The 70,727-nt window shown below is 45.3% G+C and overlaps 6 protein-coding genes across 12 annotated transcripts; 1 reads left to right on the forward strand and 5 right to left on the reverse strand.

Moving 5' to 3' along the window:
• Window positions 1-7,923: 7,923 nt before the first annotated feature.
• LOC109740882 (protein NRT1/ PTR FAMILY 3.1) lies at window positions 7,924-11,760 on the forward strand. The gene is made up of 4 exons (XM_020299926.4): window positions 7,924-8,292; window positions 8,376-8,593; window positions 8,704-9,284; window positions 10,499-11,760. Exons 1-4 carry the CDS (start codon window positions 8,139-8,141, stop codon window positions 11,400-11,402), a joined length of 1,857 nt encoding a protein of 618 aa, XP_020155515.1. The 5' UTR covers window positions 7,924-8,138; the 3' UTR covers window positions 11,403-11,760.
• On the reverse strand, window positions 10,012-12,820 carry LOC109740883 (uncharacterized). Its single transcript, XM_073505772.1, has one exon. It carries the CDS (start codon window positions 12,731-12,733, stop codon window positions 12,392-12,394), a length of 342 nt encoding a protein of 113 aa, XP_073361873.1. The 5' UTR covers window positions 12,734-12,820; the 3' UTR covers window positions 10,012-12,391.
• Window positions 12,821-15,413: 2,593 nt separating this feature from the next.
• LOC141028011 (3-ketoacyl-CoA synthase 4-like) lies at window positions 15,414-17,358 on the reverse strand. Its single transcript, XM_073505774.1, has one exon. The coding sequence runs from the start codon at window positions 16,871-16,873 to the stop codon at window positions 16,241-16,243; it is 633 nt and encodes a 210-aa protein (XP_073361875.1). The 5' UTR covers window positions 16,874-17,358; the 3' UTR covers window positions 15,414-16,240.
• Window positions 17,359-28,253: 10,895 nt separating this feature from the next.
• Window positions 28,254-32,135, reverse strand: LOC109740881 (uncharacterized). Of its 4 annotated transcripts, none has more exons than XM_020299923.4 (2): window positions 31,645-32,132; window positions 28,254-28,499 (listed from the first exon to the last, which is right to left on the reverse strand). In XM_020299923.4, the coding sequence occupies exon 1, from the start codon at window positions 32,062-32,064 to the stop codon at window positions 31,672-31,674; it is 393 nt and encodes a 130-aa protein (XP_020155512.1). In that variant the 5' UTR covers window positions 32,065-32,132; the 3' UTR covers window positions 28,254-28,499; window positions 31,645-31,671. The 4 variants fall into 4 exon arrangements, with proteins under 4 accessions (XP_020155512.1, XP_045086592.1, XP_020155514.1 ...); XM_045230657.1 differs by lacking the exon at window positions 28,254-28,499 and adding an exon at window positions 28,506-28,648 and having other exon boundaries at window positions 31,645-32,135; XM_020299925.4 differs by lacking the exon at window positions 28,254-28,499 and adding an exon at window positions 29,317-29,577 and having other exon boundaries at window positions 31,645-32,135.
• A 14,952-nt stretch (window positions 32,136-47,087) lies between these two features.
• Window positions 47,088-48,498, reverse strand: LOC109740868 (protein CURVATURE THYLAKOID 1A, chloroplastic). 2 transcript variants are annotated; one of them, XM_020299917.3, is made up of 5 exons: window positions 48,074-48,498; window positions 47,908-47,999; window positions 47,701-47,808; window positions 47,517-47,588; window positions 47,088-47,430 (listed from the first exon to the last, which is right to left on the reverse strand). In XM_020299917.3, the coding sequence occupies exons 1-5, from the start codon at window positions 48,210-48,212 to the stop codon at window positions 47,365-47,367; spliced, it is 477 nt and encodes a 158-aa protein (XP_020155506.1). In that variant the 5' UTR covers window positions 48,213-48,498; the 3' UTR covers window positions 47,088-47,364. The 2 variants fall into 2 exon arrangements, with proteins under 2 accessions (XP_020155506.1, XP_020155507.1); XM_020299918.2 differs by having other exon boundaries at window positions 48,086-48,384.
• Window positions 48,499-54,747: 6,249 nt separating this feature from the next.
• Window positions 54,748-58,716, reverse strand: LOC109740869 (carbon catabolite repressor protein 4 homolog 3). Of its 3 annotated transcripts, none has more exons than XR_012190129.1 (13): window positions 58,363-58,692; window positions 57,816-57,979; window positions 57,676-57,741; window positions 57,550-57,602; window positions 57,378-57,459; window positions 56,850-56,930; window positions 56,591-56,683; window positions 56,281-56,313; window positions 56,109-56,166; window positions 55,905-56,016; window positions 55,735-55,820; window positions 55,582-55,666; window positions 54,748-55,411 (listed from the first exon to the last, which is right to left on the reverse strand). XR_012190129.1 is itself a non-coding variant. In XM_020299919.4 (13 exons), exons 1-13 carry the CDS (start codon window positions 58,622-58,624, stop codon window positions 55,256-55,258), a joined length of 1,344 nt encoding a protein of 447 aa, XP_020155508.1. In that variant the 5' UTR covers window positions 58,625-58,716; the 3' UTR covers window positions 54,748-55,255. The 3 variants fall into 3 exon arrangements, 1 of the variants encoding a protein (XP_020155508.1); XR_012190128.1 differs by having other exon boundaries at window positions 56,100-56,166; XM_020299919.4 differs by having other exon boundaries at window positions 56,096-56,166; window positions 58,363-58,716.
• Window positions 58,717-70,727: the final 12,011 nt, after the last annotated feature.

The raw sequence follows: 70,727 nt of genomic DNA on the forward strand, positions 1-70,727 counted from the left end.
GGTTAAATTTGTAGCAATGGCCAAGATGTTGGTGTTGTTTATATATCTCCTCATGGTGCTGTTTTTTGAAAGCCTCGTGCCGTTTAGAGTATTTCTGCACAATAACCAGGCCGAATGTGAAGCATTGTTATTCGGTTTAGAGATGTTGTTTGCCATAGGTGATACACATATTGAGGCTTTTGGTGATTCGTTATTAGTAGTGCAACTAATTCCAAAGTTTTTCAATGTTTTGACGAATCACTTCATGTTATCTTGATAAATGTCTAGATATAATTTCTACTTTGGATTATTTTAGCATTGCTCATATATCTAGACATGATAATTGGAGATAGTTGGCTTAGTAAGCATCCAGCTACCACGTCGGTCATGGTGTATTGCACATCTATCAATAGCCGATGCTTATTCTTGCCAACATAGGTAAGGCCGAATTGGAGCTCACCACCTCGGCCACTAATGAAACTTTTATGCAGACAAAGTAAGGATTCGAGAAAGTTCATTGTTGATTATCTGCAAGATCCTAGCAGAAGGGTGGACAATATGGTTGATGGATGGTCTTGACATGCATACCTTTGGAACTTTATAGTCGGATTAATGAAGTTGGGAAAGTCACCCAAGCTTGCATCAAAATATTCACACAAGCAATGGCCGATATAAACTTATCGTCCTAAGCATATGCAAAATGTCCGATGGAGTGTTGACATCGTCCTTAGAGAAAGCTATGTGCAAGTTATTTTTCGGCACACAAGCTTTGCCGAAAAACAGGGGGGCATGTGTTGACACCAGATTTTCGCACGGTCAAGAACTTATTTAAGATGGCCTCAAATGGAGAAGTGATCTACATGACATAGTTCCGTATTGTTGATATGAACATCTTTGAAGTTTGGGTCATCGCCGTCTGATTCCATCTCGAAGGCCGAAACTATGCTCAAAGTACTAAGATCTTATATTCAGAGTACAGTTTGGCCGATTAAGCCCCCAAGACGACCTCAAATGGAAAAATGATCTACACGGGTTGTCTTCGTCTCGTCGAAACGATCAATTTTGATATAAAAATCGTCCAAATTCGAGTTCGTATGCAAAATTTAGAGCAATCGGAGTGCAGCCCTGTCACGAGGCGAGATGTGGGGCGCCCCACCAGACACATGTCTATGGGTAGCGCGAGGGAATAGCCTGTTTTGCGCGACCGATTTGACCCTCAAGATGACCTCTGATCAAAAAACGTTCAACATGAAAGTTGTTCGTCTCGTCGAAACGGTCAAGATTGCTTTTGGGCTAGTTTCCATCCAAGATTTTTTTCCCACCACAAAAAAGACCCGCAATGTGCAGCCAGTTTAAACCGAACAGTTTTGGAAAGTTCGGACAAAACCAATCCGAATTTGACTAGTGTTTTGGACGTGAATCCAAGCCTTTTCCTTGCACGGAAAGTCCAGCCACCTCTTATATATCTAAGGGGTGACGGCCGATTGAACAACACACAATCGATCAAATCATCTATCACTTTTTATCTTTTATCTTTTCTCCTTAACCCTAGTTCTTCTTCTTCCTTGTTCTTCGTCTGTTCTTCTTGTTGCAGGGCGGTGAACCTCGAGGCCCTAGGGGCGATCAGGTCGACCTAGGGCAGCCCATAGCCGCCGTGCGCCCTGATGGGGTCCCTCCCGGGCGTGTGGAGTTTCGGGTCAACAAAAGCGCCCGCCGGATTGCCTGCGTACCACGCTTCCGGACGGGTCTCCTTTGACGTGAGCTGCGGTGCATCACCCCAAGCGTCGAGGGTACACGGTGACGTGTTCGTGTGCGAACAGCCACATTGTGTGACTATTTCTTGATATGAAATCTTCAATTAGATTTCATGAACAACCGTCTCTGGAGCATCATTTCAATGATATACTAGCCAACCCACTAAGTCTTTCTTGTGTCATTGTCAAACGTAGATATGACTTAAGTAGTTTTAATTTAGAAAAACTTGTGTCGGCTGATGCAAGCGAATAGTTACTAAAATTATGTACACGATATATAGTTGCATTAGAAAAGCAATCTAGGCGTTTAAGAAATTTCAATATATCAGTATGCCCCATGCTATCCATTGGGATGAAATTTCTAAGTAGCTCAACTCAACATATAACACACTACATGCATCAATATCAAAGTGTTCGCCACTCTTTAGTGCAGCCTCAAGACAACTACAAGATTAATTTGAGCTCATACTCTATTCGTTCCAAAATTTAAGAGTATTAGTTTTTTTAAGCCAACTTCCTTAGCTTTGATGAAGTTTATAGAGAAAAATATCAGTATTTACAATACGAAACCAGTATCATTATATTCATCATAGAATAGTTTTTCTATTTTATTTAATTGGATTGTAGATGTTAATACTTTTTATAAAAACTTGGCCAAACATAGAAAGGTTTGACTTTTGGAAAAAAATAATACACCTTATAGTTTAGTGCACCAGAAGCAAGAAAAAGTTCTTTTGATATGTTTATATTGTTCAAATCTCCTTTGATTGGAGCGGTAGCCCGATCATCATATCATCTGGGTTTTCCATCAAACTGTTTCTTTCTTAACTTTACTGCAAGTTCTGGCCATAGCATAAAGTGTCAAATTAAGACTATGACAACCACGTGATGCATAAAAAGCTCAAGGATTTATATTCAAAAGTATTTTTTGAACCCCTTGATTGATACGTTTTATATTCAAACTATTATCCCCTCACATCATCAATGTCCATATCAAGATTCTTGAGTACTTCAAAACATCAAAAGGCCCTTACCTGTATCATTTACGTTCAAAAGTCCTAAATAGGATTATTCGATAGAAACAAAAGTGAAAGATGCATTAACAAAACATATAACCAAAGCCATTTCCTCTTGGTGGATCGCGTCAGGGGTACAATTTTTCAGAACAGCGTCAGGGTACAGTCAAGTATCATGGACAGCAGTTTTAACATGGTCCCTCTTACCCCCTCTTTTCACATGAGAGGTAGAAGTATAGATTTGAGTCGTTGATTTCATTAAGTAATGGGTCTAAGTAGTACTCTTGCCTTTTTAGCTTTCATGTGAAAAGAGAAGGTAAGAGGGACCATGTTAAAATTAGCCATGGAGAAATACTTTTTTTTTTATTTTTTTTATCTCAGACTTAATTGCAGAAGCAAGCAAATGTATTAACTCATTTTGAATCTCATGGCCAAGGTCATGAACACTAGTTTCACCGTCTGCCGTGCATCGAACATGCTCGTTAATAATCGATTCAAATCCAGCCAACATTTCAACCAAGCCTAAGTAATTTCCATCAATCGACACAATGCCGAGTTAGCGCCACGAAATGCTAGATTGCGTCTCACAAGAAATTTTTGATAAGTTGCCTGAAAATATATTTTGGGTAAGTCGATTTTCTCAACCATTAGATTAAAGATCCAACGTCCGACCTTCTTTCTTCCTTCAACCGTTCCACTTCCCTCAAAACCGACTTACCCAAATTGCAAATTCAATCAACTTACATACATCTATTGTGCAAAAGAATTCTCAACAGATATTCTATCCAATGGCCCTTTCATTTCTCAAGTTGTCCCTCATCTGCACAATCAACAGCTTGGTGCTTTTGCAGCTTTAGACGCAAATCATACCAAGTTGTATTCAAAACAAAACTTTCGGTCCTGTCACTTCTCCTTTCACCAAGGTCGGTCACTCACGCACTGCACGCGTAGCTGCAGGAATACAAACAAAACTTAGACTGGGCCAAGTTAGGTTGAGTTGCCCACGTCCGTTTCGTAGGCACTGTAACGTGTACGTCGATTGGTCCCAGCACATACTAGCCAGAGTAGAGTAGCTAGGCAGCTCTCGTGAGGGGACACTACCGTGCGGTCGGCAGCGCATGCGCTCTACTGATAAGTAGGCAAGAAGATGGTCGCCCACGAGACCACCGGAGATATGGACCGGATAAATGCATGGTTGGTCCAAGCACGCTTCAATCATGATTGGGTGAGAAGACGCTAATGCGGTCGTGGCTAGCTTGCTAGCTCAATCATATGATTTGTGGGCGGCAGAATCACCGGTTCAGATCAGGTTATCTGCTGCTGTCGTGGTCTCTTGGGGAAGTTTCACCGGTCATACTGAAATGAACACCACTTACACTTAGCCAGAAGCTGGCTTCAGCATCCGCCAAGCGCCACATTGCATGATTGGGGCGTTCGTAGATCCGCGAGGATCTGCTTTTGCAGTCACGCTATACCTTTAGCTGATTCGCCTTTTTTCTATCCTGTTGTTGGTAGCATATGGATCGTGATACGGTTGTGTTCGTGCCTAGGGATGAGCGCAGTTAATAGAGCATGTTTCCTCACGGTTTTTTGCTGCGTGCCACACGTTCCGATCGACGTACGTTCCTCGACCAACCACGCATCCACCGCAATCACATTTTGTTGTTGGTGCTGTTGAAGAGTCTCTTCTTCTCAGGGACAACGGCGATCCCATATCTCGCGCCTGCATTGGCAGACAACCCATCGTATGAACCGTTTAATCGGGCGGTCAAAAACGTGCAATCTGCTCATCCTGTTGATAACTCGCCTAGCAGGATCTGTCGATGCTGGCCGGAGGTCTCGTTCAAACAGGATTCTCATACACCACCGGGCGACGCAAGCGACAACGGAAAGGGGCTCACTTCTGCGTCATCTCCGCTTGTATGCGTACCGTAGGCATCATCTACAGGCGACGGTGATTCACCGCCGGCTGGCCATAGCTTTCAGATAGCAATGTACCGACGCTCTCTTCCATGGAAAGTCCTGAGCACGAGCACTTTCGGGGCCGGAAAAACCTTGAGCACACACGTACGAACGAACGCACTGGCCCCTGTTTCGCCGAATTCTGTTCACAAGCGTTCATAAACTTCATACCGGCCGGGCGACATGGTATCCACTATCCAGCCATTAGTTGCTCTCCGGAAGTGAAAGGGGAAGCAAATGGCGCAATGCGTGGCCGAATAGATATGTAGTACGATCTGGTTATGTCCAGTTGTCCGTGGCTCTATAGCCTTGTCCTTTACGTAGCACGCAGTAGTTTTCACCAGCAGTACAGACGCTCTTTGAAAGATAAAGAAAATACATCACCGAAGCTAGACTGTCGTTGTTGATCGCGCATGGGATGTCATCAAGGCCACGATTCTATCAAACCAGCGTCCTGGAGAAGTCGTCGAAGTTGTCACCAACGGAAGATCCACGAACATATGGTCCCAACCTCCAAAAAGCTCACAAGCCTCACGCCGGCACCGGCACCAACATGACGGTGAGGAGGCCGGTGGACCAAACCACAAAGGAGGGCCACAATCATCGCCACGACGATAAACCTTGCAAACCCTAACCTTACCGTCCGGAATGGCCGGCATGGATCTACACCAACGAGCCTTCGACGACGCCGCAACTGACACGGTCGGGTTAAGGAACCTCGAGGAAACATTACTTGCTAGTTCAATGCCGCCACAATCATCATCGACACTCCACCACGCAACTTTATAAAAGCCCTAATGTAGCGGAAACTACAACTCCATCTAAAAGATCGTCACCTCCCTGCAGTCCCACACCAGTGGAGCGGCGGAGGAGGAGAGGCGGTGACCTACCAATGAAAAAGGGGTGGCATGATGGAGCACCAAAAATGTAGCATCAACACTGTTTCATGGTTTTTTGGTCGTAGTACGTTGTAGCTTTGCACATGCTTTCCTGAGTGTAACACTATTTAATCCACAATTAACAGGTCGACTAGAAGTTATACTCCACCCTTCACCAAATACAATACATGTAGAAAAGCTCTCCATAGTTCCATAAATGGAGCAAAAAGAAGGGAGAGTAAAATACCTCAACAATCTATATATGTATAAGATCTACATTTATATTTTTAATTTAAGGAAAAGACTTTGTAATTAGGTGGCGAGAAATTTTCTATATAATTCTACTTAGAAGAACAAACCTCATAGATCATTTTGTTCCTTCTGAAGTTGAATAAAGTTCAGTTCGGGCGAACCATAGGTGTACAATCCTACCATCCAAAGGCTTGGGGCCTCTTTGTATAGATTTTCAAAGACAATTTTAGAGGATTCAAATCATTAGGAATCTTTCCATTATAGTTTGATTCATAGGATTGGATCCTTATAGGATTTCTTGCTAAAGATTCCTTTGCACTATATTTCATAGGAAATTCAACGTCCACTCAAATCTCTTCAAAGAATCCTTGGTTTTCCCTGTGACGCAATTAAAGAAACCAAAGTCCTATAAGATTTGTATGTGCATGACATACCAATCCCACATTCTTCCTATTCTCGCATTTTTAGAATACTAGGAATCAAATAGGCCCTCAAATTGCCTTAAACTTGAAATCTCAAAATTAGTTGTCAGTTTCTTCTTAAGAAAATAATTTACTTTTGGCACCTCGATGATTCCTCGAATTTATATTCTTTCCTTATAAACTCATAAGCTAGACAAATTTGACCCTTCAAAATTGCATATAGTTTGTTCTCTCAGACCATTGCAGGCTACGTTTGGATGACATGGTAGTGGTTTTGCATATTGGACAACACCATTCTCTAATACTCCATCCATCCGGAATTAGTTGTCGCTCAAATGGATGTATCTACCACTATAGGGAGTAGGAAACAAAACTTCTTGTTTCTCGATCGTTTTTCTCCCCACCCTCTAATAGGAGCATGGTGTCATCTGCATATTGCATATTGATGGTCCCATGTTCCTACTAATTGGAGGTCACACCTTTGATGGCTCAATTTTCATGAGCTTGTTGAACTAAATATGACAATGGTAAGCAGAAGGGGGTGCTAATGGGTCATCTTACCTCACTCCTTTATATGTAGTGAAATATGATCCCATAGCATTATTTACCTTAACACACACCCTCTCTCAACTATTATTCTCGTGATCAATTCAACCACCTGATCTAAAAACCCCTTGAGTTTTACAATTTTATATAGAAATGTCCAATCAATATTGTCACGCATGCTCCACTTTTTTATGCCTATCATGCAATACCTAATGCAATATCAGCACCCCTTCCATAAAATGTGTGCCCTATTCGAAAGTTTGTTTGGAGTGGTGAATAATGTGACACTCACACATCCTATTATAGCAGAGATCTCATTATAGTATTATCAGTCTCGTTAGTCAATAATTTGAGGCTAGCATTGAGTAAACAAATTAGCCTAAATTATTGTATTATGTCGGCTCCAGAGACTCTTTGGGACTAAAGTGATGGTACTATAATTAAGCCTTTTTGCATCGAGGTTCTCTATTATAGAAATCGTCAAAGAAATGCTTAAGAGTAAATTTAATGAGAAAACCATCTAGATCATGAGTTTTATTGATCATGATGAACAGCGAACAAGTTTTTTTTTAAGTACCATCTAGAGAATCCTCAGCCAGGAACATCTCATTAATATAATCTGAGGATCAGCGACATGATCGAAATGGAAATTAGCATAAATAGATGCAACCCTGAGACTAACCAAGCAAATCCATGTAAAAACTAGTAAGATGAGTCATCAAACTTTCGCATCCCTCAATGACATTATTTCCATCTTTCAAGGACAATATTTAGATTGCGCCTCATTCTTCCGCTAGGTTTACTCATGTAATATTTAGAATTTGCAGTCCTCAAACTCCTTTTTCTTTAGCCCTCTTGCATCCACTCGATATCATCCATTTCTTTAGCCCTTTCCCTCCAATGAATAACTAGCTCCCCCACTCCTCCTTGGTTATTTCTTTCTTATTCTTATCTTAATGCTCCTGTTCCAGTCCATCTCAGCTAGCACTGGTCCTGCCACTGCCTAGCTATTTGCCAAGATCTGGTTGTGATGTAGACACATCACACATGTGAAGCCCTAGTCCCTAGTCCCTAGTTCGGAAATGTGAAAAGGGATCCAGAAGAAAGGGGACTTGCAAGTAGCCATCTATTCCATGTGGGCAAGATATCACTTAAATAGTGCGAATTAACCTCAGATTATTGTCCCGCAGTTTTTTCCTGTTTCGTGTAAATTAGCCTCGGAGCTCGTAGTAGAATAGTAGTACAGTCTAATGGCATGGCACTGGCAGTGGCCGCTGGCTTAGCTATAAATATGTGAAGCCAAGCTGCTGCTGTTACCACGAGTTCACGATGCAGCGAGGAGTGGCTGCATCTGCATGTAGTACAACTGAGTGCACCACCACACCGCTACCACCACAGGCGCAACCAATGGCGGCTGAGGCGGCCATGGATGGGAAGAAGGGCAAGAAGAAGGGCGGCCTCAGAACAATGCCCTTCATCTTTGGTGAGCAGATTTTATATAGTCACTTGCAAATTAATTCGAATTCGACTGCTTGCTTGAGGTGTGTGTTGGCTCGCGCGCTGCAGCCAACGAGGTGGCGGAGAAGCTGGCCGTGGTGGGCTTCTCGACGAACATGCTGACCTACCTCACCCAGCAGATGCACATGCCGCTGGCCAAGGCGGCCACCACCCTCACCAACTTCGGCGGCACCTCCGCCATGACCCCGCTCATCGGCGCCTACCTCGCCGACGCCTGCATCGGCCGCTTCTGGACCATCGCCGGCGCCTCCGTCGTCTACCAATTCGTGCGTACACGCCACACACATACACTTGTTTCGCACGTAGACGACGGTACTACCCATATGAAGCAGAGCTGAACTGTACGTGACGCTGGTGCTTTCTTCTTGCATGACAGGGGATGGCCCTCCTGACGGTGTCGGCTGCGCTGCCGCAGTTCCGGCCGGCGCCGTGCAAGGCCGCGGAGGCGGCGGGGGGCGGCAGCGGCGCGTGCGAGCAGGCGCTGCCGTGGCAGCTCGCCGTGCTCTACGTGTCGCTGTTCCTGAACGCGGTGGGCGCCGGCGGGTACCGGCCGTGCATCGTGGCGTTCGGGGCGGACCAGTTCGACGAGTCGCAGACGGCGGAGCGCGCGCGGACGTGGGGCTTCTTCAACTGGTACTACTTCTGCAACGGCGCGTCGCAGCTGGTGGCCGTGACGGCGGTGGTGTACGTGCAGGACAACGTGGGGTGGGGCTGGGGCCTCGGCGTGCCGGCCTTCTGCATGGGCGTCTCCGTCGTCGCCTTCGTCGGCGGGTACCCGATGTACCGCCGGCTGGACCCGTCGGGCAGCCCGTTCACGCGGCTGGCGCAGGTGGCCGTCGCGGCCGTCCGGAAGCGCCGCGTCCCCAGGGCGGACGACCCCGGGAGGCTGTACGAGAACGACGAGATGGACGCCCCCATCTCCATGTACGGCAAGCTCGTGCACACACCCCAGCTCAGGTACGTGCGTGCCCTCTCCTTACTAAAATACTGCCTCCCCCAATTACTTGTCTCACATTTGCCGTATCTAGACACGTTTTTAGGACATAGGTAACACTCCCTCTGTAAACAAATATAAAAACGATTAGATCACTAAAGTAGTGATGTAAACGCTTTTATATTTCTTTACCGAGGGAGTACTTACTAGAGAAACCACCTCCAGCACAGTAAGCTTTATAAAGTTCAGCCTTCCATCGAAAAGGAATAAAATCCGCATCGTATGATCACAAATCAGAGTGTGTAATCCCCGTGAGGCCGTGAACATTACAACTTTACAAGTCAGCAACGACGATAAGATACTTCGAGTACTAGAGGCTACCAGCGTACCAGCTATATATGTATGTAGCCAGCCAATTTAGATGGGCCAAGATCATTTATGAACAAGAGGACGTAGGAGATTAGAAGGCGATGTCAGCAAATGAGGCCAAAAACGAGCATACTCCTCCTGAGCTGGAGCGCTCTAGCTGTGCTGAAGATGGAACGATAGCCGCCGCTGGACTGGATCTCAGCGCCGCGGTTCCGGTTTCAGCTCTGTTCTAGTTCTAGCTCAAAACAAGTTGTGTTCGACTCATGTTTCCCACGCCTGTACCGAAAACCCACCCTACTACTTTGAGCTGGATTTCGGCAAAGCACAAAATATATCTGATTACTAACCAAGATGAGCAGATAACTAATGACTCGTTCACCACACGCTCGAAATAGTACAGTTTATAGATTAACAGCAGCAATTTGTTTCCGATTAGTACACTTCTTCTTTTCAGTGGCCTGCCCATGAAATGCGACACGCATACCTCTCTACTAATCTTAGCTAACTTTACCTCCGGTTAACACTGTACAACGTCCAGTGTTTCAATCTTCAAGTCCCTCGATGACCTGTCTGATAAAAGCTTTGATACCCGCTTCGTCGATGATCCCAACGTCACCCACACTATATTCACCAACTGCAGCCAGCAATTCTTTGCTTCTCCTTTCAGATCATCATTAGGAGCTGTTGAAAACCAAAATTGTGGCAGTAAACCAAGCTTTGTTCCCAAAAAATCGAGTGGTTCCAGTGGTGCCAAGCCCGCTAAAAAGATGGGAACAGCAACAATTATTGTTGTTCTCATGAACTCATGAGATGAAGAAAAGAGTGATGCTCAAAACTAATCGACCTGTTTCTCTGCTCCACCGTGCAGCTTCTTTGATCGAGCCGCCATTATCACTGACGGCGACCTGCCCACGACGGACGCCTCTTCCAGCAAGCAACCGCTGAACCTGTGGCGGCTGAGCACGGTGCACCGCGTGGAGGAGCTCAAGTCGGTGGTGCGCATGGGCCCGATCTGGGCGGCGGGCATCCTGGTGATCACGGCGTCGTCGCAGCAGCACACCTTCTCCCTGCAGCAGGCGAGTACCATGGACCGCCGCATCGCTCCGCACTCGTCCTTCAAGATCCCCGCGGGCTCCATGACCGTCTTCACCATGCTCGCCATGCTGGTCACCCTCTTCGTCTATGACCGTGCGCTCGTCCCGCTGGCCCGCCGCCGCACGGGCCTGGACCGTGGCATCTCCTTCCTCCACCGCATGGGCGTCGGGTTCACCATCTCCGTGGCGGCCTCTCTCGTCGCGGGCTTCATCGAGCGCCACCGCAGGGAGGCCGCCGTGGCCGGGGGAACCACCGACGCTGGGACGGCCCCGCTGTCCGTGTACTGGCTGGTGCCACAGTACGCACTTCATGGGGTGGCCGAAGCGTTCAACTCGGTGGGGCACCTGGAGTTCATGTATGACCAGGCGCCAGAGAGCATGCGCAGCACGGCGACCGCGCTCTTCTGGCTGTCCATCTCCCTGGGCAGCTACGTCAGCACGCTGCTCATCACCATCGTGCACCGGTGGAGCGCTGGCCCAGACGGGTCCAACTGGCTCCCGGACAACATCAACCGCGGCAAGCTGGACTACTTCTACTGGGTCGTGACGCTTCTGCAGGTCATGAACCTGGTGTACTACCTGATATGTGCTAGGCAGTACACGTACAAGCCCGTGCAGCACTACAAGGAAGAGGAGGGGGAGGACAAGTCCATGGTGGAGCTGCAACAGAAGGTTTGAGCGAGTAACACTATGCAATGTAGTGTGATGGATATCAGTATATGCAGGTACTGGCCTAGCTAGCTAGGTAGACAGATCTGTGAAGATGGTGGTGAATGTATATGTCATTCAGGGTTTGTATGGAGATCAGGAACAGAGAAATGTATCTAGTTCACTAGCAAGTTGCCAAGTTGAGCGAGTAACACTATGCAATGTAGTGTGATGTATATCAGTATATGGCTATATGCAGGCACTGGCCTAGCTAGCTAGAAGAAGGTAGACAGATCTGCAAAGATGGAGGTGAATGTATTAAGTCATTCAAGGTTCGTATGGAGATCAGGAACAGAGAAATGTATCTAGTTCACTAGCAAGTTGCCAAGTTGAGCGAGTAACACTATGCAATTTAGTGTGATGTATATCAGTATGTGGCTATATGCAGGCACTGGCCTAGCTAGCTAGAAGAAGGTAGACAGATCTGCGAAGATGGAGGTGAATGTATATGCCATTCAAAGGTTTATATGGAGATCAGGAACAGAGAAATGTATCTAGTTCACTAGTAAGTTGAGCTAATATCAGGTTTCTACGAATGTGTAACTCTGCTCGTTATGTTCGTAGTTGATCGCGGTTATTGGAAGTGTTTGATGGTAAATTTATGTCGTGAATTTGTCAATGACCGAAACAATTTGATCTTGGTACCATAGTTCTAAATCAAAATTCAGCAGTGCTATATTATTCAAGAACTATACCGAGTACAATACATAGCAACACAGTCTTGGACATGACCTTTGATCCTAATTGCCACCATGTGGACTGATCGAATAAAGCCATTGTTGTGCGCATTGACCACAATAGTTCTCTTATAACAGTTTGCCTAAGAAATGCAGTAGTGCAGATGCTGCAGAACAAGAGGTCAGATATGGAATTAGGTTGGTGGCACTAACCATCGGCAGTTGAGCACAAGCCGTGCAGAACCCGCTGGCTGTGGTCGATCGAACGCCGGGGTCACCCGATCAGACGGTGAGCTTGATTTCGAAGCCGAGGGAGGGGTGGATGTGGTCGGCTGGGGATGTGACGACGGCGGTGACGGCGGCGGCAGGAGGGCCGACGGGGAGGCGGCGGATGACCATCTCGTCGACCTTAGCAGGGTCGCCGGAGAGGAGGGCCTCCACGGTGCCGTCGCGGCGGTTGTTGCGGACCCAGCCGGCGAGGCCGAGGGACTCCGCCGTCTCGGCCGTCCAGTCGCGGAAGCCCACGCCCTGGACCCGGCCCTTGACCACCACGTGGACCGCCTTGTTCGCGGGAGGTTGGTCGGAGGAAGGAGACGAGGCGGCGGCAGCGGCGGAGGTGGCCATGGCGTCAGCGGGGAAGGGCGAGGCAGCGGTAGGCGGCGATAGAGACGTGACAGGTGGGACAACTGGGGGCGGAGGAATCTTGTGTTCGTCGGGCCTCTAAAGTCGAAGTAGCTTTTCGCCCAAAAGCTTTGGGAAAAGGGTTCCAACTTTTGACATTTGATCGGAAGCAGCTAACCAAGTGATATCTCTTAGATCACCCTAAAGAACTTTTTTAATGGCTCCTTTTTAAAACTACACAAATAATTTTTTACATTGTATTTTTTTTCAAATTCACGAACATTTTGGGAATGCCTGAACATTTTTCAAAATGTCACGTACATTTTATGAATGGTACGAAACATTATTTTGATCATGTAAAAATTTTTAGGACATGTAATAACATTTTTATTCAGTTTTTTTTCATTTCCTCCTTTTATATATATATATATATATATATATATATATATATATATACTTATTTTTTCAGCACACATTGTAGCATTTTTAGTATACATGAAGCATTTATTTATACATGTTGAATATTTTTAAATACATGATTAACAAATTTTAAAATTACATGTTTTGAATATACTGCATTTATCTTAGTGTCAAAAAAGTCTTACATTTTGAGACGGATGGAGTATTTCTTAATATGTGCTAAACATTTTTCAGATACACCAATTTTTGGATGATATAATCATTTTTTTAACTGCACAATCATTTTTTTTTACATTTGTGTCAACATTTTATAAAAGTAGTACGAACATATTTTTGAAGCGCATGTGTATTTTTTAACTGCAACCTACGTTTTTCAATGATTTGAAACATTTTATTTGAAATATACGGACATTTTTTACATTGCATAGATTTTTTTAAAAAAATTCACATACTCTTTTTAAGCATGTGAACATTTTTTATATGTCACATTTTTTAATGCAAACAACACTTTTCTATACTACGCTAACATGTTTTTCAATTCACCATTTTATAGAAATGTAAGTATATTATTTTTTTGGAATACATGTATTTAAAACATTTTTGAAAATACAAACAAAAGAAAAAAGAAAATGTAAAGAATGAAAAATGAAAAAACAGAGAGAAAAAAAACTGCGTGCAGGAAGCTACTTGGCCGACCCAGTAATAGCAACGAGAGGACAGTGCTTGAGACCAGAGCTCCTTCGGGGTCTCTGTAAGCGACACATATCCTCACCCTTTTTTTTTAGCATCAGTACGGACACAAGCGCTCATACATACGCGCATACACTCATCCCTATGAACGCACACACGTACACCCTACCCCTATGAGCACCTCCGAGAGACTGAGCCGGCATATCATCTTGAGATTTACGAAGCCACCATAGGCGCCTCGTCGTCGACGGGAACGTCTCCTCCCATTGAAAGCGCATCGCCGGAAAATCCTGAAATAAATTCAGGAATAATGCGAGCACCAGGATTTGAACTCTGGTGGGTTTGGGATACCACTGTCCACCTAACCATCTCAACGACAGGTTGATTCGCACATATCCTCACCCTTGATTGCTCGGCCAAAGAAATTCTTTTTATCATGCCTAAAGCTATGCCCAGTGAAGATATGCATTTGTTTCCCCATTCTTTGTTTTGTCGCCCAAAAAAGAAAGCAAAAATCCGTTTGTCTGGTGTCTTCTGTATCTAAATAGCTAACTTCCACTAATCCATTTCTCTCAACATGCAAGCATGTCACCTCAGCATGCAATATACATGAGCAAAGGTCCATCCCAACATGCAACTATGCATAAAGAAAAAAAAACACATCAACATGTGAACGTGCATGGTAGTTTATACTCTATTAATAAATATTTTTTAACTATACAATTATCAAACACGATAAATAATATGTATTTTCAGCTTTTGTTCTCATATTACTTCTTCAAATATCCATGTTCCATACTATCAAATATCATTAAAATATGTTACAAATTATTCATGCAACAACGTGTAGGGTATCATCTAATATGTTTCCAATGTCGTCACGCAATCAAGAGCATTGCTTTTACTGCGGGCCTTACAAGGGAGGGAATCAGAGAAATCATCGGGCTATTTTTCCAGAAACATAGTATGAATAGACGCAGACGTTCATGTACACACACGCACACTCAACCATGTAAAGCACCTTCAGGAGACGGAGTTGACGCATCTTGAGATTGACAAAATCATCAGAAACGCCTCGTAGTTGAGGGGCACGCCATACCACTAAAAGAGTAATGTCGGTAGGCCTGGAATAAACCCTGAAAAATGTGACAACTCTGTGCCAAATCTATGACTCAAACCTGGTTGCGTTAGTCCCACGACAAAAAGGATTCTAGCCATCTGAGCTATGCTCGGTTCGCTCACTGCGCTATATTGCGTACACAATATAGTTTCCACAGAGTGTGTTAACGTTTTTGTCGAGTTAACCAACCCAACTGAGCTTATAACGCATCGAATCAAGCTGAGGTTTTTGCTCGCTGGAATTATCAAGCTTAGCAAGTTACAAGGTAGTGAGTTCAATCTAAACGATTCAAGTTGGCTCGTTACAGTCATGGATGCAAATGTTTCATAAATCTTGAACAAGTTTTTTTGTTCACATGGATGCTTGTGAAGAATATGCTAGTGCGATAAATGAATTAGATTAGACACGAGTATTGCGATTTGTAGAAACATGATACAACTTTTTGTCATCCCATTTGTTTAAGAGAGTATGACTAGCATTTCTTGAACGTAGCCAAGTTACAAAGAAATTACAGTATGGAAAAGAGTATCATAGGCATTCCTCAAGCACGAACGGTCTATAAAAAGACCAAATCACAAACCATATCACATTATGAACCTTTCTGGCATCTCTTATCTTATTACAAAATGCCCGGGTTGTGATGACATAAGCCATGTCACCGGGAAGATGTATATGATAGACTTTCTAAATCGTCTGTGATGGCACATTCTTAAGTAGTGGCATATCCTTTGTGGCAGTCCTCAAGCATCAGTGAAGAGGATGATCTGCACTAGAGACAAGAGTAAATAACCTCATCTTGCATCGTACTATAATGTAAGAGCGCAATTAATTGTTGATATTTGTTTTTCTTATTACGTTGGTTTGTTTGAGAGATGTTTAAGCTGATGATATGAAATTGGATTCTAATTTTTTGCGTATGAATAAAATTATTTTGTAAATGTGAGCAACTATTGGTTAAACAGTTGGTAGTTGTAGAAAAAAAATGGAGAATACATATTCAATGTACATAAGAACATTTCAACAAAATACCACACAACAAATGAATGACACCTACAAACTAAGTTTTCAGATGCTTAAGAAAGCCATGCTGCAGAAGCTAGCCCATCCAATTTATCTTACACATCTTGCTTAATGATAACAAAAAAATAGAATAAAACAATCCAAAAAACTATCGATGGTCGAGTGGGGCACTCAGCAGAATGTTTTTTAGCAATGGATGGTTTCAATTTTGTACATTTGTTGCCTGTGATCTTCTTCATGAAAGCATAGACAAGTTAACTTTATTTCTGCACATCTAGCGGGTATCGATGGATGCACCTAGCCCATGGCCCATGGTCACCGTGAGATGTATGGATGCACACCCACACCGCGGAGTTGCATTCATACCCAGCTCCGAAACCAATCATCCAGACCCTATTACCTTTTAGCATTCGACCCTTAGCTTCTATGTATCCCAACTCATACCACACAGATGCACTTGACTGATTTCCGAATTGATGCAATGTCATCCATGAAGGCTCAACATGCTCATATGATAGATTAAGTCCACGTTGTACCGAGCTGATCACCACTGGTCCACCGACGTGGATGCAGAAGTGCTCGAACGCTGTATGGAAATTGGGAATGTAAGGCCTTATCCTCCTCCCAAGGAGCACCTTCCTCGCCAAGGAGACAAGAAGAAACTTGATCAGCTCTGATGTAGGCAAGACAAGTGGCCCCATGGCCGTGATGTTGGCCTTGAGAGCGTCTCCAGCAATAGCCATGAGGTTCTTTGACAGATTGGCGCCCTTGATTCCCTCGTCATCTTCCTCCTGGTACACGCAGCGGTAGGCATTGTCGTCACTAGCAGTGATCGTCCGCACAACCTGTGTTAGGCGGAACCTGGCTTTGGACCTAGAACTCGATAACAGCATGGCCGTGAAGGGTAACGCAGCAGAAAACAAAAAAATTCTGACCTACGCACCAGCCCAGGACCACTATGGAGACTGCATACAAGGTTTGATCTTTTTCGTTACCGACTCGTAGCGCAGCGGGAAGTAGAGTCGATGACGATCGGCGGTGCAGATCCCCGCAGCTAGTATTTACAACCTCCCAACCGCGAGGATGTATACCCTCATCTGCTCCTCAGACAGCCCTCCGGGAGGCGGTCGAACAGTCCCCCGGACGGTGTCGCGGACAGCCCTTCGGGAGGACCTTTGAAACTCGAACGGTCAATCGGACAGCCCTTCGGGAGGACCTTCGAAACTCGAACGGTCAATCGGACAGCCCTTCGGGAGGACCTTCGAAACTCGGACGGTCACACGGACAGCCCTTCGGGAGGCACTCACGAACTAAGACCGAAACTACGATCTCTCTACAGAGTTGCACACATACGGTGTCATCTATCCGGCAGGGCTTCGCCGTCCAGAACTAGTTCCCACCGGAACCCAGACAGCCTTTCGGCTCTACGAAACTATTTCGCTGGGAGGGAGAGAGAAGCCAGATCATGCATGGCACTTGTATGTGAGAAGGGATGATCCTTTAGGCAGCCCCCTCCACCCCTATTTATAGGCCAAGCCTAAGGGTGGCTTCTCCAAGAAGCCAAGGGGGGAAATACCAAAAAGGCACTCAAGGTGGCTTCTCCAAGAAGCCAAGCAAAAAGCACTTTCACTATTCATGACGACATTTTCCAGCGTCCGTTCGAACTGAAAATATTTATGTGGGCTCAAAACATTTCCAGTACCCACTAAAATAATTTGCAACGCATTCCGAAACAATTTCGGTTTAGTGATTTTCATCCGCGAAAAGCAAACAAGAATGCGTTTTCACTATTCATGAAGACAATTTTTCGCGTCCACTAAATCCGAAAATATTTCTGTGGGTCTTAGAATAATTCCAGTACCCACTAAAATGATTTTGGATTCGTTCTGAAACAATTTCAGATTAGTGAATTTCATCTACGAAAAACAGCCAAAGCGGTACCGGCAGCTCCGAAACATTTTCGGTTTTTATTTCTGAAAATTCCAAAAAGTTTCCAGAATGATTCTGGCACCCTCCAAGAATTATCAGTCATGTGCCGAAACCATTTTGACTTAATGGCATACCCCGAAACAACTTTTTCGGTTTCACCGAAACTCATCCGGTGACCTCTCTGCGGTACGATTCCGCTGTCCGAAACTTTTCGGTGTCCGAAACTTTTTCGGTGATTTTCTCTCAGACTCCCTGTCTAGTATTCAGCAGATAGATGACCCTTAAGCGTGTGACCCTATAGGTTCGGTGAAGTATAGACATGACCCGGAACCCCTTCCGATCAATGATCAACATCGGAGCCGTGGACACCCATATTGACCCCTATACCCACACGAATAAATATTCGAGTGAACCTCCAGTTGCCGTGTGCTATTCCTGTTGCTTCGCGATATGTTACAAATACCCGAGGTGAGACATGTTGGCATTCCCGTGGATCAACAACTTGTCCACTATGCTAGTTACCTCGTTACCGGTTTTGTTCTCTTTTCTCGTTTCGTGTTCCGGCATCCCCATGATCAAATCACAAAGTGTCTGGCCAGACGATGATGGACACCGTAACACCGAGAGGGCCCGAGTATATCTCTCCATCGTCGGAGGAGCAAATCCCAATCTCGAGCTATCAAGTTACTTAACATACTTTCCCATGAACCCGTAAGCCGCCGTAATAGCCATCCAGTTACGGATGACATTTAACAAACCCCAAAGTTAATGAAGCAAGCATGAAGAAACTCGATACTCTCATGGTCTAAGGAATTATGCAAACATTAACTATCTCTGTGTTATAAATCATTAACTTGTGACGAATGTATCTCATAGCATAACATCAATTCGGGTCGATTCAACACAAATGTCCTTCCTGACATTGTGCCCTCAAAGTTGCTTGGCATAGACATGCCCATGATTGGGAAAACATAATCATCATGCAACACTTGAGCTAGTCTTAGAGGCACGACTAGGAATACATTTTACCGTTTATTATTCCACACGTGCATATGGGTTCTCCCCAGGGCCTTTATGGATATACGGGCTTGGGAACCACAGCAGTTATAGCATGGAACATAAACATAATTATGAACAGGGAGATAATCAATAATATTTATTATTGCCTCTAGGGCATATCTCCTACAGACTCCCACTTGCACTAGAGACAATAATCTAGCTTATGCTAATGCACTTCACACCTATGGCACAGCGGTGTAGATATGCTTCGCTTGTGGTATAGCCTGATGTCCAATGGATCTGACGACTTCAGCTCCGTGTGTATCTATGCATGTCCTCGCGTTTTCACGTTTTCACAAAATTCATATTTTGTGTGGACTTGGCTTTGTATGTATGTGAATCACAGGTCGAACCTGGATTCCTCAGACTGAGTTATGGAGCAACTATCTGCAGTAGTGTCCCATTGTCAAAAGCCATCTTGGAACCATACTAAGTTCATGAATGAACTATATGATTCAACATCTTCTTTGTCGCTTCTAAAGCGTCAACATACTTAGCCCTTGTTATAGAATTCGCCACAGTAACTAGTTTGAACAAATTCCAACTAACTGTGCCACCACATTGTGTGTTACACAAAACCCTTAATTTAAATCGAAAATCGCATGGAGAAAAGATGAAGACTGTATCGATGTAACATTTCACAACGAACTCTTCATGATCTCTACTTGCGAGAAAACCATGTCATCAGTACTTACTCTAGTACTCTGTGACATCTTTCACTGTTGTCCCATGATCAGTAATTTGATCACTTTGGTATCCATACTCGCAACACCTTGGGAGTATCGGACATATCTGGTTGTTTTACATACCATGGAATACATGATTAATCCAAACACAAGAGTGTGTGGAATCTCCATCATGTATTTTACTCATCAGTGTTTTGGGACACCGAGTCTTGCAAAAACTCTTTCCATGTGACTTCGGCAAGAATCACTCCTTGGCGTTTTAAATGCTAAAAGGTTTTAGCATCTTGTCAATATGTATTCATTGCTTAGCCCCATTAGGTAATCTATCTCCATAGATCATCATGCCTAATATTGAGGCTATTTAGCCTAAGCACTTCATCGAAAAACTATTTTCAAATGAAGTCCTAATTCGTGTCAAGAAATTTATTTCCAATTACCAATGTGCCAAGCACATAAGGTTTTTAGAAATATTATTACGCTCCCACTTATTTTCTTGAATTACAAGCATCTTCGTTACCCATTGATGAAGTCAAAACCCCTTTGACCATTTCATCAAAACACGAAGATTCCAACTCCATTTTGCTCTCTTCTGTCCATTGCTGGAACTCTGAAGTTTGCATACCTACTAGCATCCTCTGGATCGACAAATTACTTTGGACTGTATCATATACAAGTCCTAGCTTTCATTTCCATCAGATGGAAATCCTTTTATCATCCATGTTTCATATCTCATGATTGAAATATGTATTAATTGCTAGTTCAACCCGAACCGACTTTAAGCATCGCTACGATGAAAACAACCTCATCGTAGTCAACTCTTGAACTTGTTATTTGAACAAGTCGAGCTTTATGGATAAAACATTTTTATCCGTATCAGTTTTAAGTTCCATAAATATTCGTTAGACTCTAAGTCTTCCGAAAGGTGTATCGAGGTTTAAATCTTGAATCACTTATATGGAAACTAACTCGGGTTGTATTGGCATTTAGCCAATTCTGGAGTCAAGGCCCATCAACGCTTCCTTGTGTATCGTAGGTATAATGTTGTCTAACAACAATATCTCGTTTGCGCACCTGAGAGGTTTGCACGAGCCTTGCCTACGTGGTTCAGCTGCAAGTTCGACCGAAGTTCATACATTTTATTGTAGAGACTTCCGTATCAGTCGCAGTAGGAAACTCTAGAATTACTTCCAAGGTCTCTTTCCTTTGATCTGATGATGTAGGTACTGTTTATCTCGTCGAGTTGCACTATTCTCCCACTCACCTTTTTGAAAGAACCATTCTCTTTAAAAGCACACCGTTTCGCGGCAAAACTATTTGCCTCGGTATAGTGAGGGAGGAATACCCAACATTTTGGTATAACCTACAAAGTAGCACTTGTCTGATTTGGAATAGGTTTGTAACCTTTTACACAAGCCCCATATTCCAAATGTTAAGAAAAGATATAACATGGTTGGGCGTACCATACCATGGCTTCATTTCAACTGACCCAATGTAGCTCTTTTCAGTGTAAAAGCCGCAGTCTCTAAAGCATCACTTTAAAAAGGATAATGGCAAATTTATTTATGTCATCTTTGACCTTACCATGTCATAAATGGTTTGGTTACATCTCCACAGACTTTCCACTTGCAGTGGTGTTCCGGGAGGTGCAAGTTATGAAATCCCTTTCACAACTCATCGGACATTCGCTAAACATGTAACTCAAATATTCCTTTGTGCAATCAAATTGCAGAAACATAATTTTCTTGTTACAATAACTTCTACTTCATTTTTGAGAACCTTTCAAATGATTTCAAAAGATCCAGACTTACGTCTTATCAAGTAAATATCCATATATCTACTTGAGTCATTTCTGAAGATAAATAAATCCACCACTAACAACACTTATCGGACTACACACATCAAATGTATGATCACTAATAAGTTTGTTGTTCGTTCCTTATGGCCTGTGAACGGTATTTTAGTCACTTCACTTTTCGGAGGAAAGTTGCAAGTGTCAGATGATTCAAAATCAAAAAGACTTCAAAATCCATCATAATGGAATTTTCCATGCGGGTTTCTCCAATGTGACCAAATGTAGTGCCACACTTGTGTGGTATTCTTTTAGTCTTGCGACATTTAGCGTCAGTGTTATGGATGTATCATATTACCATCAATATTCATAACATACGTCCCATCGATGATTGAAGTATGGCCCTTATGTTATTCATAATACTTAACAACAATTGTTGTTTTTATGAACAACTCTTTTGCAACAAACATTGTGCAATGGGCTAGAGTGTATGAAACTCTAAAATGAATTATGAAAGTAAACCCAGAGGTATTGTATTATTATCAATATTCATAACATACATCTCATTCATAATGAAAGTATGGCCCTTGTGTTATTCATAACATCGAACATAAAAAGTTCTCTTATGAACAACCTTCTTGCAAGATACCTTATGCAATGGGCTAGAGTTTGTAAAACTCTAAATGAATTATGAAAATAAATACAGACGGCAATACACCGATGGAAGGTATAGTAACATTTACTATGTTCCCTGTGTATACCTTAACCTCATTTCTAGCTAGTCTTTCAGGCCATAGTAGTTCTTACATCGAGTTGCACCAGAATGCAATCGAGCGGGCATTTTTGTGATGAACTCACAATACCCAAGAATTAGTGATTAACATGTTTAACCATAATTCGCAAGAACTATATCTTTGACCAGCCTTCTATACATCAAAAACTTGTATGACATTCATACATGAGCTGGATATTCCAGTCTTCTTTCCTTTTGCCTTTATACTTCTAACAGTTTAACTTTTAGTATTTCTCCTACTCTCAGAAGAAGCACCCAACTTAAGAGTGACATTAGCCCCGGACTTCCTAGGCGTGTAAGTCATACTAACACCCTTTGGACACTTCCTTTCTCTTTAAGTTGTTGTTTTATTCATCTTTCATTATATGACAGGCGTTCTTCTGGATCCCTTTCCCAACAGTCAAATGCATAGTAAACACTTTTACTAATACTTGCAAACAAACATTGCTTTGTATTTATCTGAAAACAATTTTCAGTTCCATGAATATCATATAACTATCCCAACATTTGAAGTTTGGGTTTCATGGAAGCAAACATATTCCACTTGACCATAACAGAATTCTAGCTTTTGGATCGAAGGACAAGAGTCGCATGATCCATAGCATTAGTGGGATAATACCGAAAGCATGCGATAGGACAAAGTCCTTCTCGGCACTCTTGAGGAGGATCCTCACATTACGTTACCAACCGTAAAGTTTTAACCAGATATTTAACAGCTATTCAATTTTAATAGGGAAGGTGGAAATGCGAGCCATTATTCTATAACTATTATGCAAACCACACTTAGACAGTGTTCATAATTAATTGCATTGAGAATTAAACATGTTAATTCAACAGTGCGCTCCCACTCAAATCAATATCTCTCAAAATTGATTGTGAGTGATACAAGACCCACATTTCAATTGTTCGCCATTGGTGTAACACCACTGATGACGAAAAATCTCAACCGGTAGGCCAACTTGCCAATCACATCTCTATGTGACTCTTGTTCATCTTTCGATGCGTGTGTTCTGAGCTCATGACGGTCATGCCTGAACGTCAAGACAACCAAGTGATCTCGCTGCGAGGTCTTAACTCACCCGCCTCACACTTCTCTAATCGTTTGTACCCGTGTGACACGGCGCACCCCGAAAAGATAGGTGCTGTGACGGTGCTACACTTGGGAGAACACTAACTACTTGGTATTTTAAGTGAGAGATCACCCTAATAAAAGCGACTACCGCGCAATCAAGAAGGGTACATCATAAGGGATAAACATCTCAGGCAATTCATAATAGCATGATATGGTATAGCCCTTTCTGACGGAGAAGTCTTTCATTTCTTCGTCTTCGGCATTCGCGTCGGTGTTCACCTTCGCGAAGATTGCCACCACCTTGTCGATGCACCAGATAATATTGCTATCTTCATAGCGTATAAAATTAATGCATTACTTAAGGTTGGCACGCAGGTCATTAAAGTGCAATCATATGGCTCCAGCCATCATGCCGAATCATGACACGCAGGTCATGTTAATCAAACTACATCATATAGTCATCTCATACATAATCAAATTAGTATGAGCACTGCTATACCACATCACATGCACATCCTGCAAAACCAAGTTAGACGCCTCTAATCGGTTTATGCAAAATTTATTTTACGTGGCTTCTAAGGTTTTGACTTAAACCGCAGCGACCAACGTTTTATCATCAAGTATGATTATTCAAGTTGCTAGATTAACATCTCGGGGTGTATGAAACACGAGATAATTAAATCTCGAGCCCCATACTAAACTTCGTCATACGCATGACCCCCGTGCAGATAATATCTGCAATGCCCTTTCATCTGCGAATTTCATCTTTCTTTTGACTACGGCAGAACCCAAAGAACTGATAGCACTTCCATGATCAATCAGGATCACGGATTGCCAGAACTTTGTCAAATTCCACCATGCTGTCTCGAGATTGAGCAAACGCAAATTCTAGGGAAGCAACAAGAACGTTTGGTAACAAATTTCATCTGTCACCCGCATAAATAATTTTCAGCAATAGATCTCATCTACTCCCTAATTATATTATGCAATACCCATACATCTCCATGTATTCTAGATCGAAACCTGCATCTACGCATAGCACGGCTCTTGATGCCACTTAAGGGTAACGCAGTAGAAAACAAAAAAATTCTGACCTACGCACCAGCCCAGGACCACTATGGAGACTGCATACAAGGTTTGATCTTTTTCGTTACCGACTCGTAGCGCAGCGGGAAGTAGAGTCGATGACGATCGGCGGTGCAGATCCCCGCAGCTAGGATTTACAACCTCCCAACCGCGAGGATGTATACCCTCATCTGCTCCTCAGACAGCCCTCCGGGAGGCGGTCGAACAGTCCCCCGGACGGTGTCGCGGACAGCCCTTCGGGAGGACCTTCGAAACTCGAACTGTCAATCGGACAGCCCTTCGAGAGGACCTTCGAAACTCGAACGGTCAATCGGACAGCCCTTCGGGAGGACCTTCGAAACTCGGACGGTCACACGGACAGCCCTTCGGGAGGCACTCACGAACTAAGACCGAAACTACGATCTCTCTACAGAGTTGCACACATACGGTGTCATCTATCCGGCAGGGCTTCGCCGTCCAGAACTAGTTCCCACCGGAACCCAGACAGCCTTTCGGCTCTACGAAACTATTTCGCTGGGAGGGAGAGAGAAGCCAGATCATGCATGGCACTTGTATGTGAGAAGGGATGATCCTTTAGGCAGCCCCCTCCACCCCTATTTATAGGCCAAGCCCAAGGGTGGCTTCTCCAAGAAGCCAAGGGGGGAAATACCAAAAAGGCACTCAAGGTGGCTTCTCCAAGAAGCCAAGCAAAAAGCACTTTCACTATTCATGACGACATTTTTCAGCGTCCGTTCGAACTGAAAATATTTATGTGGGCTCAGAACATTTCCAATACCCACTAAAATAATTTTCAACGCATTCCGAAACAATTTCGGTTTAGTGATTTTCATCCGCGAAAAGCAAACAAGAATGTGTTTTCACTATTCATGAAGACAATTTTTCGCGTCCACTAAATCCGAAAATATTTCTGTGGGTCTTAGAATAATTCCAGTACCCACTAAAATGATTTTGGATTCGTTCTGAAACAATTTCAGATTAGTGAATTTCATCTGCGAAAAACAGCCAAAGCGGTACCGGCAGCTCTGAAACATTTTCGGTTTTTATTTCTGAAAATTCCAAAAAGTTTCCAGAATGATTCTGGCACCCTCCAAGAATTATCAGGCATGTGCCGAAACCATTTTGACTTAATGGCATACCCCGAAACAACTTTTTCGGTTTCACCGAAACTCATCCGGTGACCTCTCTGCGGTACGATTCCGCTGTCCGAAACTTTTCGGTGTCCGAAACTTTTTCGGTGATTTTCTCTCAGACTCCCTGTCTAGTATTCAGCAGATAGATGACCCTTAAGCGTGTGACCCTATAGGTTCGGTGAAGTATAGACATGACCTGGAACCCCTTCCGATCAATGATCAACATCGGAGCCGTGGACACCCATATTGACCCCTATACCCACACGAATAAATATTCGAGTGAACCTCCAGTTGCCGTGTGCTATTCCTGTTGCTTCGCGATATGTTACAAATACCCGAGGTGAGACATGTTGGCATTCCCGTGGATCAACAACTTGTCCACTATGCTAGTTACCTCGTTACCGGTTTTGTTCTCTTTTCTCGTTTCGTGTTCCGGCATCCCCATGATCAAATCATAAAGTGTCTGGCCAGACGATGATGGACACCGTAACACCGAGAGGGCCCGAGTATATCTCTCCATCGTCGGAGGAGCAAATCCCAATCTCGAGCTATCAAGTTACTTAACATACTTTCCCATGAACCCGTAAGCCGCCGTAATAGCCATCCAGTTACGGATGACATTTAACAAACCCCAAAGTTCATGAAGCAAGCATGAAGAAACTCGATACTCTCATGGTCTAAGGAATTATGCAAACATTAACTATCTCTGTGTTATAAATCATTAACTTGTGACGAATGTATCTCATAGCATAACATCAATTCGGGTCGATTCAACACAAATGTCCTTCCTGACATTGTGCCCTCAAAGTTGCTTGGCATAGACATGCCCATGATTGGGAAAACATAATCATCATGCAACACTTGAGCTAGTCTTAGAGGCACGACTAGGAATACATTTTACCGTTTATTATTCCACACGTGCATATGGGTTCTCCCCAGGGCCTTTATGGATATACGGGCTCGGGAACCACAACAGTTATAGCATGGAACATAAACATAATTATGAACAGGGAGATAATCAATAATATTTATTATTGCCTCTAGGGCATATCTCCTACAGGCCGCACCGCCCATGCGGAACAAGATATTAACCAACTGCATGGAGCGGTTGTTACCCGCATAGTGGTTGGGTCCTATGGTCTCCGTTGCCACCACTAGCGCTTGCGATCCAAAAGGCATGACCTCCAAGATGTTCCTTGCAAGCCCAACTGCAATTACTATTGCACTGCAACCCATCCCCGAGAGGTTGATAACGCGGAGGTCACCTCGCAGCTTGTACCTATTTACAATCATGTCAGCGATTGACAGGACCGGTGAAAAGACACTGCAATTGGTGACTAAAATGTCAATCGCATCAAGGTCGATCCTCGTCTTGGCCAGTAGGTCATCAATCACTGAGAAGACGACCAGTTCTACCTCGGCGCAAGCTTCATCCATACTACACTCAATGTAAGAGAGTGCTGGTGAAACACAAGTCTCCTCACTAAGGCCGGAGTGCTCAAGAACTCGTGCTATGAAGTTAATGGTAGAATCGGCAAGGAAGGTCGACATGCCTGCATGCTCGAGTAAGGCCGCCTTTGGGAATCGATGGTTGGGGCTAGGCCGGAAGCAAGCATAGTCAACAAGGTATGTGGGCCTAGGGCGATGTGCGAGATAGACGACAGCCGCAACGGTTGGAAGAACAATGGGCGTGAGTAGGTGGATTGGCTAGAGGGAACGAAGTGGCTCGCCTGCACAGGCAAGCCATTGTGCAAATGTTAGGAGGCAGGGCACAGCAAGTGTCATGGCGATGGCAAGATGGAGGAGGATGTTAGCAGCTAAATGATATAGCAATTTGAGAAGAGTGATGTGAGATCATGAAGCAGGTTGTGTGATGGTGTGGTGTATATAGGAGTGTTAGAGGAGGAAACTTGTGGGAGATCGTTATATAGGGGATCATGGTGATGCTATAGTAGGTTAATGTTATATTCTTGCTCGAAAAGATTTGCAAAAAACTCTCCTAGAGCTATCAAATCAACCATAGTACAACTGTTTAACTGTCATGGCCTCTTGGGACCCTATCTTTCAACGTTTATTGCACTACATCGTAGCACATCGAAACAAACACAATGGGAGTCATGAGACCATGCATGCCGACTTCTCAACCATCATATACCGTACGCACCATGTTATTCATGCTGAGCCTAGTAGCCATGTTTTTCACATGGCACAACAGGAGCACTCTTATTCAGATTATTAAGATGCCGACATTGTGAAGGTACCAACCAACTACTCCCTCTGTCCCAAAATATAAGATTATGGGACGGAGGGAGTAATTTGGTCCATCTTTTCAGGGTACGTCTGAGAGAGCCAAAATTACCACAGAAATTTTAGTCCATAGTTTTGCTTTTCCTAAATGATAACTGTCACACGTGTAACACAATGCACTCCAGCCCTGACATTTTTTACAAGTTGTCATCCAAAAAGAAAACACAAACCCTAGAAAAACTGAAACTTGCCATAAGAAAAGAAGTTGACATGCTTGACAACTAAAGTTGCCGTCTTCGCGTCACTAAACTTGCAATAAAAAACATTCGAAGTTGCCATGTGTTTGTGCCACACACGTGGCACTAGGTGTCCTTGTTTTGGGGGTTTCTCCTTCAGAACGGTATTCCCAGTTTGGGAATTGTACCACGGGCATCATTTTGAGAGCAGCAATCAGTTTGTATTGATAAGCAATAGTGGCGCAATAAACCGGTGAAAATGAAATAAATTAACACATATTGCTTCAATTGGTATTGCTAGAGAGGATCTACTGGAGCAATATTTATTCAAACAAAATAACTGCCAACTGATACTAGGAATAGAAGGGAAATTGCAAAATAAAACAAAATATATAGCCACATGTCCTTAAGATTAACATACTACCCGATGATTTAGCAGATCCGTGGTCTTGGTCTCCAGCCACCTTTGCATCCTCACTTTTTTCCGTGCCTCTAGAGAAACAAAAGGACAATATAAAATCTACACAAGCTGGACTAACTTTGAAGGTTTTAAAGAACCACAATGGCCGATCCCAAGAAGCGAGAACATGAATTTACCAAATCAGGGGCACCCACCTTTCAAAATAGGTTGTGAACCACTGCTGCATCGACAGATAACCAGGAAAGAAGGCCGAGATCAGGAAAATACAAACACATGGAAACCACACTCCATAACAAAAGCTAGATAGCACCAAATGCCTTTTTTAAGCATAAGCACCAACTGCCAAGACAAGACCTGATGCTAGATGACAATCCACTAGATTGAGGGCCGTCGACCCATGAGCAAACACCATGGCCTCCCTAGCGGGCACACCGACACCAGGACAGTTATATCCAAAATATATCATACTCCTTGAATTTACTGGTGTCTTTTCATGATGATGATTATGGTTCTAATTATTTTTGCAAACATATCCTTTCTGTCATTTATTTTGTGTGTACGGATGAAACAACCCGAGAAAAGGGAAAAAATCTCACAGATTCCAGGTATTGCTCTGGACGAGGAGTGGGTGTCAAGAAAGGATGTGGCCAACGCTAGCACTTATACAAAGTACTATTCCCTCCGTCCCAAAATAAGTGTCTTGAGCTTAGTACAAAGGGAGTACCTCTGTAAACTGATATAAGACATTTTAGATCACTAAAGTAGTGATCTAAAACGTCTTATATTAGTTTAGTACTCCCTCCGTAAAGAAATATAAGAGCGTTTAGATCACAGTGATCTAAACGCTCTTATATTTCTTTACGGAGGGAGTACTAAACTAATATAAGACGTTTTAGATCACCACGGGAGTATAAGTTAAGAGATGAGACGAAGAACAGAGAAGAATGGAGCGCGAGCAAAACCCTGTCTGATGCAATTCCCACCATAGATCACCGTCTTCATTGCTCTCTACACCCCGTAGCCTATCGAAAACTAACTCTGCTGCAGGTCATGCACATGGAGTACTACGTTATGTGTGCCACGCGCTCCACGTTCGACTCCGTGAAGCTCCACGAGATAGGGGAGGGCAACAACAGGCCCATGGTCGAGCTGCAAAAGAATGACTGAATAAAGACAAGAATGCGCCTATATGGCGGTACAGGTTCAGCAAAGCTAGAAGCAGGTAAATAGATGTTTGGACACTGAGGTGATATGGAAATCAGTCACATGCAGAAACGTATCGAGTTCACTAGCTTGGTGAGCTATTTTCTACTCGCTCATGGCTGATGACCTGTGACGCGGATTGTTCAGTACAGTACACTATTCTTTGAAAGTGTTCCATGGCAAATCGAGTGATACAACTGCAAATCCCGAAGACGTTTTCATCCAGCACAACACAAGCTGTATCCATGGCAAATTGTGCGACACACACACACACAGTCTTGGGCGGTTCAGCAGCAGTCGTCCAAAAACTTTGGTAGGGTTTTGATCAAGCTCGAAGCTGCTCATAGTCATAGTGGGCTCCAAGATAATGAACAAACCACAGTTCAACACTGTAATGAACACCAGTGATTAAACCATTGGGATTTGGGGAAGGATCCTTCATGCCACGGATGCTTGGAGAGAACGAGGCGATGTTGGAGCAGTGGACATCAATGATCATCAACCATTAAGGGAGGAGATGCGTCAGGAATGGAGGTCATAGAGACCTTGCTTCCTTGTTGGTGACAGTTGGAGGTCGTTGAACTGAGTCTGGGGCGCTGGGGTGACCGGACAGAGGAGAGGCCATTGAGTAGTAGTCGACCGGTACATCTGCAGGATAGACGGCAACGAGTGGTAATGTTGATGAAATCTGGCCATTTGTTTCTTACCAAGAGAAGCAATGTACACATTTATTTTCCTTGGCCTGAATTGTATGAACTATTCGACAGATTGAGTGATAAGAGATTCGCTTGGTAATCTATATCAGGGGCGAAGTTATTTTGGTAGATCATCAGGCATACGAATGGCAGAGAATGGAAGAACACATTCGGTATACAATTTTAAGATTTTGTTTGGTTGTTTCTAGGCTGTGTTTGATAGTAAAGTATTAAAAAAATCAAAGTATTGAACACTACAACATTTTAGCATGTAGGTGTAAGATACCACAGTATTTTGAAGTATTGGGAATACTTTGAGCTGTTTGGTAGTGTTGTATATATTGACGCACCTAATAACTAGCTAGCCGTTTTCTACTTGCTTACCCTGTTACCCAAACCCAACGGCCATGCAAAAGGCCACCCATATGCACAAAGTCCGCAGCCAAACTGTCAACGACCATGCCCAAAGCTCGTCCTGCAGCTTACAAAGATGAGAAAAACCGTGAAGTGCGCTAGTCATCAACTCCTTCCTCTCAGTTACGGCGAGATGACTCTGACGTGCCGTCGGCTGGCCGGCACCGTAGCAGACACACGAAGAGAAGTAGGAGGAGCGGTGATGCAATCTTCATGAGGCAGCAGGAGGTTTCTTCCTCAGAAACCAAGGCATGCCAGCTTCATGCCACGGGCCTCCTTGAGAAGGGAACAGATGATTAAGCGTACTAGCCGTTTTTCATGGTCATCTCTTTATCTATCCACGGCAACCTGAGGGAGGGACGATCTTCTCGAGCGACGAGCGAGCGGCGGTGGCCTGGGAACGAACGAGGACGAAGAAACGTGTTCGTTTTTTCGCCTGCTCTGTTTTTTATAAAAAAGAGGTCCAGGGTTCTTTTTATTAGACAGAGAAAATACTGCATTTTGAGGAATACTGTAGTATTAATACTACAGTTTTTTGTGGAGACCAAACAGCTCAAAGTAATTAAAACCATAGTATTTAGAAAAACTATAGTATTCACAAAATACTTAGAAAATGCAGAGAATAAAATTTCTAGCCCCCCTCTTTGATATGGGCTTACACACAAACAAAGTGTGTATTGAATCTAACTGAATGGAAACAAACTCGACAACTCGCAGTCCTACCGTTGGGGAGGGGGGGGGGGGGGGGGGGGGGGGGGGCGGGGGGGCATTGATTCAATAAACACCACACTCGTGATCCTGTCACTAGGAATTCCGATTCCAATAGTTCGATTCAATAAGCTGACATCTCGCTCGATAACATGCTAAAAATCATTGAATGCGAAATATACAGAGGTTTTATTACCATGTCACTGACAAGAACCAGTGGTCATCAGGCGGTGGGCTTGCGGTGGAAGCCCTCGGAGGGGTCGAGCGGATCGGCGGGGGAAGGCAGCACCGCGGTGACGGCGGCGGCGGGAGGCCCGACGGGAAGGCGCCGGGAGACCATCTCGTCGACCCTGGCGGGTTCGCCGGAGAGGAGGGCCTCCACGGTGCCGTCGCGGCGGTTGCGGACCCAGCCGGCGAGCCCGAGCGCGCGGGCCGTCTCCACCGTCCAGTCGCGGAAGAAGACGCCCTGCACGCGGCCCTTCACCACGACCCGCACCGCCTTGGAGGGCGATTGCTGCGGGGGCGGCGGGTTGGCGGAGGCGGCAGTGGCCATGGCGCGGCGAGAGGCGGCGGGGACGAGGAGGCGGGAGGCCGTGGCCGTGGTAGAAGGGAACATTCTGGAGGAGTAGGTGTTCGGATTTCAGAGATGGTTCTCTTTCGAGTTCGAGAAGGGTTGCATCTGCAATAGCAAGAGGAATTTTGATCAAAAAAATAAAGGAAAATGTTATCTGGCGACCGTTCGCCACTGGGCTAACCCCAGCGAACGTTCTCCCTGCCGTCGCAAGAGTCCCGGCGCAGAGGCGACACCACGTAGGATCAGGATCACTGGTGTGGTTTTTGTTTTTTTAGCGTAATAACATTATTCCTCAAATAACAGCAAGATCGTTTACATAATGGTGAAGAATAAAATCAGGGACGATGCTCTCCCACTCATTTACTAATGCTGAAACAGTGCTTTGCTAAACCATCAGCTATCAAGTTTGCCTCTCTACTACAATAATCAAAACTGATAGAAGCATAATCCATTGACATGAGGGAGCATTCTGCTATGATTGGGACGTCCACTCCCATGTAGGCATTAGGATCACTGGTGTGGTTTGTTGTTCAGATGCTTTCGGTGGACGCGTGGTTTTTCTTTTTCAAAAATTCGTGAGGCGAGGGGATCGAACCGACCATCACTGGGCTGAGAGGGCCTTTTGTGAATCTGGTGTGTTTAAGATGGCATATATATTTTTCAACCCCAAAATCCTGATTTTTTTTTTATTTTCTCAAATGACAGTTTTATTTTTTATAGCATGGTATTTTTATTATTGAGAGATGGACATTTTTTATTTTTAATGGCATGGCAATTTTATTAACAATATGATGGAATCTTATCAACAATATAATGCTATTTTTATTATTGAGAGATGGCATTTTTATTTTTATGGCGTGATTAAGTGCATGTCATTTTTATTAACAATAGCTTGCATTTTTTATCAATAATAGGATGTCATTTTAGTTATTGAGAGAGTGGCATTTTTTCTGATAAATAGGATGACATTTTTTAATGTTTGAGAGGGTGGAATTTTTTTATTTTTTAATGGTAGGACAGTTTTACTTTTTAGGCTTGTCCAGATAAAAAATTAACTAGAGGATGGTAGTTTTATAAAGTAGCACGGTAATTTTTTTCAAAGCATGGCATTTTCTCAATTTTATAATTTTGTGCTTATTATTTGTTCATGGCATTTTTATCCCGAGGATACCAGTTTAAAAGTTGTAGGATGGCAACTTTTTTTATAATTTTGTTTATTTTTTGTTTATGCCATTTTTTCCCCGAGTGTTGAGGATATAGACCTGGGGGTCACCCGCCAGGAGGGCCGGGTTACTCCAAGGATCATTACCAGAAGCCCGGAGCTAAGTTTCAGGATAATGGGCTAGAGATGGGCTGAGACCCGGATATGGCTTAAAGCCCGTAGTTACAATCATTGTTATAGTAGACTTGTAGTGTAAGGCAAGTATTGTTTTAGAGCCCGAGCCGGACACTCTTATGAGCCGGCCGGGACTCTAAGGGCTGCTGGGCGTCAGCCTCCCTATATAAAGGGACGACCCGGCAGCGGTTTGGGGACGACAACAATCTCTCCGAGAGCCGGGATAAGTGTTTAGCTCCCTGGCGATCGTAACCCTAATCAATAACACCTCGAACTGGACGTAGGCTTTTACCTTCACCGTAAGGGGCCGAACCAGTATAAACCCTCGTGTTCCTTGTCCCGCATAACCCCTTCAAGCTTCCTAGTTGCGATGGCTCCACGACTAAGTCCTAGCCCAAGGACATCTGCCGTGACAATTCCACGACAGTTGGCGCCCACCGTGGGGCAAGCGCACGGTGGATTTGAGTTCTTGAAGGGCAGCTTCGAAGGGCTCAAGGGATACGCTGTGGGCCGGATGACCAAGAGTCGTCGCGGCAGGCTCTACATCGACGACGCGGACTGGGGCCCCGACGCCGGCTCAGTGGAGTACGGGTACCGGGTCCCCTTTGGCGGAATTCATGTCTTCATTGGCAAGGTTGGTGAGCCGGGCCGCGAGCCGGGTCTCTGCGCCGATCTCATCGAAACGGCTCAGCGCGCACGACCCGCCCGGGCCCGGCCTGCCTTAAAACGCGCTTTTGTGGGATGCATCCATGGAAGGCCCTCCGATCCATCTGGGTCTGGGGATGAGGCGGCCGCCGGCTCTGACGGCGAGTCGGCCGCTGATGAGTCAAACTCGTTGTACCAACTTCAAGACGGCAGGCTCATGAGTTATTCCGATGGCAACAGTATTCCGGACCTTTTTGAGCCGCCAAGTCAGGTCGGAGTTTTCATGGCTGGTGCGCAGCCTGTTCAGAACCCCGCTACCGGATCAGAAAACCCGGAGCCTTCCCCGGCTCAGGTGCTGATGGATCTCACAGATAAGATGACGGCCTTGTTAACTGCCACGGTTGACCCGACAGATCAAGCCCAGCATGAAGCGGAGGTGGCACAGTTAAAATTGGATCTGATGAAAGCAAAAGAGGATCTTGCAGCAGAAGGGATCAGGCTGGCGACGGAGCGGGCGGCTCTCGACGCCCGGACTCAGTTGATTCAGGCGCAGTCCTTCCAACTCACGATGGATCAGAACGCGGCCAACGAGGTCATGAGAAGGAGGCATCAGAAGGCCCAGTCTCGACTCCCGCCGGTTTACGATCCGCGCAATCTATTCAACACGCCGGGTGCGGGATCCAGTAACCCACCAGGGGTCATTGCGCCCGGGTCGGGACCCCTTATTCAGCCACTAGTAATGGGGCCTCCCCAGGCGCCCCCTGCCCCGCCTCAGTATGTGCCAATACCCCCGGGTCATTACGATAACCCGCTGGAGAACATGGTAGCTGCGGCAGCACGACTGGCGGCTCTTCCCGTTGACGGCAATTCTCCGGCAGCCGTTGAAACCCGCCGGGTCAGGGAACTCCTGCAGACGGCCCTAGCGCAGCAAGAGGCGTACTCCTACAGCCGGGACAGGATCCACTCAACTCCTCGCCCAGGCCAGAGCCCGAGTTACAGCCGGCACATGGTCTCGGCGACCGGCTCAAGTAATGTCCGACGCCATGGCCCGGCTCATGTTGGAACCTTCTACGCCGCAGACCAAGCACGGCAAGAGGCGGAGCAGGTGCCGCAATTGACGGCTTATCAGACCCCCCCGGCTTATCCAACGGCGTCCGTTGATGTGGGTATTTCTACCAGGACCGGGGGTGTCCCTTGTTTGGTGCCGGCCATCCGTAATGAACGTCTACCTAAGGATTTCAAGGGCCCTAGGAAGGTGCCTAACTATACAGCTGACTTACAGCCTGCGGCCTGGATTGAAAGTTATGAGATGGCTATGGAACTGCTAGAGGTAAGCGAGGCGGCCATGGCCAAATATTTCACCATGATGTTAGATGGAACTGCCCGCACGTGGTTAAAAGGGCTGCCACCGAACTCCATTGGGTCTTGGACTGAGCTGAAGGCCCGGTTCGTTCAAAACTTCAAGGATACCTGTAGGCAGTCTATGTCAATTGTGGATTTGACTAACTGTAAGCAGCAGGAGGGTGAGTCCACGACCCATTGGGTTCGCCGGGTCAAGGAGATCATACATTCATCAGATAAGATGGACGCCGGCTCTGCAGTCTTGATGTTAGAACAGAACTGTCGTTTTGTGCCCCTAAAGATGAAGCTTGGGCGGCTAGGCTCTCAGCGAAAGCCGGTGCCGCCTAACACTTTCCTGGATGTCCTATATAACCCTTCGGTTAAGTTGCCTACAGAGGAGGACTTGGCTATCCCTGACCCGGAGGCACGACTGGTGGCGGCTCTTCATATCATACCAGACTGGACAATGCCATATCTGGCTTATATAACCCGGGGAGAGTTGCCTGAGGATGAAATTCTGGCCAGGCAAATAACCCGGCGGGCTAAGTCAATGATTGTTATCGATGGCGAGTTGCATCATCGCAGTGTTTCAGGGGCATTCCAGCGTTGTATCTCCCCTGAGGAAGGTCAAGAGATCTTGCGCGAGATCCATGAAGGGGATTGTGGCCATCATGCCGGTTCAAAATCTCTTGTGGCCAAGGCTTTCCGTCATGGTTTTTATTGGCTGACGGCTCACGCTGATGCAGAGGACTTGGTCAGTAAATGTGATGGCTGCCAAAGGTTCTCCCGACGGGCTCATGTGCCGGCTCAGGAATTGAGGATGATCCCGATCACTTGGCCCTTTGCGGTCTGGGGGCTTGATATGGTCGGGCCTTTTAAACGGTCCAAGGATAAGAAGACCCACCTCTTGGTGGCAGTGGACAAATTCACGAAGTGGGTGGAAGCTGAGCCAGTTAGCAAGTGTGATGCAGCCACGGCGGTTCAATTTATGAAAAAGGTGATCTTCCGCTTCGGCTTTCCACACAGCATCATAACAGACAATGGCACTAATCTGTCCAAAGGCGCTATGGAGGAGTTTTGTCAAAGAGAGCATATCCGGCTTGATGTCTCTTCGGTGGCACACCCCCAATCCAATGGTCAAGCTGAGAGAGCTAACCAGGAGATTCTGAAGGGCATTAAACCCCGGCTCTTGGTCCCTTTGCAACGGACGCCAGGTTGTTGGGTGGAGGAGTTGCCCTCCGTTTTATGGAGCATCAACACTACTCCTAACAGGTCTACAGGCTTCACGCCTTTCTTCATGGTTTATGGAGCAGAAGCAGTTCTCCCCAGCGACATCCGTCATGATTCACCTCGTGTGGCGGCTTATGTTGAGACGGATAATGAACAGGCGCGCCAAGATGCTCTGGACTTGCTGGACGAACAGCGTGATGTGGCAGCCGCCCGTTCAGCGATTTACCAACAAGACCTGCGCCGTTATCATAGCCGCCGGGTCAAATCCCGGGTCTTCCAGGAGGGCGACCTGGTGCTCCGGCTCATCCAGGATCAAACAGATGCACACAAGTTATCCCCACCTTGGGAAGGGCCTTTTGTGGTCAGTAAGAACTTGCACAACGGGTCATATTACCTCATTGATATCCGGGAGCATAAGGACTCACGTAAATCTGAGGAGGAGACCCGTCGGCCGTGGAACATAGCTCAGCTTCGGCCTTACTACACTTGAGCTTCCGACTCTTGTGATGTACATATTTATCTCAGCCATGTATATATTATGATAAAGCAATAAAGCAGGACCTCTGTCCTTTGCTCTCTTCCAAAAATGTGTGTTGTTACATGCTGACTTACAGAAGATCCGGCTTATGATCATCTTCGAATCTAGCTGTAAGCAGTAAAGTCGCTTGGGGGCTTCCTGTTCACACATGGGTCGTATTCGAACCAAAGAGAACATAGCTGTCGATACCCATTTGATTGGCAAAGTGCCGAGCTCATCGGGAAGTTGCCTCTGGTCATATTTGAATCATAGTGTAACCCCTCTGAGAACCGACGTGGATCGTATTCGAATCAGCGTCGTTAAACAAATTTTCAGAATCACTTGGGGGCTTCCTGTTCAAACATGGGTCGTATTCGAACCAAAGAGAACATAGCTGTCGATACCCTCTTGATTGGCATCGCCAAACCCACTGGGGGCTATATGATCGTATCCGAATCTTAGCTTAACCCCTTTGGACCGAGTTTCTGGTCGTATTCGAACCGGAAGCCCTTAAGTTTTTATATTTTACCACAAACTTGCTTTGATCATGTCAAAGTATATACTGCCGGGTTTCACTTGCCGGCTTAATTTCGGTTTATCTTGTTAGTTGAGCATCATGGATGTCATCAAGACAAATAAATTCGAGTTAGGGTACCAACCGTGCTACCCGGGTTATTTAACCCGGAAGTATGCTTACAGGCTGTTAAGTGTGTCATCACAGCTATGTTCGAGTATAGTTAAGGACCGATCTTTTTTGGTTCGTATCCCGGGTTATCCATCTCAAACACCTGATTCTCAGGGCGGTAAGCCGCTTTGCGACTTGTAATTTGCCTTTCTATGCAGATATTTAAAGGCACTTTTTAAGGTTGAGAAGGACAAAGGGATAATTCCGACCCGGAGGAGCATCAAAAGAATGACTTCAAAGGATTTCAGCATTCATTACGTGCACGATGGCACGGCAGAGATAAATTGTTGCACCTACTCTATTACAAAAATCTTTCAAAGTTTCAAGGATGGGCGTTGTTTGGTGAGCCGCTAGCCGGTTTATGACGCCTGCTGAGTTGAAGTCCCCGGCTCATCTTCTGCTTCGGCTGATCCCAAGGCTTCGAAGGTCGACGACTTCCAGTTAATGCCGCTGAGAGCTTCGAACTGAGCTTCTTCGTCAATTAACCCGGCCGGGTTAATCTCCGGGGCGAAGGTGTGCTGGCGAGCCGGGGGAATCAGATTGATAGCTTCATAGCGAGGGGTTGGAATCCTCTGATTCTCCGCGTTGTATCCCGGCTGATACTTGGTTAAATCGGTGTCGTTCCCGATGATGGTGGCCACCGGGCGCACAGCCTTCACACAAGCCGCGAAGTCCTTCTGGTCGAACGCTGAGCCGTCTTCTTTCAGGCTAGGGTAACCCAGGGCGATATCTGCCGGGTCTAGCTCCGGCAAGAAGGCTTTGGCCCGGCTCAGGGCGGCGATTGCTCCGGATCTCGCGGATGCTCGTCGTAGCTCCTGGATCCGCTGCGGCAGAACTGCGAGCCGGCGCAGGACTTCGGCCAGATGAGTCGGCACTTCATTTGACAGGGCCACCACAGCTAAAGCCCGCTGTGACCCGGTGTAGAGCTGTTCCACCAGGGTGTACACGGCCTTTAACTTGGTGACCACGCTCTGGTTCAAGTTGGCGCTTCTGGAACCTGTTTAACAACATCAGATGACCCGGTGATAAGGATGAGTTAAGAGATGTAAACATTCCAACTTGAATGAAAGCCGGTGAGGCAACTTACCGAAGATGGCAGCTACCATTTGGGACACTTGGCGCTTTAGACCGGAGAGCTCAGCGGTCTTCTCAGTGAGGGCCTTCTCCGCCTGTTCTGCCCGGGTCACCAGTGCAGCTTTCTCCTCAGCCCAGGCCTTCCGCCCAGCGTCGAATTCAGTCTTCAATTTCTCCTGAGCGGCGATGCTGGAGACAAACTTGGCATTTGCCTTCCGGGTTTCCATCTCTTGTGCCTTCAGCCGGCTCTTGAGATCCGCCAGGTCCGACTCTAATTTCTTGCCAACAGCCTGCATACATTTCTGGGTTATTAACAGTCATTCTATAAAGTCCCAAGCGCTTTCCAAGCAAAGACACTTGGCACTTGGGGGCTAATGCATATTGAACGTATCTATCTATGTACGGCCGGCTCAGTTCAGTAAGCCGGAATCTAAAGTCTACAACATATTCAAGTATAAGTCCTAGACTTGGGGGCTAGAATGGCAAGGATCACTATGCGGAAAGTAAGAGAACAGCAGAAGGTTACCTCAGATTTTTGTTGGATCTGGTTGACCATGGCGATCTCGGCGTCCCGGCTCTTGTGAACCTGGCTGATGTAGCCTGAGACGAGTTCTCCAATACTTAAGTCGGTGTAGCTGGAGAGATCCAGATTCACTCGGTGGGGTTGCAGCAACTCCTCCCTCGCGGAGCATTTGGCCAGCGCGGTCGGCCTCCCCGGCTCAACAAACTCCGTCCGGGTAATTACCACGTCCGGGTCTTAGCTGGTGGGGCTGAGCCGGAGGTCTCCGGGTTAGCTAATGCTTCGGTCGTTGTCTTGGTGGTCGGGGCAGGGGCTTCAGGCGCCGTATCCATGGGAATGGTAGCTTCAGGGGCGGAGGCGACTGGCGGCTCTTGAGCCGTCGTCTCCGGCTCAGGCAAGTCGGGCACTCCGGCTGACCTGGTCTTCTTTGCTCTTTTGGTGAGCTTTGCCTGGGCACTGAAAAGGCAGAAGTGTTAGGCATACAAAGGGTAAGTACAGACAGATAATGTAAGGAGATTGTTATTACCCGGGGGCAGTCTTGAAGGCCGGCAGACTTGACTGCATGGAGTCACCCGAGGAGGGGGAGGTCTCCTGGTAATTGGAGTCAGAAAAGTTGAGTGGCTGACGGATGACACCCGCCAACGGATGAAAAGGGTACAGGTGAGAAAAAACCTCAGTGCGGCGTTTCCTCGTTGCGTCGGGTAACCCAGTGGAGAGGTCGGCGTCCTTGCGGGCCCGGGTGTGACGCCGGCTCTCGTGAACCTGCTGCTTCAAAAGAAATTGAGGGTCTCGGTGAGCTAATGGATGGGAAAAGCTTACTTTCCGGGTTACCCTTCGGACTTTCAGCTGTGGTAAAGGCTCCGAGCCGGAGGAAAGTGATGTTACCTCTTCGACCACCGGGTTACTGGCGCCGGTGTCATCCTGTCAATAAGCAAGTGTTGATAAGGCGGACAGCATCAGACAACATATACTGCAAGAATTTAAAAGATTAAGGGTTACCTCTGACTCGGAGCTATCGCTTAATTGCAGCAGTTCCGAAGCAGTAGGTCTGTTTCCCTTTTTGCGAGGGGCGGCTCTCTTGGCGGCTTTCTTCGCCTTCCTGGCCTTCTTGGCCGCCTCATGGTCATACTTGACCCGCCAGAATTTATCATCAGCCTGAGAAATACAGTAATGAGTTCTTAGTAAGATGACAGGTAAAACAAAATGGAAAGGTTAAAGTCAGCGGCTTACCGCTGGGGCTGGATTGGTCTTGCAGAACGGGGCTAGCCCGGTTCTTCCACAGTCTACCAGGCTCTCGTTTAAAAGAGCCTTGGTCTCTTCTTCAGCAACGTCTTCTGGAAGATCATTGCGACTGTGCCTCTGCGGGTCATCCTTTCGCCCGGTGTACTCACACATTAAGCCGGGGCGGCGGCTCAATGGGATCACCCGCCATGAGATCCAGACCCGGACCAGGTCAATTCCGTTCAGACCATTGCCTAGCAGGGCTTTGATCTTGTTGATCGTTGGAAGCAGAGGCTGGCGTTCTGCGGCAGTCAGTTTGTCGGATAATGGATGAGTTGGCTCCAGGCGCGTAGGGCGAAAGCCGGGCAGCGGGCTCTCATCAGCCGGGGACGTGTCTTGGCAGTAGAACCAAGTCATGTTCCAGTCCTTGGGGTGACTTGGCGGTTCTGCGTAAGGGAACAGACAATCCCTGCGCCGTTGGATGGAGATGCCGCCTAACTCTAGACTTGGACCGTTTGCGCACTCGGTTTGGCGGTTCAAATAGAACAGCTCTCTGAAGAGCAGCAGACTCAGCTCTTCTCCAAGATATACTTCGCAAAAAACTTGGAAGTTGCAGATGTTGGATATGGAATTGGGTCCTATATCCTGAGGCCGAAGATCAAAGAAGTTGAGCACGTCCCGGAAGAATTTTGAGCCGGGCGGTGCGAAGCCCCGGCTCATATGGTCGGCAAAGATCACTACCTCCCCGTCTCTCGGCTGTGGCCTTTCTTCGGACGGGTCAGGGGCACGGTAGGACATCACTTCCTTCTTAGGCAGATATCCGGATTTAACGAAGTTGGCCAGGGTCTCTTCGGTGACGCTGGATTTCATCCAATTGCAAGTGATGGGAGCCTTGGGAGGCATGGTGACGGTTGGTGGTCTACGAGGAAGAAAAAAGTGTCCGGGTTAATTATAAGCCGGAGTATATCATTCAAGTTACAATGACGGCTTATGAAGGGGACTAATGGTATGTATTGATACGGTGGGTTATCTAAGCCGTCGGGGCTTTTAGGATAAGTTGGTCGTCTACGGCTTACTGCGGTTAAGTCGGAAGATACTACAGAGCATGATTCTCTTTAAACCAGAAAGTTCTACGGTGCGTGTTTTCTCTAAGTCGGAAATATAAGCCGCTAAGATTCAAGGACTGCAGTTTTTACTAAGTGTGGTAAACAGATTTCACATATTACAGTAACTTTTTTGGATCAAAGTAGTCGGAGCGGAGAAAGTTTTCTAGACCTAAAAAACAGAAGCAGGGGAGGTTCTTGAGATGGAACCCAGTCCTTATGCAGTAAAAAGAGGTGTTCTTGCAGAAGAAATGAACCTCAGATATCTACCGCGGTGGTTCTACACAAGCCTAAGGATCAACGGGGGCAGTGGCTACAGGGGTTACCGAAACTTGCGGTAACAGTGATGAACATGAAGAACACAGATGAACTCTGTCCTAGATCTATGCTAGTAAGGCAGAGGGGATTCACCGGAGCTGGAGAAGAGCGGAGGTCGCCGACGTTATCTGGTCCGAGTCAGGTTGATGCAGCGGCCGGGTTGAGGAAGACCAGGGGTGCGACGGCGGCGGCGGCAGAAGCTCGGGCAGAGGAACGGCAGTGCGAGGAAGAAGAAGGAGAATGTGAAGAAGAGAGTGCTGGGCCGGCCTATTTATAAGGCCGAGTCATAAGCGAGCGCGGGATTTGAGGAGGCCACGGCGTGGTTATCTCCCCCCTCACGGCGCCTCGATTCTCGGAAGGTCAGTAAAAGCAAAGATCCGTTGCGGATCTGGCGGAGTAAAAAACGGACTTAGTGGAGGATGACGTCACGGCGGATTACCCGGAGTCCAGAGGATGACGTCACTCCGGGTTATGACCTTCACATGAATGATAAGCCGGAGATTTTTTCTGACTGCGGAGCTGAAGATTGACACGAGCCGGCTCAAGTCAATCTGGGGCCTAATGTTGAGGATATAGACCTGGGGGTCACCCGCCAGGAGGGCCGGGTTACTCCAAGGATCATTACCAGAAGCCCGGAGCTAAGTTTCAGGATAATGGGCTAGAGATGGGCTGAGACCCGGATATGGCTTAAAGCCCGTAGTTACAATCATTGTTATAGTAGACTTGTAGTGTAAGGCAAGTATTGTTTTAGAGCCCGAGCCGGACACTCTTATGAGCCGGCCGGGACTCTAAGGGCTGCTGGGCGTCAGCCTCCCTATATAAAGGGACGACCCGGCAGCGGTTTGGGGACGACAACAATCTCTCCGAGAGCCGGGATAAGTGTTTAGCTCCCTGGCGATCGTAACCCTAATCAATAACACCTCGAACTGGACGTAGGCTTTTACCTTCACCGTAAGGGGCCGAACCAGTATAAACCCTCGTGTTCCTTGTCCCGCATAACCCCTTCAAGCTTCCTAGTTGCGATGGCTCCACGACTAAGTCCTAGCCCAAGGACATCTGCCGTGACAATTCCACGACACCGAGGGTGGCATTTTTTTATCTAGACTAGAGGATTTCACCTTTTAAGTTCAGCATGGCAAAAAGAAATCTAGATCACTCAACTTTTTTGGTTTAAAAGTTATAACATGGTAATTTTAAACAAAAAAACACTTTTGTTGGGCCTTTTGGATTGGGGGATCGCGCTGGGCTTGCCTGCTGTCAAACGAGCGAAAACGGTCGCCGGGAGCTGCCCCCCCCCCCCCGGAATGATTTGTTTGATAGGGGCAGCTCCCTCTCGAAGCTAGATATTAGGGTCCAAAATAAAATGCAAGAGGAATCAGATGGTATATTTGAGGTCGCCAAACATTAATTTGTAACTGGATACTTATAAAGGTGGCTTTTGGATTTACCAGAAAGCAAGTCGTGGGTCGTAGATTGATCAAGATGTGATTTCTCCATCTGAAGATGGGGATATATTTTTCTGGACCCTCTCTAGTGTTTGGTTTCATAAAACACATTGCAATGCCTATGATTAAGGTGTTAATGATATTTCGACGGATTCCAGAACATGGTCAAAAGAATGGGGTAGAGCTGGAAACTAGGGTGACCTTTGCCTTGAGCACGACATATATCTTGAGGAAAGGGATCACATGACATGTACAAGATTCATTCAAATGGTCTTCGTATATGTGCGGGAGCAATGGCGACGCCAGGCCCAGGCAGCCTAGGCACTGCCCTGAGGCGTGAGCCTCTTGTGCTTTCGTTGACTGTAGCATGCACTGTAGCTATTGTGCTACAGTGCGAGAAGGCTGCATGGGTCATGGGATGATCCTGCCGCTGTTACTGTGTGGGATTCGGTATGAGTAGCTAGACCCGACTATCAACTATTGACTGAGAAGGTGTTCTCGGGCAATGACTACATCCACGCATATATGAATATGTAGGGGCGCACACTTGATGGAATAAGAATTAAATACGGAAAAGCTAGAGCGGGGAAAGGACCAGAACGAGTTTTGGAGCCAACCACCCATCCCCCAGCCACATGGGTCTAAGGGCCATTAGTGCAAAAGTGGGTTGGCCGCACCAAACCCTAAGGAGGCAAGGGGGCTACATCATCCAATGTGGTTGTTGCCCCTCTGCCTTCACCTTTCTCATGTTCCCTATTGCTGCCGAGGGTTGCTAGCACCGTTCTGCGCTAGATCCCCATTCATGTATGTGGGATACCTTCAAGGCATGGCCGTAGTCATTGTTCTTGGATTGAAACCACTATCCTGGATGACATCGACTACTTCGACTAGAACTGCTTGCACTAGGTTGTCAAGTAGCACACTCATGACCTGCACCTGCATACCGTTCCTTGGTGACATGGTAGGATTTTTGATTCGTGGTTGTCGTAGCCTACACGTTTCCCCAACACTATTGGGTGATGCAAGTCCGACCCTCGTGTGTGGCGAGTGCTGCAAAGCTGGCGAGTGCAACAACCGACTACTGCGAGCGGTGAGGCCCATTGTGAGCCTGGACAGGCCTGCTACGAGCGATGATGAACAACGCCTCGATTTTGTTCCTTTAGGGGAGGGGTGGGGACCTCAGATTTGTGTTGCAGCGCTGGAGTTAGGTCTCTTAGGATTAGAGTTCTGCTACTTGGGGGCGTATGGTAGTGATTGAGGCACCCCGCAAATCAAGAATAAGTTCCCCTCCACTCCTGGCCCACCTCGCCGGTAGCGGTCTTGTCGATGGAGTAGAGGAGGGCGAGGAATTGTCTGGTCGCTGCTCTTTTGGAGTGGTAGATCTTGTTGTTTCTCGGTGTTATGTAGGTGGTCCTCAAAGGCGTCTTCCGACATAGTGCACGTGTTGTTTCGTGTCTTGGTGATCTAGCTCCTTTTCCGGCAGGCAACATTCAGCCAACTTCGATGTAGTTGGGGGGTTTGTAAGGTTACGTCTCCCCGGATCTATTTGGCAGGTGGTCTTCCAGCCTGCTTGTCGCCTTCCTATCCGAGATGACAAATATTTGCTAGATCATTGTCATCGGCGTATTCTAGCTCCAACGGCGACTCCACACCCGCTGCTCAACAACGTTTCCCTGGCTCCGATGATGTTTCAAAGGTCCGGAGGAGACATCAAGCTTTGCTCAGGGCGCGCTGCGGGTGAGTGCAGGAGAAATACAACGTCGATTTCCCTAAGTACATGTGTGTAGTTTTATTTTTATTTTTTGTAAGTATGGCCTTGTAGGGGGTGGTCAGCTGTATATGACTTTTGGTCTTTTCGGAAACAAGAGGTTTGCTTACGTCATGATGAAAACCTAATTGTCATGAACGGGAAACATTATGTTTAATTAGTTTTTGCGTGTTGATGGGAACTATAGAAAACCTATAAAAGGGATGACTACACACATCACATTATAAAACACCGAGGAGTCGGTGAGCTTAATAGCACCTAACAACACTAGCACCAAGGAAGCGTCATCCTCATCACATTAAGCAACACCGAAAGATGATGAAGTGGGATGACAATCATCGATATCCAAAGTGACTACAAATGAAAATATCCATATTTAATGTAGATTTGGGTTTACCTCCAAGAGAGAATTCCTTATTTGGCCCTTTCTTAAAATTTGATTCCCTATTTGGCCCAAAATAAAAAAAGTTCCCTATCTGACATCTAAAGTATTTTGTTCCTTATTTGACACTTTCGTCCATTTTAGACACTAAATGGTTTAAGTGTGAAGTGAAAAGACCATTTTGCCCTTAGTCCATTGTGTAACTATCCTCGATGTAGTAAAAAAAGCAACCAGTTCACCCATATTTTAGGGATGTTTAATGAATGCTGCGCATATATGTGTATGCTCTAATATTTTGTTCATTAAGTAAGTCTGTGCGTGTAAAAGCATAGAAATACACTCGCAGAAAAGTACAGTACCATATACCATATTTTGGTTAGTCTCGCCGGCCGATTAGCCCACGGCGCTGAGGAGGTCTCGGCCTTGCGTCCACGCACATGGCGCCGTGACGTGCGGGTTGAGGGGAGCCTCGGCGTGGAGCCTGGCGGCGCGTGTGCGTGCGTCTCCTCCGAGCCGAGCCTGGCGGTCTGCGTGCGTGTCTTCTCTCACGGTTGCACGGGACGGGAGGCTTTATCGATCGCTGATAGCTAACGTGGGCCTTGGCTTGTTGAGTCACCGTTGGGTGCAAATACGGAGTATACATGAGTGCATGCATGCAAGCCAATTACAAACTTGGATAGTTTTGCATGCACGTATTTATCTCTTTTAGCAATTATTTCTCTTGGATCAAAGTGTAAAACTTTAATCTTTTTGCAGCACTCTATTCTACATGATGAACTCTACAAATAAAGTCCAATATTGAATATATTCTCTCACTCGTAAAAAAATTCATCAACACTAATCAAAATATGGACTGTACAAATTATACGGATATTTTGTACAGCTTTTACGAGTGAGAGAATATATTGAAGCATACATATACATATGCATCATCCATTGAACATCCCAAAAACATGGGTGAACTTATTACTTTTTTACTACATCCAAAATAGTTACAAAATGCACTAGGGGCAAAATGGTCTTTTCACCTCATACTTAACACCGTTAGTGTCTAAAATGGACAGAAGTGTCATATAAGGAACAAAATTTACTTGAGGTGTCAAATAGGGAAGAAATTTTTATTTTGGGTCAAATAGGAAAGCAAATTTTAAGAAAGGGCCAAATAAGGAATTCTCTCTGCAACTACAAATATCAGGCAATTGCAATTATGGGGTATAAACTGTTGCTGCTAAATGCATATTGTAACTTCAACATTTTATTTTGGTATAATGATCATTGTAGAGCTTTACTAAATTAAACTAAGATAACTCATTAGTTTCAACCCCGCATTATCATGTAATATCAAATTAAAACATGTTATTTGCATGTAAACCTCATAAGTCGATTAAGAGATCATGATTTACACCTTTCTATATTTATTTATTAATACCAAATAAATATACTAAAATAGGTGTGCATCAGCTTTGAGTCACTTATCCTCTACAATACAATACGAGTTTCATTTTATATTCATATAAAGTCAATTCGACGGATCACGTTTCCCATATGAACACATTGATATAGAAAACAATAGAAGACTTCCAGAAACTGATACAATTTCACTATTGTCACCGCACACCAACCAAAGCGCATTTCTTTTTTCATACAGATATGTATGTAACGCACAAATGCAGTGGATGGTACTCTAAGCAAGTAGGTGTTCTTCCATTACATGGACAGACAAAAGAGCCATCGAAAACGTTCCAGAGAACTTGAGTTTATTCTGTTCCGGCAATCTTCTTCTTCAAGCTTTCGATGTCGGTGGCCAACTCTTTCCTGCTTTCCTGTGAGAAGTAAGAAACACCAAAGCATCCATGTAAATAAATAATCTTACGCAAAATTGGCCAATTCAATTCAAACATTGGTATACCTTGAAGAGGAGGTAGCGGTACACGAACCACCCGGTGTAGCCGAGCCCAACCAGCTCCAGGAGCTTGGGGAGCTGCACAAAGCAGACCACAGAACATCATAAATTCATCATCCACCACAGTTCAGAGCTTGGGGATTAACTGCGTAAAAAGAAGAGGCAGTTAATTTGGTCAGCGTGCACGTACCAACGGCACGGAGTTGATGGCGCCGACGACGACGGTGGTGAGCCAGAGCGCGACGACGGCGCCGCCGCTGTAGAGGAGGAAGGTCGGCTTGTCCTCAATCGCCTCCCACTGCCACACACACAGGAGAAGAGAAACTGGTGACGATAGGCACATTGTACAGGAACTGATATGCCCATACGTTTACGCAGGCAGGTAGCTCGTACGAACCTTCCCCTTGAGGTCCTCGATGATCTCGTCGCCGCTCGCCGACGTGTCGTCGGAGGCGGCCTTCACGCGGAGCAGGGACGGCCTGGGCGCATCTGCAAGCTCGGCGAGGTCGTCAGAGCCAAAAGAATTCTCCGAAAAAACTCGGCTGATAGATACTAGTACTAACATGCATGTGCACCTTGGAGGCGGAGCGGGTGGAGGTTGCGCCGCGGGAGGAAGGCGGAGGAGCGGGGGGCGGCGTTGCCGGTGGCGGCGGGGAGGCGCGCTCCGCCGAGGAGGGCCACGGAGTACGCCGTGGCAGCCATTGATCTGTCAGTGCCTTATCGCTAGAGCTATCGCTTCCTCGGCCTCTCGCTCTGTGTATCACCAAACAACAAAAGCTGGAACGGTTGTTGTGTAGGAGGGGCTCTTGTGCGGCCGCGCTCGCCTGCGTCTTTGGTCCCTCGGGGCGGTGACGTGGCGGCGCGCTTGGCTGTGATTGGCTGCCTCCCTATCTTCACATCCATGGATGGCCTCCCTGCCCTCCCATACCAGGCATTCCTTTGGTTGGTGCCTGATGAGTGGGGACTGGGAATTTGACGGTTGGGGACAATGCAAAGGTCGATCTGCATTTTGCTAGTACCACTCAGCTTCTGCATCTGTATGTTTCGCTATTGCAGCAATTTTTAGTTTTTTTTTTCTTTTATGAAAAAGACTTGGCCTCATACGAAAGTCCATCAAAAGTATAAAACAGAACACACATAATAAAAATTACTCCATCTATAGATTAATAGATCATTAAATGACCACTATCCCATCAGAACGAGCCGCCGACACCTAGCTCCCTTACTAAAGCCGGTCTGACCTCATCAATGGCAGCAAATCCTAATATATTAGGGGATATGTGCACGTTTGGTTAGTCTCCTACTTCTATAGCTGTCTAAATGCAAGATCCTCAAATAATAGTGCCAACGAGCGAGTATATAGCCCATAGTACAGACTGCCCAGATTGGCTGGAACTGGTCTAGCTGAGACTTAAGAGCATCTCCAGCCGTTGGCCCCCCAGGGGGCGCTTAAAACCGCTGCCTGGGGGCGAGCCGGCGCTAAAATCGGCGTGGGGGCGAGCAGGTCCCAACCTGCTCGCCCCAGGGTCGCCCCCAGACGCGGTTTCTTTTTAAGAAAAACGGAATTCGGCAAAGTTCGGCAAATTGGATAAAACGCTCGGCTAAAGTTCGACAAACTTGACATATATTCGACATGTTCGACGTTCCATAAGATATTTAAAAAACCCAACTAAGGGGCGAAGAAGTCGTTGAGAGCTGGAAGTACGCCGCCCACGACGCGTGGTTGTCGGCGGCGTACTTGGGGAGGGCGCGCTGCTCCTCCGTCAAGGACGCCCGCACGCGGTCGACCTCGGCGGCGAAGATGCCGGGGCGAGCGTCGACATCGGGCACCGGGGGGATGGGGACGCCCCCCGTTGCTGAGCCTCCACCCCGTCGGCCCGGCGCGCATGTCTGGCGGCGCCGGGATGTTGGCCTCGAAGAGGAGGTGCGCCTCCTACTCGTGGAGCGAGTGGCGGCCGAAGCCGTTGGCCGCCGCCGCGTCGCCGGGGAAGCGTTCGGCCATCGCTGAGAGGGAAGGGAAGGGGAGGAAAGGGGAGATAGGCAGAGCTCGGCGGCGGACGGGAGAGAGACAGAGCTCGGCGGCTGGTTTGGGCTCGGGCTGGTGTGGCCAGCTGCGAGGGGGAGCCGCTGTTTTTATAGGCCCGCGCCGTGTGTACACGTGGCGGGAGAGGAGGCGTCGCCGCGCCGTCCGTGACGCGCCGCACGTGAGGAATCAATGGCAAGGCTGACCGGCGGCAGCCTTGCCATTGATTCCCCGCGGGAAACCGAGGCGTTCTGGGAAAAGACAAGGCGCGCGTCGCTGACTCGGCGGGCCCGCGGCTCTTTCGCGCCAAAACCGCTCGCCCCGGCGCCCCCCGGCGCCCCCCAGCGCGCCGGGTTCGGCCTGGGTCCGTCGGCGCCAGTTTCGGCCCAAACCGGCGAAAAACGGGCTTCTGGGGGCGCGACTAAGTTGATTTTTAGGCGCCGGCGTGAAAAAACGCCTGAGGAGGGTCTGTTGGGGACGCGGCTGGAGATGCTCTAACTATGCTCTAATTCACCTCAGCTGATGTCATCCTAGTTGTACTTCGTTAGTTTTTCTTTTTGGGCTGGCCTAATGCGTTTTCTTGTTTTTTCTTAGCCTAGTAATTTCTGGTGTTGTGCGGCAAGAGGCTTGAGCAGAACTACTAGTCGTAGCGACGATGAAGCTAGGTGGAAACTTGTAGGGAAAAGTGTTTTAGGAACAATTAACACGACAAACTAATTAACCATGACATTTTGTTGATTATTATATTGGCAAAAATGGTGCCGCAAGTATAATGATAGAGTTATGTCAATTTCCTGTCGCTCCATTTCCACATAAACCATGTGTTTTTTCCTTTTGAAAATTGCTTTGCCAATTTTAAAATGTCCGCTTACTTGAAAAATATTCGTCGAATACGAAAAATGTTCATGAAAAACATGCAGTTGCAATCCCGCCTTGAAAACATGCAGTTGCAACCCGCCTTGAAAACATGCAGTTGCGGCCCCTCTTAAAAACATGCAGTTGTGATCCGCCTTAAAAACATGCAATTGTGACCTACCTTGGAAACATGCAGTTGCGGTCCCTCTTAAAAATATGCAGTTGCGACCCGCCTTAAAATCATGCAGTTGCGGCCCCTCTTGAAACATGTAGTTGCGACTCCGCCTTAGAAACATGCAGTTATGACCCACCTTGAAAACATGCACTTTGCGGCCCCTTTTGAAAACATGCAGTTGCAATCAGGTTATAACACGTGCAGTCTAGTGGTGGACATGCATGTGGCCCTGACAACTCCCCCTCTCGACCACAGTTGTGACCCTTTTTTTTAATCTCAACTTCATTATTGTGTTGACACGGTGAATTAAAAAAAATTACAAAAGACAAATTTTGTAAAGCTAGAACCTAAGCAAACAATTTGAAAGCTTCAGTAACAAATGAATATTAAGCTAAAAAAATTAATATGCTAAATTTAAGAAAAGAGAAAATTGTGAAACAATGTTCTAATATATATAGTGAAATAAGAAAAAAATCAGAAAGAAAAATAAAGAAATCAATAATCATGAGAAAAAGGTAAAATAAGTCATTATAAAGAGTTTACCCCTCAGCCGCCAAAAAAAAAAGAGCTTACCCCTAGAAGCTATTGTGAACAAATAACAAAACGAGAAAGCTATTTTCTTGCCGACTGTCTGTTTGCAACAGATCCGCACGCATCCAGTGCCATCGATTTCAGATCGGACGGACGTATTTTTTCCGCTCGAAACAGTGCAACTGAGAAAAAAGACATGAGGTCTTATCTTAGAGCCACAACCATCCCACCACACCATTCTTTATGTTAGACATAGGAAGGTTACCTTTTTGACCCGCTTTGATTATTGCATTAGTACAGGCTTTTTTCAGTTTTTTGGGCTTGTTTTTTGTGCAACTTTAGTCCTATACCTCACATTTATATACATGTTCATCAATTTTGCTCCCGCATGCAAATTCTCACTATTTTTTTTCATCGACTTCTTGTGTCAACAACTTTTTTCACCAAAGGAAAATAATGCAGAACATCATGGTAATATACGCACCACAAACACGATAAGTTACGCACAAACTCTATGATAACTTTTTTGACCTGAGAAAAAAAAGTTGTTAAAAACATATCCCGACAAATCTATCGTTCAAACCACCTCAATACTGCAACAAGTCTGAACGCCCTGATCGTCATGAATCTCCTTCCGAATGGCTAGGTAGGCCGTCAAATAGTCTGAATGCCCTTGCCCATGCTCTCCCGGCCCGTCGGTGTGCACGGCGGCCAGCTCCTCCACCAAGGAGGAGATCGTCCTCTCCTCCAGTGATGAGGACCAGGCACCGCCGAACAGCCACCACAATAGCCTTCCCGACTCCTCAAGGAGGCCGCTCTCACGAACGAAGATTTCATCCGTGAGATCGAGATAATGATGGAGCGGTCGCTCCATTACATGGGCCTGTCGCCACCATCACCAGCGCGCGTGAAGGAGGATCCGCTGTCCCCGCCGCGCCACCGCGTGAAGCACGAGCCGACGTTCCCGCTCCGTCCTATGAAGGAGGAGCCGGCCTCGCCCCGGCACAACCGCGGCGTCTAGATTGGACACCACATGAAGGAGGAACCGGCCTCGCCCCCGCACCACCGCGGCGTCTAGATTGGACGCCGGGTCAAGGAGGGGTCGACGTTCCTGCCACGCAGCCAGTACGGCCGCATGCACGTGCCACCGTCTCGCCGTCGAGGAGTCGCCGCCGCGATCAAGAAGGCGCGGGGCCGCTCCCTCGGAGGAGGCGGGGGGGAGGGGGGTTAATGAAATAGACTCCCAGTGCATAGCATGGTACTTACACACCACAGACCTGATAACTTATGTACCCCGGTCCTGATTACTTTGGCACATGGGGGGTGTGGGGGGAGGGGTGGTTGATGAAATATCCCCCTGATAACTTTTATGTGAATAGCATGGTAACTCACACATTGCAGACCTGATAACTTATGTACTCGGTCTTTGATAACTTTTTGGCATGGGGGGAGGGGTTGATGAAATATCCTCAGGTAACTTTTGCGTGAATAGCATGGTAACTCACACATTTGAGGACCAGTGCCTCGGTGATATCCTATGTGCCTCGGTGCTGATAACTTTGGCGAGGGGGTGATAAAATGCACCCACGACAACTTTAATGTTAATAGCACGGTAACTCAGTCACCGCAAACCTGATAACTTATGTACCCCGGTCCTGGTAACTTTGCCGCCAGTGGGGGGGAGGGGTGGTTGATGAAATATCCCTTGGTAACTTTTACGCGAATAGCATGGTAACCCACCCATCGTGGACCTGGTAACTTAAGTGTCACGGTCCTGATAACTTTGGCGAGGGGGGTGATGAAATATCTCCCCGGTAACTTTTGTGTGAATAGCATGATAACTTACACATCGCAGACCTGATAAACTTATGTGCCTCAGTCCTGATAACTTTGGCGATGGGGTTGTTTGAAAACATACCCGAATAACATTTGTGTAAATAGCTTGGTAATATAGGCATTGTATACGTGATAACTCACGCACAAACATCGCGGTAAATTTAACCTTAGCTAATAAGGAGGTTAGAGAAACCAGGTTTATGCCCCGGTAATATCCGTGTAAGCAACATGTCAACATATGTAGCACATGCGTGATAAATTACTTAGCCCATTAGTAGTAACTTTTGATATGAAATTAGTCGTTGTAACATATCAACATGGGATCTACTTTCGAGGCTCTCATCAGGACGATTTTTTATGTGAAAATGGGTTTTTGATCAGACTGATGGTTTGAACTACAAAACATTTTGAAGTTTTCAAATAGAGGAAAATCTAAGATGACATCAGCTTTTTTGTCCTCTAGTTCATTTACACATGGGGAGAAGGTAGAAGGATCATTTTTATGCCTCGGTATTTTCAACATAAACAAGATGTAACTTAGTTTATTTATTTTATTTTTTCGGGAAGATGTAACTTAGTTATCACATACGTGATAACTTACTTAGTCTCGGCCCGGTAACTTTTGGTCCGAAAAATAGTCGTCGAAACATATCAATATGGGATCTAGTTTTGAAGGTCTCGTCGCAACACATCTTTTATGTGAAAATGGATTTTTAATATGACTGATGGTTTGAGCTACAAAATATTTTAAAATTTTGAAATAGGGGGAATCTAGGATGACATCACCTATTATTTTCCTCTGGTTCATTTGCACCTCGGGAGAAGGTTGGTTGACCATTTTTATGCCTCGGTAATTTCTATATAAACAAGATGGTAACTTATGAACTAGAGACGTGATAACTTACTTAGCCTGAGCCTGATAATTTTTTACCCCAAAAAATAAGTCGTCGAAACATATTAATATGGGATCTTGTTTCGAAGATGTTCTCGCGACGAATCTTTTATGTGAAAACGGTTTTTCAATCAGAGCGACGGTTTGAGCTACAAAATATTTTGAATTTTCGCATTGGAAAGAATCTTTGATGACATCATCAATTTTGTTTTTTCTGCATGTATATGATTATTAGCTGCTAATTAACTGCTAGTAGACAGTGGACACGCACAGAAAAAAGAAATAAGATGAAGTTAATACATGCATGCAAATTAGAAAAGGGGGAATTGTGCGGATCTGTTGCTTAACTTCCGACTGGGCGGAAGTTAGCAAAGTCCATAACAAAACATGCAAAAAGCTAGGAGCGTCGCATCCTTTCGATCCCCATCTTTCCTTCGTTTTTTTTGGGCAACCATCTTTCCTTTTTGGTCGGGTAGAAAAGAAGAAGAAAGCCCGCATAGCTCAACTCGTGCAAATAAGCAAAAGTAACTCGTCGCTTGTCTGTGGGCTCGTAGAAAAGTGACGGTAAGACTCAGACACATGGGCTGCCCCTGGTACAGATGAGCCGTGCACCAATCGCTCCCGCGATAACCAACAGAAGCCATCACGAATCTTAGCATGACAATCGGAGGGCTAGAAAAGTGACTGAGACCATAGTTAAAACTCAGCAAAACCGTAATAAAAGTTACAAGAGATCAATAGATAATCAGAAAACCACTATCACTACCAAAACGAGCCGCCGACACCGACACACAGCTCCCCTACTAAAGCCAACCTGGCCTCATCAATGACAACAATTCCTAATATAATTTATTACAGGATATATGCAACGTTTGGTTAGTCTCCTACTCCTATATAGCAGTCTAAACACAGGATCACCAAGCAATAGTGCCAACGAGCGAGTATATAGCGTATAGACAGAACGAGTACACTACAGTCGTCATGTACAGACTGCACGTTATAAATAATAACGATAGCGTGTCAATATTCTGCGCAAAATAGGAGAATAGTTACACTGAGTACCAAATGCTAAACTGCCAAATATTATTTTTCTTTCCTTGTCCTTGACCTACTTGTTTTGTATACTTTGCGGACAACACTCGAGCGTTTGGCCATAACCTTGGCATTGGAGACATCATCTCCACACACCTGATCTGATCCGTATCAGCAGGACTGGAATCCACTACAGGTTCTGGCAAAACACCTTGCACATTCACTCACAGCGTGTTTGGCAAGGATATGACATGAGCCTTACAATAGATAAGATAATTTCTGCATCTGAATCCTGACTGGTATGGTCACCGCCGCGCATACTTTGATGTGCTGTGCGCTGTGCCCTCCGAGTCAGTTATCCTAAACCTTTCCTACCAATTGAATAACTAACTTGCATCAGCCTAACTATCACTGTCTGAGAAATATATGTGTTTTGATGTGCTTGCTTCTCGTGCAGATTCGTCTTGGTCGGATTCATCTTCTTGCTCGGATGCATCTCTGATCTGTTCCGAGAAGATGAATTCAGCAACAATGGGCAGATGATCACTGCCCATCTCCTGATAAATTTTCAGCATGACATCATTGTAAGCAGTTAAATATGAACATTATGTATAACAGGAAATTTACGACCAAAACTAGAACATGACATGACCAAAGTTTAAACCATATAGTCCTTTTTCACATAAAGATTTGTCTAACTATTATGATGTACTAAATGAGGAAGTACCCTGGTTGGAAGACCCCTCGTTCTCCTCAAAGCATCCACAGGTAGTGTGTCCAAAACTCTGGAGCATTCTAGCCCAGGAGTATACCTTAAACAAAGAGGCTCAGCCACATTGTATATGTGTAGAAAAAGATACAGACATGATTAGAAGCGTACCACAAATAATCAACAGTCCCAAGAAACCTCTTGTGATATGACGTTGCTAGAGGTTCGCCATGATGACCCCTATTGCTCGAATTCCCCTAAAATAAATCGGCACTTCATTTCAACTATATGTTGAGTAGTCGAAGAGAGTGCTTCAGTTTCCACGAGAAAGTAAATACTACCTTTAACATGGCATAAGAGCTAGAGAGCTTCAACGGATGTCTCGCGACCATGACATTTGAGGACCCTGTCGCATTTCTCACTTCTTCGTCACTCCATTCGCAGTTCAGTAAACTATAAGGAAGGTAGATACAAGTCTTAAAACGAATAAATGTGCTAGGTCAACTAAGATCTGACAAGAAAGTAATCTGACCTACAATACAAACCAAATTCAGAGCTATCCAGTCCAGACAACTGCCTTCTATCATGCAAAGAAACATTCAGCTGGTGACACAAAAAAGAGCACATTGTATGCATGGTCAATCAATCAATCCTATAATAACCAGAGTTCACTATAACTTTCGGGATATGCAAGAAATATCTAATGCAATATTTCACCTTCATTGTTGACAAGAACTTGTAGATGGCACTCTGCTCCAAGGAAGAGAAAAAAGAGAAGTTAGAACAGATGAAAGAAAAATGTCAACTCTAAATCACAAGATACCACATTTCAATCAAAAAAATTAAAACCTATTTACAACTTAATACTCTAATTGTACCATCCTAGACCCGCAGACAATCTAAAGCACTATCACTCATGAGCGGTAACATGTCATCTCAGTTCCAGAAACCAAACACTTGTTACAAGTAATTATCTTTATGTGAGAATCTTAAGGCACATATATGCAAGGAAGCAACTAAAACGTACTTCGGGTGTGCTGTTAAAATCACCAGCAAGCACAATAGGAATTCCATCCCATTTTCCAGCAAGAGCATTCGCCCTCTCCAGTAGCATGCGGATCTGGAGGAAAGGAGAATCAGGAGTAAACAATAATTTGGGTAAATTTGGAAGGAGTAAATAGATATCTGCCAAATTTGAAGTGATCAACAGTCATTTCTAACTATGCATTACATTCATATCAGATACGCATCAAACAAATGATGCTGATTTAACTGAACTGACATACCTGTCCCATTTTTATATCTCCACGCTTTGGATTAAACAAAACATGGATATTCCCGAGTACAAATTTTTGGGTTCCGTTAAGCTGAAAAGGAAACATGTAAGAAAAAAAATTAATACAACCATTTTCTGCCAACATTAAAACATTGGTTACTTAGCAGAGACCTGAATAAGAAGAAAAAATATACAAAAGATGGGTAGCAGGCAAGCTATTTAGAAAATGCACGATTGTTGTACATCATTTGGTTCATTTACACAATGTAAAGGAAGCTAAAATTATAATAATACATGGTGCATGTTTCCAGATAGAGCTATTCAGCTCGCAAAGAAAAGATAGAACTATCACAGAAAAAAGGATATCCAGTCTCCCCTCCTCTATTTCCTGCTAGTCAGGCCCATATCAAATAGGGAAAGGATTACTAGCAGAAGAAGCCAAGCGATTATCTGCTAACTCTTACCAGATGAATGAGAAACTACTCCTTAATTTAGTTAATGAACTGAACCAACTAGTGCTTTATGTAAATCCAAGTACCTCAAAAACTAATACTTGAGCAACATTATTTCGTAGACTGAATTCACTAAAGTCAATACTATCTTCCTCAAGCAGACGTAACCTACAGTTCAAACAAAGAAAAAGGATGAAATTGCTGCTTTATTCCAATCAATAAAGATAACAAGCGGAGAAGGGGTAGCATTAGTCATACCGTTCTGACTTCCAAAAGGTAGCACATCCATCTTTAGCATCCCCGGTGCGCCCCTGGGGATGGCACAGGACTCAGCTTAGGATTTGAAAGGCAGAAATTCAAAAGAGAAATGTCATAGTGCTATACCTTAAAGCTACATTCATAGCCTTTGTTCTTCATTTCTGCAGCGATTTCCCGGAATCTATCCACCTCCTATTTTCCAAACACAAAGTGTTACAGAGTACAGTGGAAGGATGACATCGCCAATTTGCAGGTCGAGTTCTTGCCTGAAGACACACTAAGTCAGAGTCCCAGTGCCTAATTTCATGGATAATAAGCCTTCTCCTCGAATCCCACCTCAAAGCATCCCAAGGGACGTCCAAGTAAAGGTCAGGATGGTTCCGTGCATTGTTATCCGCCAAGATGTTGTATGACATGATTGTGCATGCATCTACCAAAAGAAAGACAGAAATCATGAGTAAAAAACTAACAGTGCACAAATGCCTACATCTCAGCAACACAATTGCACCCAATCTGATATAACTTTGTAATAAGCAACACACTTCCAAGCCAACAAGCCAAACTGATCCAACATTGTCACGGAAGGACACACGAAGATCATGACTTTGTGGGAAATTGCACTAGCTGGGTAGAAGCTTTTGACTTTCACCGACCTTTTTTCCTTTCGAAAATTACTTCCACTAACTAATTGGTTGAACTAGCTCCTTATACTATACCTAATGCAAAGGGTCAATTTTATCAGACCTATACACAAACAAGTGGTGAGCAAAGGTAACCAATCTCCTCGACAGCAATATGCAGCTAACAGAATACCTGAGCCCGAGGTCGATACCTCGTCCGCGAATACCCACCGCCGGGAGGGCACCGGAGCATGTGGCGCGTGGTACCCCTGCCAGACGCGGCCAGACGCGCCTGCGGGGTCCTGCCAGCGGCGGCGGTGGTCGAAAGGAGAGACGTATGCGGACGCGCGCCACACCGCCGCGCCGGGAGCAGAGGGAGAGCGTCCGCGCTTCCTGGGGCGAGGGGCCGCGGGAGCTGGCGGCGAGAGGCGCGCGCGCGAAGGGTTGTACGCCATTGCGGCGACCTGTGGCGGTGGGCCGGCGAGGGGTGGGTGGGTCAGGTCGGGGTGAGAGGGGAACGGAATTGGACGGGTTCGGTACTCGTTTTGCGGGTTCCTATATACGAGGGGTTGAGTACTATAAGTGCCTCAAGATCTGGATCGGACGGTTCAGATGTGTTGTGATTCTAGGTTATTTTCTTAACCACCGTTCCACATATATAGTGTTAACTAGGACAATGCCTGCCCGTCAAAACAAAAAACCTAAATTCTAAAAAGTGCGTACGCACTAATTAGAGGAAACGAGCTGCCGCTCTTACACAGGCATGCATGTGGTTTTGCGGTCTAAATTTTGTCTTTATTCATGACGTGGCATGTACTACTAGGATGGTTACATGGGCAAGACACCGCATTATTTCATGAATGCGTATGTCCATTTATTCGGGTTCTCAATTTTTAAAAAGTCATATCTTTTAAACCGTGCTTCGGAATTTAGATCCGTTTTCACTATTGGAATCCTCGCGACGAGATCTTTGAAACTAGATTCCGCATGGGTATGTTTTGACGAAATTTTTTTATGCCAACTTTGATGCTATATTGTGCAACTCTATTACTACATGGTGCAACTTTAGTACCGGATTGTGCAACTTTTTTTTAAAACCAAGTTTGCAGCTGCATGATCCAATTCTTATGATATTGCAACAAAGGAACCATGACAATCAACTTTTTATGACGTGCAACTAGTCTATTACCTCGGCCAACTACCTAGTAGTCGATGTGCAACCCTTCCCCACTTCCCCTATCAGTGGTATGTGCAATTTAGTATGTTGTTCATGCTAACTGCCTATTTAATCGATGTGCAACTCCTTCCCCTCCCTACTTGTGGATACGTATGAGTTTTAGTTGGCGGGGGCAACAGACGGAGTTGCACATAGTCTGCTAGGCAGTTGGCCAGGGCAACACACGAAGTTGCACATCCACGAGTGATACAAGAGAAAGTTGCACATCATTGTTAGATAGTTGGCCATCGCAGCATATGAAGTTGCACACCTACTGCTAGGCAGTTGGCCGATGCAGTATATAGTGAAAGCACATCCACGGATAGGAAAAAAGTTGCACGTCAACTACTAGACAGTTGGCCTCGGCAAGAGACGAAGTTGCACATCTCACTCCAAGTGGGTACTTTTGGGGTGGAGGTGCCATCAGTAAAAACTACACGTCCACATGGTAGGTGCGAAGTTGCACATCCACTGCGGTTAGTTGCACATTGACTGCTAGATGGTTGCACAAAACATGTACTAAAATTGCACAAAAAATATTTTATCGAAACATACCCGTGCGGGATCTAATTTCGAAGAGCACGTCGCAAGGATTTCAAAGGTGGAAACGGATCTTAATTCGGATTCGTGGTTTAAAAGTTATGGATTTTCAAAAATTCATAAATCATGAATTAAATGCTAGAAAGTCATCCACCCCACGCCATGCATGAAAAAGCCAACAACCGAATGCATGCATGTGGATCATTTAATGCACTATTGATGGGTTGTTTCTGTTTAACCATTTGAGACAATAAAAATTTTCCTAATCAGATGGGGGAGACAAATACTTTCCAAAAAAGATCAAAGTTTTCCTATTTTCGCCGGCTGCTCCGGAACGCGAGGGGGCAGCCGACCGCTGTGTAGATGCATCCAACAAAAAATAGGACAATGCCTGTGTGTTGCCATGAGATATAAATCTTTTTTAGTATGTTACATTGTGATTTATCTGTTCATATTATTAATGTGATTGTGTAAATATATGTCATCAAATTTTGCCCATGATTAGTAAGTAAATTAAACTGAAATAGGCACAGAAGGTAAGTAAATTATGATGATTTGACTAGCATATAGGGAAGTTTGAAAAAATAGTTGGTGGAAAGAAAAGTAAAGCATGAAACATCACATTCTTCTTAAGTAAAAAAAATCATAGAGATCGAGATTTTTTTTTACAAATTGTTACGAAACTATTTTGCACGGTTATAACATCTTCATGAAAAAAATGTTGTGAAAAATTGTTTCATAACCACCGATTTGCTGCATTACTATTTTGAATTGTTGCGAAACTTATTTTGTATTTTTGGTAACATATTCTGGAAATACATTGCCAAGACTTGTTGCAACGATATTTTCTTTTGGCTATGGAGGTGAGATTTTGTCAAGAAACATGGACAATTAAGATCCGTCCAAATGGTTGAGGATTAGTATAATCTTAACGGTTAAATCAAATTGCGAAACGCAGTTTTGGTTGAGGATTAGTATAATCTTAACGGTTAAATCAAATTAAGTAGTCCTGATCGTGAGGCTGTAATTGGTCTGTGTTGTTATGTGTACACTGAACTGGGTGCACTTAGCGATGAATATGTTTGCTTGTTTAATAGTAGTATAGATTAACAACTTATGGGATGCCTTCACATTGTCAGTCGCACTGTCCAACAAACACGCCTACATGCCTACCCGACTTTTGCTGCGTCGGGATCCAGACAACCGACGTGCTTTCAAATGTTTAGACGGCTTAACTGTGCTTAGTAGCCACCTCGAACGGCTAAGAACGACAACCTGTCTGATGAGGTAGTCGATTTCGACGGGCAAGGGCATTCACCGGGAGCCAAGGGATGTTGTCCCAACTAAAACAGTCGCAGTAGGCATGGGATTGGACGAATAACTTTTCTTTCTGCTCACTACATGTACTCAATGGACCCATGGCCATCACACATTCCAACTGGGTGACCAAATGCACCACCGACAAATAGGCAGGCTAGTCTTTCTTTTTCGATGACCCCGCGCCATTGTATTGATGAGGACGCTTATTGACGCCAACTGTAGGCCTCCTCGTCCTCATCATGGTCTTCCGGGTACTCGGAGGGAGGCCAGAGGGAAGCTCGAAGGGCTACCCCATCATCTATCTTAGGGTGGGGGGGGGGGGGGTAGGGGCGTGGCAGCACAACGGTGATGCAAATTCGCCGGAGAAATTCTCCGTCGGCACCGGGGCTAGAGGGAGGGGGGAGGGCAGCATGGCAGTGGGTTAGAGTTAGGGGAGGGTGGTGTGGCAAGGATGTGCGAGAACGCCGCCGCGAAAGTAGGCGGCTAGGCCGACGGTGATGAGGCGGTTTGAAGGAAGAAGACCGGCGGGAGGAAGAAGAAAGAGATCCAACCCTTGATCTGGTATCCGACGGCTGAAAAAATTCAACTGACCTAAAACATTTTTTCAGGCAACCGACATATAGCCAGACCCTTTATTTATAGGGTGTAACTAGGACACATCTAGATGTGACATAGCTATGTCATATCTAAAATGACATCATCAATTTTTTTTAGTCTATCAACAACTATTTGTTTGTGTTTGTTTGTTTCCTTACGATCGCTAAGTCGCTCATGCAGACGTAGCTAACATCCAGCCCAACTGTTTATTTCTCACGATCATTAGTCCAGCCCAACTGTTTGTTTCTCACGATACTAATGTCTGCTTGAAGAAAAACAACGATTGTGAAAAGCAACGATCGATTGTATCACACAAGAAAAAACACAGAAGTGTGTACGTCCCAAAAAAGCATCTACACGGGCACTAAATTTTTTTGTCATTTCAAAACGTGAAAGTGCATCTGGGGTAAAAGCTTATATTTTCAAGTAAATATTTTAATAAAAGTAAATGCATTTATGTATTATGTACTAATTTGATTTTTTTATTTTGCAAGTAAAAAAAATGTTCACGAGCTGAAAAATGTTCGCGATTTAAAAAATCAAGAATTTGAAATAATGTTCACGAACTCAAAAATATTTGTGATTCTAGAAAATTTCATGAGTTCAATTTTTTTGTGGATTCAAAAAATGGCAATTGAGGTGGACTTATAATTGAGGTGGCAACAAAAAACTTCAAAGCCTAGTTACAAGTCGATGGTGGACTTGCAGCTTGGACAACAAAAATAAAATTCAAGCCCAGTTGCAAGTGAAGGGTGGAATTGCGACTAAGTGTATTAAAAAAAGGGTGAGCCATGTTGCGAGTCCAGGACGGGCTTGCAATTGGGCGTGAATAAAAAAGGTCAGTCCCAATTGCAAACCAAGGGTTGGCTTGCAACCGAGGCAACAACAACTACATTCCTAGTTGCGAGTCGTGGTGGGCTTGAAACTAGGATGAGAACAACCTACATGCCCGGTTGCGAGTCGAGGGTGGAGTTGCAACTGTGCCCACTACAGAAAAGTACGACGCGTCCTAGTTGCGAGTCGATGGTTCACTTGCAATTGGGGCAACTACAAAAAACTACAACGCATCCCTGTTGCAAGTCGATGACTGACTTGCAACTGGCCCCCTACAAACATACGCCCCCTCCCTAGTTGCGAGTCAGATGGTTGACATGCAACTGGGGCCACTACAAAAAAGTATGACGTGCAGTTGCGAGTCGATGGTTTACTTGCAAATTGCAATAGGGCCCCTACAAAGATACGTTCCCCCCTAGTTGCGAGTTGATGGTTGACATGCAACTGGGGCCACTACAAAAAATTATGACGCTTCCTAGTTGCGAGTTGATGGTTAACTTGCAATTGGGCCGCTACAAACATATGTTTCCCCTAGTTGCGAGACGATGGTTGACTTGCAACTAGGTCCCGACAAACATACGTCCCCTCTAGTTGCGAGTCGATTGTTGACTTGCAACTGGGCCCCTACAAACATACGCCCCCCTAGTTGCGAGTCAATGGTTGACATGTAACTGGGGTCACTACAAAATAGTACGACGCGTTCTAGTTGCGCGTCGATGATTGACTTGCAACTGGCCCCCTACAAATATATGCCCCCTAGTTGCGAGTCGATGGTTGACATGCAACTAGGGCCACTACAAAAAAGTATGACGCGTCCTAGTTTTGAGTTGATGGTTGACTTGCAACTGGGCCCCTACAAACATACATCCCCCGCCTAGTTGCGAGTCAATGATTGACTTACAACTGGGCCCCTACAAACATACGCCCCTAGTTGCGAGTCGATGATTGACTTGCAACCAGGCCCTTACAAACATATGTCCCCCTAGTTGCGAGTTCATGGTTGACATGCAACTGGGGCCACTACAAAAAAGTACGACGCGTACTAGTTGCATGTCGATGGTTTACTCGCAACTAGACCCCTACGAACATACACTCACCCTAGTTGTGAGTCGATGGTTGACTTGTAACTGGGCACCTACAAACATAGCCCCCCTACTTGCAAGTCAATGGTTGACTTGCAACCGAGCCCCTACTAACATACGCCCCCCTAGCTGCGAGTCGATGGTTGACATGCAACTGGGGAAACTACAAAAAAGTACGACGTGTCCCAGTTGCGAGTCGATGATTGACTTGCAACTGAGCACCTACAAACATACGCCCCCTAATTGCGAGTCGATGGTTGACATGCAACTGGGGCCACTACGAAAAAGTACGACGCGTCCTAGTTGCGAGTCGATGGTTAACTTGCAATTGTGCCCCTACAACACATGTGCCCCCTAGTTGTGAGTCAATGGCTGACATGCAACTGGGGCCACTACAAAAAGGTACGATGCATCCTAGGTGCGGGTCGATGGTTGACTTGCAATCGGGCCCCTACAAACATAGGCCCCCCTAGTAGCGAGTCGATTGTTGACATGCAACGGGGGGCACTACAAAAAAGTATGACGCGTTCTAGTTGCGGGTCGATGGTAGACATGCAAACGGGCCCCTACAAACACATGTCCCCCCTAGTTGCGAGTCGATGGTTGACATGTAATTGATCAACTACAAAAAAGTATGATGCGTCCTAATCGTTGGTTGACTTGCAACTGGGCCCCTACAAACATATGACCCCCTGGTTGCGAGTCGATGGTTGATTTGCAACTAGGATCCTACAAACATACGCCCCCTAGTTGCAAGTCGATGGAAGGCTCTCAACCCCCCCCCCCCCCCCCCCCAGTTGCGAGTCGATGGTTGACTTGCAACTGAGGCAACTAAAAAAAACTGATTTTTGAGATGACTACTTGCAAATGAGGCGACTACAAAAACTATAAATAGCTCTATTCCGGAGTCGAGGTGTTTACATACAAACTAAAATTGGAAAAAAAATATTTCTGTGAAAAACAACTAGGCAAACACTTGCATATGATGTATACAAAAAATTTAACATGGAAAAAAGAGTGCATGAAAAAATAGGGGGAAACAAAAAAACAACATGCCCTGCCATCTCTGAGCCATGGACCCGCCAGATCAGGTCGTCTCCTTCGGATTCGAAACAAAACAATAGAAATGGAAGACCAGGGGAGTGGCAACTTAAGGAGGGCTGCCGTATCGATGTAATATACTCTCTGCTAGACCTGTCGTATTCGGAAAAAAGAGCAACACAAACAAAGGCAACGCCGGCCCAACAAAAAAGGAAAAAAGGCAACAACAAAAACCCAGTCCCGCTCCGCTATAGGCCTCCCGGCCCAACAGACTACAACGCGGCGCGGATCGGTTACGACACAGGCTATCACTCGAGCACGAAAAATAAAGACGCAATAGATCGGATGGCTGGACATCTAGACATGAGATCACTAAATTTCATCTAGATGTGTTTTAGCAATCCCGCTCAAATAAATAAAAACACAAACACGGAAATGACCGAAAAACACATGGACAAGGATGCACAAATCACTCGTGCTGGGACAAACAACAACACATGAGCCGTGCTAAACACATATGAATATTGAAAATTGCATATATATATATATATATATATATATATAGAGAGAGAGAGAGAGAGAGAGAGAGAGAGAGAGGGGAAAAAAATAAACATCGCAGCCTAAAAACAAGAGGGAAAAGCCAAGACTAAAACACACAAGAGAGGGGAAAAACGCGATGCCAAAGAGCAAGAATACAGCAGGCCAACAGGGGCAACAACGGCGCCGTGCAACAGGAGCAGGCCGCCAGCACATAGAGCAGCACACACAGCAGCCCACACACGAACAAAATCACGGCGTGCAAAGACAACAAATGGCAAGAGAAAAACAAGTGCAGTACGAATCTTAGAGCCTTCAGATCATGTGGTGGAGAGGTTAGATGTGACATAGTTAATTTTCATCTAGATGTGAGTTAGCCAATCCGTTTGCTGAAACTATTATGGTCGCAGTCACTTTTCTAGCCCTCCGACGGGTGCAACAGGTGTGCGTGCGGCTCATCTGTACCAGGGGCAGCCCATTTGCATGTTTTGTTATTTGTTCACGAGCTCGTTTGTTCACAATAGCTTCTAGGGGTAAGCTCTTTCTTTTTTCTTTTTTGTTTGGTGGGTGAAGGGTAAGCTCTTTGTAATGACTTATTTTACCTTTTCTCTCATGATTTATTGCTGTTTTTTTGCTTTCTATTTTTTTCTTACTTCACTATATATATTAGAACATTGCGTCACTATTTTCTCTTTTCTTAACTTTAATATATTAATTTTGTTTTAGCTTAATATTTGTTTGTTACTAGATATTCCAAATTGATTGCTTAGGTTTTAGTTTTACATAATTTGCCTCTTATAATTTAAAAAAAATCACGGTGTCAACAGAATAATGAAGTTGAGATTGAAAAAAAAGGGGTCACAACTGTGGGGGAGGGGGAGCCACATGCATGTCTGCCGCTAGACATGCAATTGCAAATGTTATAACCTGACTGCAACTGCATGTTTTCAAGAGGGGCCGCAACTGCATGTTTTCAAGGTGGGTCACAACTGCATGTTTTTACGGTGGTGATCGCAAACAACTTCCATGAAGCAAATAAAAAATCCTGAAAAAATCATAGTTAGAGATGGTTGAAACCCAATCCTAAATTCGTGAAAGTTAATGTGGATGTGGCCTTTTTATGAAAATGAGCGCACTGGGACAACGGCAGCAGTAACTCGAGATGACAAAGGTAATTTTTTGGCAGCCCAATGTAAATTTTTAACTCATGCAGCAGATGTGGTAACCTCTGAGGCTATAGCTATGAGGGATGGCCTTGCGTTTGCAAATTCTCTTGGGTTTCCTAGAGTGGAGGCCAAATAAGACTCGACAACGTTGATCGAATACTGTTCAGACCAAACCAGATGGTGGGACACTGCGACAGTCATCTTCGCGGAATGTGTGGACGTTTCATCACTTATTGGGAAGGTTATTTTTAAGCATTGTGGTCGTTTTTCGAACCAAGCAGCTCATGTGCTAGCTAATCATAGTTATTGTAATAAGATTAATACAAGTTGGATTAACGAGCCCCAAGCTTGTGTTATTCCCAAACTCTTGGATGATGTAATTCTGGTTTAAGTTGCAATAAAGCTAGCCATGATGGTCTTCTCTCAAAAAAAGGTGGGTTGCAACTGCATGATGTTAAGGCAGGGTCGCAACTGCATGTTTTTAAGAGGGGCCACAACTGCATGTTTCCAAGGTAGGTCGCAACTGCATGTTTTTAAGGTGGATTGCAACACATGTTTTCAAGAGAGACCGCAACTACATGTTTTCAAGGCGGGTCACAACTGCATGTTTTCAAGAGGGGCCGCAACTGCATGTTTTCAAAGTGGGTCGCAACTGCATGCTTTTAAGATGGGGTCACAGTGTAGCTGTATGTTTTCAAGAGGAGACACAATTGCATGTTTTCAAGAGGGGTTGCAACTGCATGTTTTCAAGACGGGGTCGTAACTGCATGTTTCCAAGAGGGGGTCACAACTGCATGTTTTTAAGGCAGGTCGCAACGCATATTTAAGGCAGATCGAAATTGCATGTTTTTAAGGCGGGTCGCAACTACATGTTTTCAAGAGGGGTCACAACTGAATGTCTTTAAGGCGGGTCGCAACTGCATGTTTTCAAGGCGAGATCACAACTGCATGTTTTTTAAAAGGAGTTGCAACGGTAGGTTTTTAAATGGGTGGGTAATTGCATGCTTTCAAGGCATGTCGCAACTGCATGTATTTCAAGGGGGTCGCAAGTGCATGCTTTCAAGGGGTGTTTTTTCTTGTGTGATACAACCGATCGTTGCTTTTCACAATCATTGTTTTTCTTCAAGCAGACATTAGTATCGTGAGAAACAAACAGTTAGGCTGGACTAATGATCGTGAGAAATAAACAATTGGGCTGGATGTTAGCTACGTCTTCATGAGCGACTTAGCGATCGTACGGAAACAAACAAACACAAACAAATAGTTGTTGATAGACTAAAAAAAATTGATGATGTCATTTTAGATGTGACATAGTTATGTCACATCTAGATGTGCCATAGTTACACCCAAAATCTAAATAGTGACGCCGCACCGTAAGTGTTTACAAATATGACAATTTAATTATGCCAAGTTGCCATATTTACAAGCAATTACCGAAAATATGGCAATTAAGTTATTTTTTGTTAGGCAAGTAAGTGTTTACGAATATGACAAATGCAACAAATGTGACAAGTACGACCGGAAAAAAGTTGTCGAAACATGTCGACATGACAACTAGTTTTGAAGATCTTGTCGGGACAAAGTCAACGGTGAAAATAGATCATCGATTGAATTAACCGTTTTAGAGATAATTTTTTAAAATTTTCAAACATTTTAGAGGAATCTTTAATGACATCATTGCATGCATACATGGTGGAGAGAGGGGATTGGCCGCAGCCACGGTAACGCTTTTTGAAGTAACTAATTACTACCTTCATCCGGGTTTATTGATCCCCTTCGTATTTTGTGTCCAACTTTGACGGTAAATTTGGTTAACAAATTATGAGTTGTATGTCACAAAAATTATATTTTCGGTTTCATATTTGAAAGAGGTTTTCAATGGTACTATTTTACGATATATAACTTATTTTTGATAGTTAAATTAATGGTTAAAGTTTGACTCAAACTATAAAAAAAGACTAATAAATCAGGAAGAAGGTGATTAGCTGGGCGTTGCACGAAGACGCAGGTGCGGCGCCGCTGGATGGGACGATTGATCATATACAAAATTTAATTTTTCCTCTGTCGTTTTTAGGGACTCACACCAGCAAGCAGGAGATAATACATGTAAACAAATCAAGACGATTGTTAAAATACAAACCATATTTTATAGTATATATGTTGTAATAATGGATCTGTCTATGGCACATTTAGTGCTTGTTCGGTTTTTCTCCGCTCCCGCGACTCAGCTCCCAGAGTGGAGCAGGCTGCTGCAGCTTTTTACGAAGCAGCTCAAACCAAGCTCCGCGGAGTGGAGAGATTCCAAACAGGGCCCTAGTTATTGCACATTTCTTTGAAAATGCATAGGAGCTCTCGGGTGCTACGCTCCCCTATATTCAAAAATAATTTAGTAATTCAAAAAAGTCAAAAAATCCTGGACCTTTTTATGGAATCAAACATGACCAAGTATTGCACTCGTATAAAAAGATTAAATAGGAAACTAGTTTTATTGTATCTGGGGTCAAAGATTTTCCAAAAAATGCTAGATACAAGTACTATTCATACTATATTGTAGTCATTTTTTTTTGCCCTGAAGTCAACGAGAATCATTCTTTGGCCAAACTTTTTATATGAGTACAATACCTAGTCATATTTGATTCAAAAATATATCCAAGATTTTTTGACTTTTTTTGAATTATTAAATTATTTTTGAATATAGGGGAATCCACTTCCTTGTCCTTCTTTTTAGGTTAGTTATTGCGCATCTGAGACATGCAATTCCGCTATAAAAAAACTGAGACGTGCAATTGTGGACGCCGGAAAGTGCGCATGATTACCGTGTCCCCGGCGATAAATCCGCGCATGCCGCATCGGCACTTTCGATCCGCAGCCTCCCTCGCCCCCCCCGCACGCACGGCCGGCACTAGCTGCGCGCCGTAGCTCCACCGTCTGCCCCGATCCCCATGTGTCTCTGTTGGGGCGGGGCAGAAATCACATATTTGACCTGAGAACGAAATCAAATCACTATCTGACCTGGTCTTAAAAAAATTCACATAACAGACCGTTTTGTGTGGCGCCCGACAGCCGGGCGCTGCACTACCAGCGTGGCAGCCCGGGGCCAGGGCGGCCCCACAGCCAGCCGTGCAGCGCCCAACGCATAGGCGCCACACTTGCTATGTGCAGCGCCTAGCGCTTAGGCGCTGCACAGTGACTTAAGCGCATCGGCCCGGCCCGACCAGGCAGTTCTTCCCCCTCTCCAGGAAGTTGCTCTCTGGACAGAGAGCAGCGGCGGCGCCCCATCGAATCCCCCCCACATCTCTGTCAGATCTGAAGATTTGATCCGTGGATTCGATCTCCAATCCCTCCTACTAGGTAAACTCCTCCGTTCCCTTTCTTTTCCTCCGTAAATTTGTTGCCATTTTAGATATTTGTCCAAGATTTGGTGGAACCCTTGATTTGCTTGATTTAGGATGTGTAGTCATAGTGGTACTACCGTACTGTTATTCATTAGTTCACAATATATGATTCTTGTTAGTGAAACCATAGATTGTTTAGTTTTTTTAGATATATATGAGATGCCTATTTTTGTAGATAACTACTATGAGATGTTTATTTTTTTAGATATATATTAGATGTTGAGTTTATTTGAAATATGAGATGTTGAGCTTATTTGAGATATATATGAGAATTTACAATCATTTATTCATTGTGTGAGAAGAAGATGTTGAGATTGTTGTAGTTGAACACATATGAGATGTTTAGTGTATACTGATATTTGAGATGAAGATGAACTCATATATGTTTATTGTTTGAACTTTGTAAGGATGGTTTGGCTTCTCGACGATGTCTACGACACAAAACACCGGGGCTTCATGATGCGCGAGAAGGAGATGGTAATAATGAGTAATCTAAATATTTTGCAAATTTGCCTTTAGTTGAAATTGACATGCCCTAAGATTTGTCATTACTTGTTTTTTGCAGAAGTTTGAACCTCTGAAGATTCGGTATCACGGGGTCTCTGGTCCTGCCATGCCCTACGATGAGCGGTACACATCCTACATCTAGCAGGCAGGACTCCTCCCGTGGATTCAGTTGGTCAGCCGGTCCACGCCGAACCTCAACGCTCCACTGGTGACCTCTCTTGCTGATCGGTGGAGGCCGGAGACGCACAGTTTCCATCTTCGGACTGGGGAGATGACCGTGACGCTCAAGGATGTCGCCTTGATCACCAGGCTTCCTATCGACG

This window comes from Aegilops tauschii, chromosome 7 (assembly GCF_002575655.3).
Source record: "Aegilops tauschii subsp. strangulata cultivar AL8/78 chromosome 7, Aet v6.0, whole genome shotgun sequence".
NCBI lineage: Eukaryota > Viridiplantae > Streptophyta > Magnoliopsida > Poales > Poaceae > Aegilops > Aegilops tauschii.

Coding starts and splice junctions, on each gene's coding strand:
- LOC109740882 (XM_020299926.4), top strand. CDS start 8,139: ATGCAGCGAGGAGTGGCTGCATCTGCATGTAGTACAACTGAGTGCACC. Junction 8,293..8,375: donor AACAATGCCCTTCATCTTTG/GTGAGCAGATTT, acceptor CGCGCGCTGCAG/CCAACGAGGTGGCGGAGAAG. Junction 8,594..8,703: donor CCTCCGTCGTCTACCAATTC/GTGCGTACACGC, acceptor CTTGCATGACAG/GGGATGGCCCTCCTGACGGT.
- LOC109740883 (XM_073505772.1), bottom strand. CDS start 12,733: ATGGCCACCTCCGCCGCTGCCGCCGCCTCGTCTCCTTCCTCCGACCAA.
- LOC141028011 (XM_073505774.1), bottom strand. CDS start 16,873: ATGCTGTTATCGAGTTCTAGGTCCAAAGCCAGGTTCCGCCTAACACAG.
- LOC109740881 (XM_020299923.4), bottom strand. CDS start 32,064: ATGTTCCCTTCTACCACGGCCACGGCCTCCCGCCTCCTCGTCCCCGCC.
- LOC109740868 (XM_020299917.3), bottom strand. CDS start 48,212: ATGGCTGCCACGGCGTACTCCGTGGCCCTCCTCGGCGGAGCGCGCCTC. Junction 47,589..47,700: donor CCATCAACTCCGTGCCGTTG/GTACGTGCACGC, acceptor TGCTTTGTGCAG/CTCCCCAAGCTCCTGGAGCT. Junction 47,431..47,516: donor ACCGCTACCTCCTCTTCAAG/GTATACCAATGT, acceptor TACTTCTCACAG/GAAAGCAGGAAAGAGTTGGC.
- LOC109740869 (XM_020299919.4), bottom strand. CDS start 58,624: ATGGCGTACAACCCTTCGCGCGCGCGCCTCTCGCCGCCAGCTCCCGCG. Junction 57,603..57,675: donor GCTATGAATGTAGCTTTAAG/GTATAGCACTAT, acceptor TGCCATCCCCAG/GGGCGCACCGGGGATGCTAA. Junction 55,412..55,581: donor CGAGGGGTCTTCCAACCAGG/GTACTTCCTCAT, acceptor AAAATTTATCAG/GAGATGGGCAGTGATCATCT.